The 72,089-nt window shown below is 40.8% G+C and overlaps 2 protein-coding genes across 3 annotated transcripts; one reads left to right on the top strand and one right to left on the bottom strand.

The window, feature by feature from the left end:
- Window positions 1–6,059: 6,059 nt before the first annotated feature.
- On the top strand, window positions 6,060–24,346 carry DNASE2B (deoxyribonuclease 2 beta). 2 transcript variants are annotated; one of them, XM_038413941.2, is made up of 6 exons: window positions 6,060–6,289; window positions 11,530–11,707; window positions 18,929–19,010; window positions 20,608–20,769; window positions 23,049–23,246; window positions 23,839–24,346. In XM_038413941.2, the coding sequence occupies exons 1-6, from the start codon at window positions 6,177–6,179 to the stop codon at window positions 24,180–24,182; spliced, it is 1,077 nt and encodes a 358-aa protein (XP_038269869.1). In that variant the 5' UTR covers window positions 6,060–6,176; the 3' UTR covers window positions 24,183–24,346. The 2 variants fall into 2 exon arrangements, with proteins under 2 accessions (XP_038269869.1, XP_043346932.1); XM_043490997.1 differs by lacking the exon at window positions 6,060–6,289 and adding an exon at window positions 9,893–9,997.
- Window positions 24,347–32,902: 8,556 nt separating this feature from the next.
- LOC119860449 (uricase-like) lies at window positions 32,903–67,316 on the bottom strand. Its single transcript, XM_038414186.2, has 8 exons — window positions 67,214–67,316; window positions 46,516–46,734; window positions 45,164–45,280; window positions 44,960–45,038; window positions 38,324–38,510; window positions 37,547–37,670; window positions 35,744–35,827; window positions 32,903–34,778 (listed from the first exon to the last, which is right to left on the bottom strand). The coding sequence occupies exons 1-8, from the start codon at window positions 67,310–67,312 to the stop codon at window positions 34,698–34,700; spliced, it is 990 nt and encodes a 329-aa protein (XP_038270114.2). The 5' UTR covers window positions 67,313–67,316; the 3' UTR covers window positions 32,903–34,697.
- Between the last annotated feature and the right edge of the window lie 4,773 nt (window positions 67,317–72,089).

Here is a 72,089-nt window from a genome sequence, read left to right as displayed (position 1 = left end):
CCTCTACATTATCCAAGTCATTAATGAAAATATTGAATAGTATTGGTCCCAAGACAGACCCAACTAGATATCTCTCCCAGTCTGACAGTGAACCATTGATAACTACTCTTTGAGTATGGTCTTTCAATCAGTTTTTCATCCTCCTTATAGTCATTTCATCTAGACCACATTTCCCTAGTTTGTTTATGAGAATGTCCTGTGGGACTGTGCCAAAAGTCTTACTAAAATCAAGATATATCATATCTACAGCTTCCCTCCTATCCATTAGGCCAGTAACCCTGTCAAAAAAGGAAATTAGGTTAGTTTGGCATTATTCATTCTTGACAAATCAATGTTGGCTATTACTTATAACTCTACTATCTTCTAGATGCTTACAAATCAATTGTTTGTAATTTGTTCCAGTATCTTTCCAGGTATTGAAGTTAGGCTGACTTGTCTGTAGTTCTCTAAGGTTCTCTTTATTCCCCTTATTAAAGACCGGTTCTATGTTTGCCCTTCTCCAGTCCACTGGGACTTCATCTGTCCTTCATGAGTTCTCAACAATAATTGCTTACAGTTCCAAGAGTGCTTCAATTAGTTCCTTAAGTACCCTATGATGAATGTCATCAGGACCTGATGACTATACTACATTTAACTTCTAAACAGTCTTTAACCTCTTTTTCTCCTATTTTGACTTGTATGTCTTCCTTCTTGCTGTTAATATTAATTGTGTTAAGTATATTGTTACAATTTACTTTTTTATTGGAGACTGGAGCAAAGGAGTGAAGAGTGAAGCCTTCTTGATGTTATCCATTATTAGTTCTTCTGTCCGCACTAAGTAGAGGACTTACACTTTCCTTCATCTTTCTCTTCTTCATAATTTATTTATAGGACCTCTTTTTATTGCCCTTTATATTCCTTGCTATGAGTAACTCACTTTGGCCCTAGCCTTTTTGCTTTCCTTGCTATTCAAATCTTTTGTAGTCATCCTTAGCAATTTGTCCATGTTTCCACTTTTTGTAGGATTCCTTTGTGGCAATAGTTAAATGTCTTTATGAATTTTAAACATCTCTTTCCATAGAAAATCAAGGCCAAAATTCACTAGAAATTTGTATCTGATTCTGCCTTTTCTACTGGTAGAAATACGAGAAAAGCAATCCGAATGAGCCTTTTAGATCTGTTTAGAAATGAAACTGATCCTGTCAAGATACAAGGGGATGTGCTATATAACCCATAGAGGTCCCTTCCAGTTCTAACAAGGCTGTAAACTAGGCAATAGACGGGTTGGATCATAGGATTAGTAATGCACTACAAAGTCTTTAATCTTTAGGTTATGAGTTTGAATCCACCCTCAACCAGTAGCAATTAAAAGTTGTTACTATCTGCTGGCTGTTCAGTAGCTAATGAGTTTTTTTGTTGTCGTGTGCATTGCAGCATTGCCTAGAACTTTGAGTCCCATTGTGCTTAACACTGTAGTGATCTCAGTCCAATTCCCAATAGTTACATGCTCATGTCACATAAAATACCAACACATTTGGATCTAACGGGCACTCTTGTTGCCAGTCATAGCAATGAATTGGAATTAGGGCTGCCAATTAATCACAGTTAACTCACGTGATTAACTTTAAAAAATTAATCGTGATTAATCGCACTATTAAAAAATAGAATACCAATTGAAATTTATTAAATATTTTGGATGTTTTTCTACATTTTCAAATACACTGATTTCTATTACAACACAGAATACAAAGTGTACAGTGAGCTGTAGCTCACGAAAGCTTATGCTCAAATAAATTTGTTAGTCTCTAAGGTGCCACAAGTACTCCTTTTCTTAAAGTGTACAGTGCTCACTTTATATTATTATTTTTATTACAAATATTTTCACTGTAAAAAATGATAAAAGGAATAGTATTTTTCAATTCACCTCATAAAAGTATTGTAGTACAATCTCTTTATTGTGAAAGTGTAACTTACAAATGTAGATTTTTTTTGTTACATAATTGCACTCAAAAACAAAACAATGTAAAACTGTAGAGACTACAAGTCCACTCGGTCCTATTTCTTTTTCAGCTAATCACTAAGACAAACAAGTCTGTTTACATTTACGGGATCTACGGCTGCCTGCTTCTTATTTATAATACGAGAAGGTGAGAACAGGCGTTCACATGGAAGTTTTGTAGCCAGCATTGCAAGGTATTTACATGCCAGATATGCTAAACATTCATATGCCCCTTCATGCTTTGGCCACCATTCCAGAGGACATGCTTTCATGAAGATGATGCTTGTTAAAAAAAAAATAATGAACTAATTAAATTTGTGACTGAACTCCTTGGGGCAGAATTGTATATCCCCTGCTCTGTTTTACCTGCATTCTGCCATATATTTCACGTGTTAGCAGGCTTGGATGATAACCCAGCACATGTTCATTTTAAGAACACTTTCACAGCAGATTTGACAAAACGCAAAAAAGGTACCAATGTGAGATTTCTAAAGATAGCTACAGCACTCGACCCCAGGTTTAAGAGTCTGAATTGCTGTCCAAAATCAGAGAGGGAAGAGGTGTGGAACATGCTTTCAGAAGTCTTAAAAGAGCAACACTCCAATGCGGAAACTACAGAACCCAAACCACCAAAAAAGAAAATCAACCTTCTGTTGGTGGCATCTGACTCAGATGATGAAAATGTATATGTGTCAGTCCGCTCTGCTTTGGATCATTATCAAGCAGAACCCATCATCAGCATGGACGCATGTCCTCTGGAATGGTGATTGACGGATGAAGGGACATATTAATCTTTAGTGCATCTAGCACATAAATATCTTGTGATGCTGGCAGCATTATTTCCTGCAAAGTATAACCAAATTTATTTTGTCTGAGCAATTGGCTGAAGTAGGACTGAGTGGACTTGTAGGCTCTAAAGTTTAAGATTTTTTTTATTTTTGAATGCAGTTATTTTTTGTACATAAAGCTACATTTGTAAGTTCCACTTTCATGATAAAGAGGTTGTACTACAGTACTTGTATTAGGTGAATTGAAAAATACTATTTTTGTTTTTTACAGGGCAAATATTTGAAATAAAAATAATAATATAAAGTGAGCACTGTACACTTTGTATTCTGTGTTGTAATTGAAATCAATATACTTAAAGTGTAGAAAACACCCAAAAATATTTAAATAAATGGTATTCTATTATTGTTTAACTGCACGATTAATCATGATTAATTTTTTTAATCGCTTGACAGCCCTTATTGAAATATGTATTTTTAAATTGGTATCTAGACAAATAACACCCTAATTTACATATGTAAATGTAGCCTGAAATTCTGCATGTCTTGAGCACCCACAAAACTCTCACTGAAGTCAATGTGAGTTTTGGTTATGCAAAGAATGCAGAATTTGCACACACACATTTGAGTGTTTACACATGAAAAATTGCTTGCATGAAGATATGGGTGAAATTTTTGAGGTTAGGTTGAGATTCTTGTGGCCTGATTTGTCATATTGAAATTTCATCTTGTTAGAAATAAAGCCAAGGTATATCCATGGGGTTCTGCAGTATTAGTGTAAACTAGGCAGTTGGACTTAAAATGTCTTTGGAAGAGTAATTACTGTTACAGTAATACTGATAGTCATTGGCTATGCTACAATGTATTAATCTGAGCAGGTCATTTTCAGAAGACAGTTAAATCTTGTATTTCTGTAGTAGTAGTGCTTTGTGTACAATTGTAATTGTTTTGTGTTTTGGAAAACTATACAAATACATAAGCTGGATCCTGCATTACTTGTTCACTCATGATTTAGTGGACAAGGATGCAGAATCAGACTTAGATTAAAAATGTTGAATGCCCCCCCTTCTTTGTTTTAGAGCTATGGTGACCCTAAGATTGTGTTCTAAATCAGGGGTCTCAAACTCAATTTACCTTAGGGCAAGTGCCAGTCCTCAAATCCTCCCAGTGGGCCAATAATGTCACTGAAGACGGTGTTCAGAAAATAAAATGTTTATATTGTATTTTGAATTTCTTAGAAATAATAAAACTGTCATACAACTTTATACAATTCTTTGCCTTCCAGAGAGTTTTTAGTGTTTACCAGACACCTGGCAATGCTTCAGTTCCATCAGTTTGTTGATGTCTGGCCTCAGTGACTGAGCAGTTGAAACCTTCAGGATTGCAGCAAGGTGGCCATCAGATAGTTGTGTTCGGTATTTTGACTTGTTTATATTCATTGTGGAAAAAAGTGACGCTGCCTCCATGGCTGACTCAGCCCAGAGACTAGTGATGGTATCTCTGTCCCTCTCCCCCAGCCAATGGGAGCTGCGGAGGGCGGCACCTGCAGCAGACAGAGCCAGCAGCACGGCTGCATGGGTCTCTCCTGCACGGGCCACAGTGACGAGGTTCTTGGGCCGCAGATGGCTTGCGAGCCGGGACTTTGAGACCCCTGTTCTAAATGCATTAACTCCTGTAACCATTTCTAACTGTCTTTGTCTTTAATCAGTAGAGACATTAAGGAAGTAGTAATGATGCTGCTGGAAAATGATTTATAATTTGCTCACCATACTAACTCTGTTTGACTTCACGAAAGCAAATTCCTTCAGGAACAAAGATAAATTAATGGATAAATTAAATTAACTCCATTCTATAAATTAAAAGCACATTTGTAAATAAAACTGCAGTGCATTGTAGTGTGACTTTTAAAAAATGAACTGAGAAAGAAACAAATTTATCCAGAATAAATATGCTGCATTATACTAGTCTTTTTCTAGATGCTACCACAATACTTCCTGACATTTACCACATGACAAAATGATGAAATAAAGTGTTTGCAGATATCCAGAGTAAATTGTTCTATAGTTTTGATCTAAGAAGACAAATAACATGATGATGTACATTGGCATACAGAATACAACATGCACATTTTGTCCCTTTTACCGTAAATGTTTTGTATGAAAATGGATTTTATGGATGATGTGAATGTCACTGAATTCTGGCTCTGTCATTCTAAACACCTAGTCAGCATGCACAGTAAATGACAATAACTAAAGAGTCACATTTATCAGGGACTCATCCTTGAGGCTTGATCTATACTTAAAAGTTAGGTTGACAATACCATACCCCTGATCACCGTAGGCACAACTAACCCCCAGTTAGCAGCTTTGTCTAAAGAAAAGTGCTTCTGTCGATATAGACTTTGTTCTGAGCAGTAGTGTTCCCACAGGGATGGGAAAACCCCTTCCATTGGTCTAGGCTGCATCTACAGTATGGGTTTATGCCAACATAGCAATGGTGGTGGAGTTTCTGTACCTAGACACAGTCTTAGGTATAGTAGCACTCACACCAAGAAAAGGACAGGGCAAGCAAAAATCACTGAATTGAGAAAAGCCACTACTATAACTTGACCGTTAGAAGACATAATGTCAAAACTCTCCTCGTGGCTGGTCTGATTGAACAATAAGATCTGAAGAAGGCTAAAGATGAGGTTTCATTAATGAGACTGAGAATTTGGTCCACAGGGTGGCATAATTAGGCTACATGAAATTGGTAGAGTAAAAGAAAAGCTGATAAAAGTAAAATGGCTGTAACAATATTTCTTTATAAAGCTCTTTGAGATCTACTGATTAAAAGAATGATATAAGAGCTAAGTATTATTATTTATTATATTCTGAAAGAGTGCACAGCTGTCCTACCTCAAAGGTACTTGCACACAGCTGTGAGAACAGTGTTGGCTTTGTCAGACAAAAGACCTCACCAGAAAATTTAAGAGGGACCCAAGTTCCAAAGTTCAGATCCAGAAGTGAATTCATACTTCTACCAAAGTTAGGGCTACAGAATCCAGGGGGTCCGGTCCAATCAAATGCAAAAAAGATTCACAGTAGGAGAGGTCAGCCAAACCTAACAATCTCTTCAAAATATAAAATATAGATTATCCACATTTTGTACCCCAAATACCAGATGAGAGAGCCAATGCTCTGTATGCAGAAATAGTACTGGAAAAGGGAACAACCCCGTAGCTTAGCATCTCATAAGAACACTAGTGCTTTGCAGCACTGCAGCTGGTCGGGAAATGTGTTTCTATTGCTGTGAAACATTGTGCTGAGAGCTGATGGGGTTGAAACTGAATCAAACAAGAGAAATGCACTTCACAAAACAACTTCTCCTTTTAAAATCTGCAGTTTGCTCATTCTGTAGAGCTGAGACTAGAAATGACTGCAGGATCTTTATGGAGTTGTGCTTTTTTGCTGTTGTTTAGTTCCATCAGGTCCCTGTGGGCAGCTGAAATTTCCTGCAGAAGTGAAGATGGTGACCCGGTTGATTGGTAGGTAAAGAACATGTACGGAGAAGTTTTGGAATGTAAAATCATTAAGTAGATGGATCAGAGAACTGTAATGCATATGAATTTGTGTCTCAGTCTCTTTTACTTCAGAGGTAGCCTTTGAACCATGTCTGGCGAGTGAAATGTAGATTACTGAAATCTGATTGAATTTCATTGTAACTAACTCATCATTGCATTATGACTAACTACAAAATGATCATTGGTTGACAAAAAAAAACCCTAATTTCCTATGATCAAAGTGAGCATGAAAGCTCTTGTTCTTATGGCAAGCCTCTGGGAGTCAGGTACATTTAAAGCATCATTGGTAGCATCCAGATTTTGTTAGTCTCTAAGGTGCCACAAGTACTCCTTTTCTTTTTATCCAAATTACAGTGAGTTGTTGCGAAAGTGGCTTTTCACTGCTAGGAAACTTGGTTGAAAGTAGGAAAGTTGGGACTCTTTGTTATTATCTCAATCTTAGGCCAGTCCTCATAGGTGTCTGTATCATAACAAAACATTGGCATGAATTGACCCCCTTCCATAGCCATAACAGCTCAGTGGCCAAGAATTGATTGAAAAATAAAACTGAACCCCCTCCAGATGGATCCAGATTGAGGCATATTGGCAAGCAGAGTATGGGAAAGTGCTGTTCTGTGATTAAAGAGAGGATGGGCTAATGTAGTGCCCATCTTTTAAAAATGGAAGGAGGAGGATCCTGGGAACAACAGGCCAGTCAGCATCACCTCAGTCCCTGGAAAAATCATGGAGCAGGTCCTCAAGGAATCAATTCTGAAGCACTTAGAGGAGAGGAAAGTGATCAGGAACAGTCAGCATGGATTCACCAAAGGCAAGTCATGCCTGACTAATTTAATTGCCTTCTATGATGAGATAACTGGCTCTGTGGATGAGGGGAAAGCAGTGGACGTGTTGTTCCTTGACTTTAGCAAAGCTTTTGACATGGTCTCCCACAGTATTCTTGCCAGCAAGTTAAAGAAGCATGAGCTGGATGAATGGACTATAAGGTGGACAGAAAGTTGACTAGATTGTCGGGCTCAACGGGTAGTGATCAATGGCTCCATGTCTAGTTGGCAACCGGTATCCAGTGGAGTGCCCCAAGGGTCGGTCCTCGGGCTGCTTTTGTTCAATATCTTCATAAATGATCTGGAGGATGGTGTGGATTGCACCCACAGCAAGTTTGCAGATGACACTAAATTAGGAGGAGAAGTAGATACGCTGGAGGGTAGGGCTAGGATACAGAGGGCCCTAGACTAATTAGAGGATTGGGCCAAAAGAAATCTGATGAGGTTCAACAAGGACAAGTGCAGAGTCCTGAAGTTAGGACGGAAGAATCCCAGGCACCACTACAGACTAGGGACCGAATGGTTAGGCAGCAGTTCTGCCGAAAAGGACCTAGGGGCTACGATGGATGAGAAGCGGGATATGAGTCAACAGTGTGCCGTTGTTGCCAAGAAGGCCAATGGCATTTTGGGCTGTATAAGTAGGGGCATTGCCAGCAGATCGAGGGACATGATCGTTCCCCTCTATTTGACATTGGTGAGGCCTCATCTGGAGTACTGTGTCCAGTTTTGGGCCCCACACTACAAGAAGGATGTGGAAAAATTGGAAAACGTCCAGCAGAGGGCAACAAAAATGATTAGGGGACTGGAATACATGATTTATGAGGAGAGGCTGAGGGAACTGGGATTGTTTATTCTGCAGAAGAGAAGAATGAGGGGGGATTTAATAGCTGCTTTCAACTACCTGAAAGGGGGTTCCAAAGAGGATGGATCTAGACTTTTCTCAGTGGTAGCAGATGACAGAACGAGGAGTAATGGTCTCAAGTTGCAGTGGGGGAGGTTTAGATTGGATATTAGGAAAAACTTTTTCACTAGGAGAGTGGTAAAACACTGGAATGCGTTACCTAGGGAGGTGATGGAATCTCCTTCCTTAGAAGTTTTTAAGGTCAGGCTTGACAAAGCCCTGGCTGGGATGATTTAGTTGGGGATTGGCCCTGCTTTGAACAGGGGGTTGGACTAGATGACCTCCAGAGGTCCCTTCCAACCCTGATATTCTATGATTCTATGTCATCTTCTGGGACTTTAGGTCACTTGGGGCCATCAGCCTCCAGAAATGCCAGTACTAGAACTGGCAGCAGTAACTGGCAGCATGTGCCAGTTACTGCTTAATTAGATAATGTACCTTGACCATGAAACGTGTTAACTATTATTATTATTCATAAATCTAATCACAGGTCTTAGCAATGGAACAAGTACTGTTAGAAACACTGATCACCAATGATAAACATCAACCAATTTTAAAAAGAAAGCAGTCATTTCTTACAGATTGATACAAGTAACATACTTGGAAAATTAGGCCCTGATCCTGCTAACACTTGAGCTTTATTTTAGGCACATGACTAGTGCCATTGAAGCCAATGCTTCAGAGTTCATGAAACTGTCTTTGTTCTATGTTTGCAGAGTGCTTATCACAATGGGCTCTTGTCCTTGGTGCTACAATAATAAAAATAATAATTAATGTTTGCAGGGTCAGATCCTTAGCACAGCCTGTCAACACGGTAAAGACAACATTACTTTTCATTCCCTTCAGCGTAAGATTTGTACGTGTCTAAACACATGAACTTACAGAGTCCAAATGCTCAAGGAAATTCCTCTCCTGTGCTTATTATTAAAGATTTATGAGACATCATATCCCTTAGGCCTGTACATTTTTGCTATTCAATTATATTGTTTATATTACACAATCATGGGCGTTAGCAATGAAATGATTCTATGACAATTTAAGACATTTTAAATGTTCAGAGACAAGTAGCTAAGGCCCCAACCCTGCAAAATGATCTGTGAAGGTGGACTCCTGCATCAGTGTGAACCCATGTAGATCAGTTTACAAGTTTGGGTCCCAAGATACAAAGAATCAAGTTTTTAAGGGGGAAAAAGTGGGAAATTTCTTTTGAAGTATGGCTCCTTGACCAAGAAGGCCACATGCTTCACTTTTTTGGTAATTCAGACCTGTTGCTAAAAAAATATTCAAGGGTTACTTGAGTCCGAATTTGTGTGGTATGAAGTAGCAATGAGGAACAGAAGTGAAACTGTTGCATAAAATTTCCTATCGCACAAAAGACAATTGCGTGCTATAAAACATATTGTACTGAATTCTAATTAAAGTATTCAGTTAGCAGCAGGCTGAATTGAGTATTCAATATCTTTGGTTTCATTCTACAATATTCCATAGTTGCTTATTATTGGCATTCTTGCACCTTCCTCTGTAGCTTTTCACACTAAACTAGATGGATCACTTGTCTGATTTACTATGGCAACAATTATGTTCCCAAGACTCATCTGGAATAAACTCTATATCAAGGGAACAAGTTGTCAAATGTCCCCAGGTATTTACATTACATTTAGGAGCTAATCTCGTAATCTTTACTTGTGAAAACTCGCTCTGTACTCAATAAAAGTTTCATCTGCACAAAGGATTGTAAAATCAGTAATCTGTAATGAGGGCAGAATGTGCCTCTTCTTCATTCATTTGAATACTGCCTGAAATCTTTTCATAGGAACAGGACCTAAGATGTCAAATTATGTAAGATGCTGTTTCAAGGTGCTAGTGTCCTGAAGGCCACTGAAGTCAACGGAATTTGGGCACCCTCAGCACCTCACAGAAGGCACTCAGCATCTCCAGGATGCAGCCAAGGTTAGGCAGAATCTTGATAATTGTCCAAACAAAGGACATGGTAATTTAAAATATTCAGTTTGTAAGTTGCACACTAAAATATGTTAATAGAATTAATGTTTCTGCTCTTAACTCAAAATTCAGTCATAGGCAATAACTTTGCCATTTAAAGTGGGAAAAGTCCCTTTTTTGCGCAAAAACTATGGGAGCGTCTACACTTGCCAATGACTTTTTGCAGTGAAACTCAGAAGTTTCACCACAAAAAGAAAACCACTTCCACGAGAGGCATAGAGCTCTTACCGGTGATGCTTTTGCAGTGATGTGCAAGTGAAGACACATTCTTCCTGTTTACACAGCTTTTAGCCTCCCAAGGATCTCCCCCAACCTAGGCGACCACTCTGGCCAGCAGCTCTGCTGCTCTGATGCCAGGTAAACAGACATCCACCCTTCCCCCTGTAAAGCCCCAGGAACTCTGAAACTCCCTTTCCTGTTTTTTTGGCAAGTCCTCACTTATCTGGCCAGGTGACAATGCCTGTTCCAGGGAGCAAACGATCTCCTGCTTGGAGCAATGTTGAGCTACTGGTGCTGATTAGTCTTTGGGAAGAGGAGGCTGTGCAGGGACCCAGGATGCCCTGTGATCACACACACCCTCCATCCCACAAGACCCATCATCAAACTAGAGAGAGCTGCACTGTGGGATAACTGCCCTAGAGTGCTGTTCTCATCAGCAATGGAAGTGTTAATGTAAACACTCTCTGATGCCTGAGGAATTAAGTGAGTACACAAACCAGTGCTTTACTTTCACCGGTTCCCTATCACTGATGCAACTTACAGCGCAAAAACTCTGCAAGTGTAGACATAGCCTTAGACTCCTAGCTACATCTGTGAAACCCCCATTGCCTTCTGCACCTTTTCACAGGTGTAACTAATTGAAACTTACTGAACAGTTCTGTTTATGAACCACAAAGAGGAATAGAATCTAGCTCATTCTGTTTTAGCTGTGTTAAGGCTCTTAAGGGCTAGCATGTAAAAAGCAATAAAAAAGATTTTCTGTCACCAGATGTGACACAAACAGAGAGCAGAATTGTTGAATAAGACAGTGTCAATTTTCAGTGTCGAATTGCACTGCAAACTATTCTAAATAGCAACGGATGTGCTTCAGAGTGTCTAGAGTACTAAGGGCCAAAGTCAGGCCCATTGTAAGTGGATTTAACTCCCTTAACTTCAATGGAATTACACCTACTTACATTAGGGCTGAGTGTTGCCTCAGACTTTTGTTTCTGCTGAAGCAAAGCTGTGCAAGTCTGCCATCCACAATGGCAATCACAGAACACTGACTCACACTGTGGATATGTTTCTGTTTTACATATTTTTATATTTTTGGAACATACTTTTAAAATGTTTTCAGTTGAAGTTTATTTTCATGGATACAGTTCTCTCTGCGGGAGGCCCTGTTGACTCAAAGCTCTCATGTGACACAAGGCAGAAGGAGCTATGGCTTATCCATCCCAATACACTGATTTATAATTACTAATAATCCTTCATTGTTTCAGGTTTCTTCTTTACAAGTTACCAAAGTATATCAGAAAAGAGAGTCCCGGAACTGGTTTGGAGTACATGTACATGGATTCTTTGACGCAAGCTTGGCAATTGAGTAAATTCCTGATCAATATGACACAGAGTGCCCTGGGGCAAACATTAAACCAACTTTATGAAGCTTATAAATCCAAGGTAAGGCATATTTTATTATCATTGTAACACATTTTCTTTATATTATAGTTTAAAAAACACTTCTAAAATGTAAACAAAATGAAACCAGTGACTGAGCCAAAATAAGTGTTTATAAGCATTGTGTGACCTGATTGATGAGGTTCAACTAAAATATTTTATATTAATAAAAAAGAAGAATACATTGACTGATCTGCACCAACACAGGTCTGCAAACGTTCATGGAGGAGGGCAGATTGCTTGCAGGTTTACTGGAAGGCCCTATGTATTTGAGTGAGTTCTGGGTTGTAAAACCTTTCACAGTTTAAATATTGCTAAGGATTCCTTAGATTGTAAGCTTTTGGGGGCAGTGTGACATTGTCTAATTAAAATATAATCATGCAAATCATTATTGCTACCACTGTTATATAATTGCAACAAATCTTATACAAAGTATTATACATGGCCAGAAAGGGTTAAACAGTTTGCAGGCTGAACGACCCAAAGCCAACCTTTAAAATCATGTTAGAAAGTATGCGAATGGTAATGAGGGCCATTAGTTTGGCTAGAACTTTGAAATGCAAACCAATATTGTTAGAAGTTAGAAGTGATACTAATTGTCTGTGTGTATTCATAAACATTAGCCATGTAAACAGACAGTTCCTGTCTGTCACTTATTAAATCAGAGATCAAAAAGGAATATTAATATTTAGATGAATCTTGTGTGAAATAATGTCAGAGTCTATATGTCTCTTTGAAGTTTGTGATAGACTAACTAATGAATAAATTGCCCTATGTTAATTTGTGTAACTAATTACTGGTGGTGCTTAGGAAACAGAAAGTTACATCAAAAGCCTATTGTTTATCCAGGACCGTATGGTCAAGTGGCTGCTAGAAAACTGTATAAAAGACCCTTGGGTCCTAATCCTTTTTATCTCAGATCTGCTTAAGTTACATCAGGGGAAGTTTGAGTCATAAGATTGAAATCCCAGTTAAGCTGGTACACCCTGAATATAATATTGGATATTAGACTGTAACCTATGGACTAAATTCTAAAAGAACTTTTTGCAACTACAAAGTTCACCATCTCTGCTATGAATATGAATCTCAAGAATTGAACTCATGTCTGTATGTATATTGATCTTTCAACCATACTCTCTCTTTTCTTTTTTAATAAATTTTAGTTTAGTTAATAAGAGTTGGCTATAAATGTGTATTTTGGTAAGATCGGGAATATTCATTAACCTGGGAGGTAATGTGTCCAATCCTTTGGGATTGGTAGAACCTTTTCTCTTATATGATTAAATATGACTTTTATTAATCCTCATTATATCTGACTTGGGTAACTAGGTGTAGGCCTGAGGCTGGGTTACTTTAAGGGAACTGTCAGGTTTCAGAGTAGCAGCCGTGTTAGTCTGTATTCGCAAAAAGAAAAGCAGTACTTATGGCACCTTAGAGACTAACAAATTTATTAGAGCATAAGCTTTCGTGAGCTACAGCTCACTTCATCGGATGCATTTGGTGGAAAAAACAGAGGAGAGATTTATATACACACACAAAGAACATGAAACAATGGGTTTATCATACACACTGTAAGGAGAGTGATCACTTAAGATAAGCCATCACCAGCAGCAGGGGCGGAGGAAAGGAGGAAAACCTTTCATGGTGACAAGCAAGGTAGGCTAATTCCAGGAGTTAACAAGAATATCAGAGGAACAGTGGGGGGTGGGGTGGGGGGGAGAAATAACATGGGGAAATAGTTTTACTTTGTGTAATGACTCATCCATTCCCAGTCTCTATTCAAGCCTAAGTTAATTGTATCCAGTTTGCAAATTAATTCCAATTCAGCAGTCTCTCGTTGGAGTCTGTTTTTGAAGCTTTTTTGTTGAAGGATAGCCACTCTTAGGTCTGTAATCGAGTGACCAGAGAGATTGAAGTGTTCTCCAACTGGTTTTTGAATGTTATAATTCTTGACTCTGATTTGTGTCCATTCATTCTTTTACGTAGAGACTGTCCAGTTTGGCCAATGTACATGGCAGAGGGACATTTCTGGCACATGATGGCATATATCACATTGGTAGATGCGCAGGTGAACGAGCCTCTGATAGTGTGGCTGATGTGATTAGGCCCTATGATGGTATCCCCTGAATAGATATGTGGACAGAGTTGGCAACAGGCTTTGTTGCAAGGATAGGTTCCTGGGTTAGTGGTTTTGTTGTGTGGTGTGTGGTTGCTGGTGAGTATTTGCTTCAGATTGGGGGGCTGTCTGTAAGCAAGGACTGGCCTGTCTCCCAAGATCTGGGAGAATGATGGGTCATCCTTCAGGATAGGTTGTAGATCCTTGATAATGCGTTGGAGAGGTTTTAGTTGGGGGCTGAAGGTGATGGCTAGTGGCGTTCTGTTATTTTCTTTGTTGGGCCTGTCCTGTAGTAGGTGACTTCTGGGTACTCTTCTGGCTCTGTCAATCTGTTTCTTCACTTCAGCAGGTGGGTATTGTAGTTGTAGGAATGCATGATAGAGATCTTGTAGGTGTTTGTCTCTGTCTGAGGGAGCAAATGCAGTTATATCGTAGAGCTTGGCTGTAGACAATGGATCGAGTGGTATGATCTGGATGAAAGCTAGAGGCATGTAGGTAGGAATAGCAGTCAGTAGATTTCCGATATAGGGTGGTGTTTATGTGACCATCGCTTATTAGCACCATAGTGTCCAGGAAGTGGATCTCTTGTGTGGACTGGTCCAGGCTGAGGTTGATGGTGGGATGGAAATTGTTGAAATCATGGTGGAATTCCTCAAGGGCTTCTTTTCCATGGGTCCAGATGATGAAGATGTCATCAATGTAGCGCAAGTAGAGTAGGAGCATTAGGGGATGAGAGCTGAGGAAGCGTTGTTCTAAGTCAGCCATAAAAATGTTGGCATACTGTGGGGCCATGCGGGTATCCATCGCAGTGCCACTGATTTGAAGGTATACATTGTCACCAAATGTGAAATAGTTATGGGTGAGGACAAAGTCACAAAGTTAAGCCACCAGGTTAGCCGTGACAGTATCGGGGATACTGTTCCTGACGGCTTGTAGTCCATCTTTGTGTGGAATGTTGGTGTAGAGGGCTTCTACATCCATAGTGGCTAGGATAGTGTTTTTAGGAAGATCACCAATGGACCGTAGTTTCCTCAGGAAGTCAGTGGTGTCTCGAAGATAGCTGGGAGTGCTGGTAACGAAGGGCCTGCAGAGGGAGTCTACATAGCCAGACAATCCTGCTGTCAGGGTGCCAATGCCTGAGATGATGGGGCGTCCAGGATTTCCAGGTTTATGGATCTTGGCTAACACATAGAATACCCCAGTTCGGTGTTCTAGGGGTGTATCTGTCCGGATTTGTTCTTGTGCTTTTTCAGGGAGTTTCTTGAGCAAATGCTGTAGTTTCTTTTGGTAACTCTCAGTGGGATCAGAGGGTAATGGCTTGTAGAAAGTGGTGTTGGAGAGCTGCCTAGTAGCCTCTTGTTCATACTTCGACCTATTCATGATGACGACAGCACCTCCTTTGTCAGCCTTTTTGATTATGATGTCAGAGTTGTTTCTGAGGCTGTGGATGGCACTGTGTTCTGCATGGCTGAGGTTATGGGGTAAGCGATGCTGCTTTTCCACAATTTCAGCTCGTGCACGTTGGCGGAAGCACTCTATGTAGAAATCCAGGCTGCTGTTTCGACCTTCAGGAGGAGTCCACCCAGAATCCTTCTTTTTGTAGTGTTGGCAGGAAGGTCTCTGTGGGTTAGTATGTTGGTCAGAGGTGTGTTGGAAATATTCCTTGAGTCTGAGACGTCGAAAATAGGATTCTAGGTCACCACAGAACTGTATCATGTTCGTGGGGGTGGAGGGGCAAAAGGAAAGGCCCCGAGATAGGACAGATTCTTCTGCTGGGCTAAGAGTATAGTTGGATAGATTAACAATATTGCTGGGTTGGTTACGGGAACCATTGTTGTGGCCCCTTGTGGCATATAGTAGTTTAGATAGCTTAGTGTCCTTTTTCTTTTGTAGAGAAGCAAAGTGTGTGTTGTAAATGGCTGGTCTAGTTTTTGTAAAGTCCAGAGACAAACACCTACAAGATCTCTATCATGCATTCCTACAACTACAATACCCACCTGCTGAAGTGAAGAAACAGATTGACAGAGCCAGAAGAGTACCCAGAAGTCACCTACTACAGGACAGGCCCAACAAAGAAAATAACAGAACGCCACTAGCCATCACCTTCAGCCCCCAACTAAAACCTCTCCAACGCATTATCAAGGATCTACAACCTATCCTGAAGGATGACCCATCACTCTCCCAGATCTTGGGAGACAGGCCAGTCCTTGCTTACAGACAGCCCCCCAATCTGAAGCAAATACTCACCAGCAACCACACACCACACAACAAAACCACTAACCCAGGAACCTATCCTTGCAACAAAGCCCGTTGCCAACTCTGTCCACATATCTATTCAGGGGATACCATCATAGGGCCTAATCACATCAGCCACACTATCAGAGGCTCGTTCACCTGCGCATCTACCAATGTGATATATGCCATCATGTGCCAGCAATGCCCCTCTGCCATGTACATTGGCCAAACTGGACAGTCTCTACGTAAAAGAATGAATGGACACAAATCAGAGTCAAGAATTATAACATTCAAAAACCAGTTGGAGAACACTTCAATCTCTCTGGTCACTCGATTACAGACCTAAGAGTGGCTATCCTTCAACAAAAAAGCTTCAAAAACAGACTCCAACGAGAGACTGCTGAATTGGAATTAATTTGCAAACTGGATACAATTAACTTAGGCTTGAATAGAGACTGGGAATGGATGAGTCATTACACAAAGTAAAACTATTTCCCCATGTTATTTCTCCCCCCCACCCCACCCCCCACTGTTCCTCTGATATTCTTGTTAACTGCTGGAATTAGCCTACCTTGCTTGTCACCATGAAAGGTTTTCCTCCTTTCCCCCACCCTGCTGCTGGTGATGGCTTATCTTAAGTGATCACTCTCCTTACAGTAAAAAGAAGAGGAGTACTTGTGGCACCTTAGAGACTAACAAATTTATTAGAGCATAAGCTTTCGTGAGCTACAGCTCACTTCATCGGATGCATTTGGTGGAAAAAAAAAAAAACAAAAAAAACTTTTTTTTTTCCACCAAATGCATCCGATGAAGTGAGCTGTAGCTCACGAAAGCTTATGCTCTAATAAATTTGTTAGTCTCTAAGGTGCCACAAGTACTCCTTTTCTTTTTGCGAATACAGACTAACACGGCTGCTACTCTGAAACCTCTCCTTACAGTGTGTATGATAAACCCATTGTTTCATGTTCTCTGTGTGTGTATATAAATCTCTCCTCTGTTTTTTCCACCAAATGCATCCGATGAAGTGAGCTGTAGCTCACGAAAGCTTATGCTCTAATAAATTTGTTAGTCTCTAAGGTGCCACAAGTACTGCTTTTCTTTGTAAGGGAACTGTGTTATGGACCTCTGAGTAACCAGTGAAGTATAGCAAAAGGTAATTTGGGCTGGCTTGGTAAATCTAAGTATTGGAATATCCACTAGTTTTGAGAATTGTCTGCCCCATTCTTTGCAGTTCACCCTAATTGAGTGACCTCAGCTGGCTCCCCTGGGAGCTCAGTTCCCGGCAAGAAAAGTCTTTTTGACTGTATTTGTACAGCACCTGGTGCAATGGTTTCCTTGTCCATGATGGGCTTCTAGGTGCTACCGCAATACAAATACGAAAGAATTATGATAAATAATATATTGCCAATAGAAAAGATATTCAAAATTCAGATTATTACACTGTCCCTATGCATCCTGTCTTATCATCCTTACTCATGCTGAGCAGTATTTGAATCTTCATGTACTCCCACTCAAATCAATATGACTACTTTCAATGCAACATACTGTTTGATGGGCCTGATATTCCACTGCTCCGCACCTTGCATAGTCATTTAGACTTGTGCAAAGTGGTTGAAAATGGTATTAGATTCAAACATTTTATATCCACTATATACAGATATAAATGACTATACAAGGTACAAGGAAGTAGAGACTCAAGCTCAACCTGAATACAGGTGGCAGAATTGAGCTTTGTGTGTGTAACTATTGTTTGCTGTCCATATAATCTAGTATGTACATTTTCCTCCTTACTTTTCTGAGTACAGTGGTTCTTAGTCCTGCAATTCTGAGTAACTTCACAACTGTCCATAATCTAGAGAATGTACCATCACTTTCCCCTATCTCTGGTCACAAAGGGGTGAATTAGACACTGAGTGTTAATCTTGGCTATGTCTTTGCATTTTTCTTGTGGATTCAGATTAGACCAGTAACATTATTTTAACATTTTTAGTTTATTTGAATTTGTGTATGGGAGAGATTTCAAGAAGTCAATCAAATATTTGCATTATCCTTGTGCTCTGTAAGTGGAAGATGCTGTTTACAATCCCAGACTGTAGCCAATAGTTACTAATCTTTCAGTTCTGCCAAGATATGAGGAGAAAAACACCTCTAAACTCTACTGAAAACTATTAGGGCAGTGGTTCTCAACCTATTCACCATTTTGGGCTGCATATGGAGCTCTCTATGTGTTATGCGGACCACATCCACATAGTATATACTACCTGTATGGCCCTAAGGATGTCACATGAGGCGCAGCTGTGTGCTGTTTGAGCCGCAAATGGCCTGTGGGCCGTCATTTGAGAACCACTGGATTAGGCAAAGAGAACTTTTAGGAAGGACAGGATGGAATATGCGTGCGACTGTCTTGTTAAAGTTAGGACTGTTCCTTCTAAAAGAGAATAATTGGCATGGTTGCATTTCCAAACAAGCATTTTATAAACACTTTTCCAACATCTGGTTGTAAATCAACAACAGACTGCAAAGAAAAAGAAAAAGCTGCACTGCAGATTGTTACCCAATAAAGTCCTTACAAATCGTGTTGTTGCACATATCTGACTTAGCCATCTCTCTGGGTAGGCCTCTTCTACTGTTCAGGAGAACATGCATTTTTTGGTTGCATTTCATATTACATGAAAGAATCAAAATCTCAAAGCTGTATTCTGTTCTCATTTATTCCAGTGCTAATCCCATTAAAATCAATGAGGTTGCAGCAGTGTGAGAGGAGAATTTGTCCCAAAGTCTTCCATCTCTGAAGTTCTTTATTCTGTTACAAATAGAAATAATCTTTCCTTTCATTGAATTTAATGTGTCACAAATCGGATATTTCTCTGCAGAACGACAGCAATGCCTATGTGATATACAATGATGATGTCCCTCATTCAAAGCATTACAGCTGGAAACAAGGACACACTAAAGGTATAGGGATAGTACTGTTCTCTGCTTTTTTCTTTATGGATGAGAATTTCTGTCTTTATCTAGCTCTATATATTGAAAATGAAACCCCTGTTTAAGCCAAAGCGAAAGAGCAGTTTGTGTGGTAGTGTTTGTGGTGTAGGTAATATTAACACATGCCAATGCTGTATCTACATTTTTTGAATTTCCCTTCATGGCATCTGTGCTATAGAGCAGCTCCACATCTATAGTGCCCTTACACCCTTTTCACAGGCACTGAAATTGATATTCCTCACTTTTTGCAAGTAGAAAACCATACTCTTCCCTATGCCCAGTTGCGCAATGTGCTGCCAGCAACACTGGCTGGGACAGCAACAGCTTTTCAACTATCCTATGTGAGAGAATGAGAAATACAAACCTCCAAATTCTGCTCTACCGATGGAAAATTCCATAGGAGGTTAAGGAACTGAGCCCACGATTCAGGAAATGACTTAAGCATGTGGTTAAGTCCCACTGAAGTCACTTGGACTTAAGCAATGCTTAAAGTTAAACACATGCTTATGTGGTTTCTGAATTGGGGACTCAGTGAATTTCTAATTGTTCCAAGGAGGAAGGGGGCCAGATTTGGTCAGACTCCCTGTAGAATGAGCAGAGTCTTTGACCCCCTAAATCTTCAGATTGCAGATGTGATGAGGTCCCTGGAAATCTTGTCTCTTCTCTGCCTCCACGGAAGTATGCCTGCTGTGAGACCAATTTCTCCCCCCACCTGCTGCCTCCTCTAAGCCCCACTTGGGGAGGAATTTGCTCAGTGGTGGTGGACACCATGTTGACAGTGTGAGTTTTCTCTTACATGATGAATCCCTTTCAGGCTGGCTGAGGATCAGGTGCTATGGTGTGGAGACAGAGTCAATGCCATTATTCTTATGCTGTTAGATTTCTAAATATAATTTGGATGGGAAGTAGAAAAGGAGGTGTTGGCCTTTGCGCTCGTTAAAGATACCATGGTACTTTTCCGAAGTAGGGGATGAGCTCCAGTCAGATTCCACTGGAGAATGTATTAATCACTTTCTTTCCTAGCATGTAATGTAGCATTGTCATGAATCAGTGATTCTGTTCCATAGAGATGGCTGCACTTTGGTGATAGGTAAACTGATTCCTGTATTTATAGTTTGTAAAGTGCTTTGGGATCCTTTGAAAAAAATATGCTATAGAAAGGCAATACAATGGGAACTAAAATAGCTGGGTTGTATTTCTAGCTCTGCCACAAACTTTCTGGGACACCATGGACAAGTCACTTACCCTCTCTATGCCTCAGAGTCCACATTTATAAAATGGGTCTAAAAGAGGTTCGAGAGTCAAAAAGGGTACAAGGATTAATGCAATAATATTTGTGAAAAATTTAGAGATCCTTGAATGGGAGGCACTGTAGGTGTGCAAAGTGTTGTTGTTGATGATTTATTATCTATTAAGGTAATATATAATAGTAGCATAAATAAAGTTAAAATAGGACATTACCATCCAACTTGAGTTGTATTGTCCTCTGGTATTAGAACAGTACAATGTTCTTATGTATTTCCTAGATGGGTTTCTTAATTTATCTGCAATAACTGTACTTTGACAGGATTTCTGCTCTTGGACAAATCACAAGGTTTCTGGGGGATTCACAGCATCCCTCTGTTCCCTCCATTTCCTGAGGAGGGTTATGGATATCCACCAACCGGAAAGCAAAATGCACAGATGGCCATCTGTATAACATTCAGATATAACCAGTTTGCAGAAATAGGTATGGCAACCTCCTTCTTAATCAGTTTGTGTGTAAAGGGCTTTGAAAATGTAAAGCTTTGTAAAAAGGCATAATTCTCATTATTAATAGTAATAATTTAAACTTCCTTCATGATTTAAAACATCACATGGGCATTGTTGGAGCTGGAGTAATAGCACTGACACATCAGAAGTATATTGCAATGTTGTAGTCATGTTGGTCTGAAGGTATCAGAGAGACAAGGTGGGTGAGGTAATTTATTTTATTGGACAACTTCCGTTAGTGAAAGAGACAAGTTTTCGACCTACATTGAGATCTTTTCCAGGTAAAATATGGCATGTAGTAATAGCAAGGGTGGGAAGACAGGAATTTATATGAAGATTTTTTGTCACATAAAATATCAATACTAACACAAATGGAAATAAATCTTTTGATTACTGGCAGGTACCTCAGAATGTAATTCTGCTCTGAAAAGTAACTGTAAAAAGCATTGTGGGATGCAATGTTCATTGTCCCTCAATGCTTTTCATATCATGTGTGCTTGGTTTACAAGTCAAGAGATGTCTCACTGAATTACCAGCCCTGCAAACTCAACCTGGATTCTGAAAGTCAAGTTCTGTTCTTTCCTGATCACACATCTTCAGTGATAAAGATGCTGCAGGCCACATTACACCCCTGTATCGCAGTCTAAGTTCTAATCAGTTACACCTGTGAAACTCTTTTCCCAGCAACAGGGCTGCAGAAGGGTCCACGAAGGTGGACATAAACTCAGTGTCTCAATGCCCTGAATTTTAGGTGCCCTGCCAGTTATTGGAATCCACAGCCCTGAGTTAGGTGCCCAGGCTCTCTGTACAATGCATGGGAGAGATAGGCACCTAAGAATGCGATTCACAAAAGCCAACATGCTGGAGTGGGGAAACTATATAAATGAGCAAATAGGAAATGCTGAGGAGATGGGTGGCTTATATCCTGTTTCTCAAAGAGAGCTAGGCAGCTAACAGGAGGCACATCCTGCTACATGGGATTCACTCTTATAGAGTTAGGTGTCTAAGCCAGGTTAGTCCTTTCTTGCAAATAGCACTGGTGGTGCCCTTAAGCCCAGCATCACTGGAGCAGGGACTGGAACCTCAGTCTCCCAGGTGAGTGCCCTAACCACTGGGCTATAGAGTCATTCTCCCTTTTTCCCTGGCCCAATGTATATGTAAGTATTTTGTACAAACTGCAACAGGAAGCTCTAAGAAACATCTAGCCCAGATACCCCATAGCAGTGGTGGGCAACCTGTGGGCTGCATGTGACCAGTCAGGGTAATCTGCTGGCAGGCTGTGAGACAGTTTGTTTACATTGGCCGTCTGCAGGCATGGCTGCCCGCAACTCCCAGTGGCCGCGGTTCGCCGTTCCCGGCCAATGGGAGCTGCAGGAAGCGGTGGCCCACCACTGCCCCATAGCCCACTGATTAAGGAACTCCCCTGGATAGTAAGAGACCTGAGTTCAAATCCCTGCTCCACATCCGGCAGGGGAGGGATTTGAAACTGGATCGACCACATCCTGCGTGAATGCTCTGGCTATTTGGTAGAAAGGCTGCACCTCCTCCAGCTGTGTTTTGGGCAGAGCCTGATCTGGTAGGTGGGGAAATGCCAACCTGAGGATCCTGCTGGGGCTTATGCATGAGCTAGATGCTGGGCCAGGGGTTTTTGCGCATGCTCATCAACAGAAATTAGGCACCTAGAAGACTTTACCAGTAGCAACATAGGCACCTACAGTATAAGGCAGCAGCAAAGCAAGGATTTTGAAGATTTAAATTTTGGATTTAGGCACCTACAGTGGGAATTAAACACCTACATCTTTTTGTGGCTCTACCCACAGTGACCTTTCTGCAGCCCTATTGCTAGGAAATGGGTTTCACAGGTGTAATGACTGGAACTTAGACCCTGATCCTGCAGACATGCCTTTGCTTAACTTTACACATGTGACTTGCTTGTGTGTGTGACGTGTCTGCAGGACTGAGGCCTTCTTCACTCACTGTTCTGTCAGTGATGCACAAGAGGAAATAGAACCCAGCTTATGCTCTCAGCTGTGTTGAACTGGCAGGGCTAATAGGAATAAAAAGCAGTAGAAATATTTTTTGTCACTAAAGTCAGTAAATCTGATCTCGAACATACTAAAGAGACAGGATGTGAGGAGTGAAAAGGCACCAAATTTATAGTTACATTTGTCAGGTTAGAACCATACTTTAGAACTTAATCGCTTATCTTTAATATGTCCTAATCTTGTACTTATTAATGTCTTTGGTTTTGTTCAGACAAACAGTTGTTATGCTACAATCCAAACATCTATAACTGCTCCATCCCTGACATCTTTCACCTTGACCTCCCAAATCTGCAGAAGCTTTGTGTAGGTTCTGCACTGCCTCTAGTCCCTTGGCGCCACCTCTCCAAACTCCAGTCAGCCCAGGGAGAAAACTTCCTCCACTTTGCTAAATCACGCTTTTTTGTTGATGGTAAGAAAAACTGTCCTTATCAAATACACATTCTTGGGAAACGAACAAAACATTTTCTTGGAGGGAAACAGAGAAGTTCAATCACAGACAGGAACATAATAGTGGGTAGGGAACATTGTTGCATCATAATACTGACACTTTTGGAAACCACTAACAAATACACAAAATAGGAGATATACTAGTAGCAAGATAGAGCAAAGAGGAAAGCTGCATAGCACTTTGTATTGTAAGTGTTCACTGTAGGGATCTTCTAAAAACTACTCTACTTTTACTACTCAAAGGAAAAAATGGGCTTATGTGTTTCTTTTTTGCTGCTTCAGCATGTACAAAGAAGGTATGAAAGATTTCTTTTCTAGTGTGTGTTTGGTTGGTTGCTTGCTTTTCCCTGCTTATTCTTTGCATTAGAGATTCAGGCTGTCTCTTCTCTGGAAGACTCTAAGGTGGCTGGAGTACTAATGACATCTCAAAAACTAAGAGATTGAGAGCTGAGAAAATGAGAGGGGAAGGAAATATTAATCAGACTGTTTCAAACTACTTTTGTTCAGTTGTCTTTGTTAAACATCATTTTCCCACATCTTCTGAAATTACACAGATATCTATGTAGCCTGGATGGCTCAACAATTGCAGACAGATTTGTTAGCAGAATCCTGGCAGCATGATGGACAGGAGCTTCCCTCAAACTGCTCTCTCCAACACCACGTCTACAATATAAACCTCATTAAGACACCAGGGAATTCCACTTTCCATTCCTATTATGATCATTCTAAATGGTGTGTTTCCTGGAGATATGAAGATCTGTGGACGTGCATTGGAGACTTAAACCGTGCTCCTCAACAGGCTTGGAGAAGTGGTGGTTTCATTTGTACCCAGAATCAGTACGTTTACAAAGCTTTCAGACACATGATCTTCCATTACCATAGCTGTAATAACTCCTGAAGATGGATATGAATGAACCACAGTTCTCAAACACTGTACCCACCTATTACATAGAGTATGGAGATTCCCCTTCAGGTGTAATTCTGCTCTGAAAAATGGCATTGTAAAGTTCTGTGTTTGTCTCTTGAATCATTTCTGCAATAAAAGTGCTCAACTTTTTACAAGTAAAAAATTTGGTGTTTTTTTTTTCTAGCTTCCACATCCAGTCATCTTCATTGGGTCTTCCACTGCTACCTTTGTATCTGTCACAGCCTTCCCACCTAAGTCCTGTTAGTCCGGGAAACACAAACCAAACCAAAACACCACCAGCCACAGCAAAACAAACCCCCAACGAGCACCACAACACTGCCAACGTTTTTACCACCAGTTGTCCCTCCTGAATGCTGGTCTTGAAGGACCCTCTGGCAGCTTATCAGTAAAGTCATGCAGTTTGTTGGAATTCATGTGGTTATATTTCAACTGTGAGCCCCGGGTAATTGGCAATATGAAATTGTAAGGTGGCTGAGGGATAAGCCTTCCTGCCAAAGAGATTGAGGCGCATCCAGTCCCTGTCATAGGGCGTTGCCCTGGAATGATGTTGTCAGCCACAAGAGTTTATAGCATCCACTATGATGGAATTAGGTGGCGGATGGGAGAAAAGGAACTCTGATTCCTTTGTGGGGACATAATATTTCTTGGCCGCATGCTTACACGTCAGGGCTACTGATGCCAGAGTTTGCCACACTGTTTTAACTGGATCTAAGATGGCTTCATTGATTGGAAGAGCAATTTTCAAGGAGGAAAAGAGTGGGGCTGAGCACCCCCGGGCAAAGGAAAAAGCTGGTGCCTTTGCTATCAGAGGTACTGGATACTGACGGTCGTCATGAAGTGTGGGTGCCAGATTGTAGTCTCAGTGCCGGCAGTGCTGAGAATACCAAGCGAGGTAACAATTGCATTTGGCTAGCCCTGGGCTCACTGAGGGGACTTTCCGCTCTCTTTTTCGACTTGTGAGAGGCATCCCCAGTCCATTTCTTCAACCCTCTATCCTTCAAAGTCAAATGTTGAGGGAAAGACTCATGCCTGCCGAAGATTGGGTTTGGAGAGCTGCCTCCATAAAGATGATTTTTTTGGCAAAGCTGTCTGTCCTTGCGAGATCTCGGCCAGAGCTGCTGGCAGAGGGGAACAGTTCTGTGGGATTTGGCCCTTGCTGAGGCAGTGGATGCACTGGAAATGCTTGTCCACAACCGTGATCGCCTCATTGCAAGAGCGGCACTTTTTGAAACCCAAAGAGCCAGGCATACCCTTGCCCAGCTTCCTCCCCTCTTCCCCCTACCCACGGGGATTGACAAAAGAACAAACTCCTTTCTTCTTCTTTTTTATTTGTGTGGGGGTTTTATAAGAAAATGGCCAAATAAACAGTAGAATGAGAAAAGAAACAAAAGAGGCTTCAAAGGAAACTAAAGGTTAGCAAATGTAAGAGCATTAACAATCCACAAACAGACAGCTAAAGCTCTGTCTCTAGCCAGTGGTGGTTGAGAAGGAACTGAGGATGGTTAGCCCACGTAAGTTGACTAGTCTCATGGCACATGAGGAGAGACAGCACCTGGGCAGGCCTCACAAACAGTGCTACTGAAGTTCTCCAATCAGCAGTGCAGGGATACAGACTCACCTACAGTGGAACACTCACAGAGACACTACTCGAAGAAGAAACTACTCTTCTGCAACAAATAAGTAAATTAATAAAATGCTTTTCCATATGGGCAAATTAAACTGCGTTGGGGGAAATGTTCTGTTCTCAGTCTTCCTCTTCCACCAATACATATCTGCAGCAGGTAGAGAAACAAAAATTGGGAAATACAAACATTACATTTTAAGACCTATCAGTAGCTTCCTGGTAGCTTGCTGAATTCAAACACAAGTGGTATCAAAAGGCAAGAGGGCAGCATGTATAATGGTGATTGCTGAGGTATCTTGGCCCACCAGAGAATCACAACATGAAGTACTGGCTGCAGTGCTTCCAACCCCCCTATCTCAATGAAGAAAAGATGGTTTATCCCACTGGTGCAGACCAACTTGAGCCTCACTGCCTAGACATCCCTTAGAGGCTCTTCTCTCCTTTCCCTGGAGGATCTTGCTTCCCCATCCAAAACTGGATTATTCCCATCCCTAATCACTCCCAGGACCCCACCCCCTATCCAACTCCCCTGCTCCCTGTCCCCTGACTGCCCTGACCCCTGTCAACACCCCCACCCCCTGACACGCCCCCAGGACTCCCACGCTTTATCCAACGCACCCGTCCCCCGAACCATCCAACCCACCCTGCTCTCTGTCCCCTGACTGTCCCCCGAGACCCTCTGACCCTTATCCAACCCCTCAGCCCCGGCCTGGCACCCTTAACACACTGCTCAGAGCAGCATATTGGAGCCAGACACGCTGATGCGCTGACCCGCCGGAGAGCACAGACCCGCCCTCCCAGAGCGCTGCTTTACCGGGTTATATCCGAATTCGTGTTATATCGGGTCACGTTATACTGGGGTAGATCTGTATTTTTGTCTCATGAGAAGACCAGACTGGCTGCTCCCTGGAGGGATGGGAGAGTGACAGGCAGTTCTCCGGGTGGGACAGGAAGATGGACTGGCAGGGAGATGGGGGAGTGGAGAGGATCATCTGCTGTGGTATGGAAGAGTGTTAGTGCTGCCCCTTCTTGAGATGGCAGAGCAGAGTGGCTGGTCCCATCAGGAACCACACAAACAGCCTGTTGAATGAATGGTCTGCTCCCAGCAGAACAGCAGAGTGAACATGCTGCTCCTGGCAGGAGGGGAAGGAGAAGGAAAGAAAAGAAATAAAAATGGAGAAAAGAGAATAAAATTGCAATTATCAGGTCTCAGAGCAGGAGAATGAAAAGGCAGGGTGGAGAATTGTGAATTTGTAACAAAATGTAGGGAGAAGATGAGAAGAATATTGAGAGAGAACACGAGAAGAGCCTGAACAGAAATCAACAAGGAGACAGTAATTTACTGAATAATTTATTCTAAGCAAAATAAAACAATTGGAGTACGATTTGTTTTTATGAGTAATTGGATACAGGCTGCAGAATTGCTTTGGTGGGACTTCCGGCAAGATCCTCATATCATCTTTCAACGTCTGTCCCTCAGCTTCAGATCAACAACATCGCCTTGTAATCAGGCAGAGCAGCAGCAACAGCCCACTCTATGGGGCTCAAGTAAGGGTGAGCACCCCACACAATCTATGGGGCTCAGGTAAGGGTTAGTGAGGAGTGCAGGCCTCTTGGCCTAAGAAGAGGGGATACTGCCACCCAAGAGGTGGGGTGACGGGGGACACGGGCCCGCCCAATTCCACCACATCCCAGCCCAGGACCCTAACTGTGGCGGAGTGGTTTTTCTCTTGCCTAGCTTATCCATTTGTTTGTATTAGTCTTTGCCTTTTTGTTGTTTGACACATGTCCATTTGCCTTAAGCTTCTCCATTTATTTGTAGTCATTTCTAAAAAATTGATACATACTTTAAAAAAAAAAAAAAAAGGATCAGCCTGACACAAATACCCAGCAGGGAAATTTCAGCCTGAACTGTTTAAATCTGACAAAGTTCTAAGCAACTGAAAACAAGATCTTATTGTCAGCAACTGGGATGTGGGCAGTCTGACTTACTGGTTAGAGTTGGAGTCTGGGCTAGTGGTCAGAGCCAGGGCCAGGAGTTGGATCCAAGGGTCACAGCCAGAGACAAAAGTCATTAATCAGAGACAAAGGCTGGAGTTGAACCAGGAATCAGTAATTGGAGCAAAGGGTCAGAGCCAGAATGAGAAGACAAAGAGCGGAGCCAAGGCTCAGAGCCGGAGTCAGAAGCTGAGCAAGGGAGCAAGTCTGGGAACAAGGTAGACACAGGAATAATCACAGCTGCAGGCGTAAGCACTGAGCAGCCAGCAACATGCTCATGCTGCTGGGTTTAAGAGCTCATCCACTGGTTCCCTTCAGCCACCTGTGTTCATTAGTCTAGCTAGTCCCAGGCTGTTGCAGACCTTCATTTCTGACACTGATTATGGGAACCTCAACTGTAGGAGGTTCTCCACCTAAAATCCACCCCCTCCCCAAAAAAAAGTAATATAAAGTAACTCTGTTAACTAATTTGTTTTAAATTAATTCATTTTTTTAAATTACGGTTTCCGATAAAGCACCCTTTCAATATGTCAGATTTATTTTAAAATTCCTTTTAAAATATTTTATAGGGGTTTTTCTGCTCTTCTGTTGATATTTCAGAGAGTCATAGAATTTAAGAACAGAAGAGAGCATTATAATTATTTAGTCTGACCTACTACACAACACAAACTGTTCAGAAACAATCTACAATCAAACAGTTATTTGTAGGAATTACCTGGTGAATAATTTGGGACAAAGATGAAATTTTCAGTTGTTTGTGAGCTATTCGCAAACAGATAAAGAGGCAAAATGTAATTTAAAATGATTTGCTATGAATTCTACATCCTGTCCTATTTATTACCTAAAAGCCACTCCAATACTACATAAAAATTATTTAATAGCAATTTACAGAAAACAAAGAAACTTCATGAAAAGAAAAAAGTTAGTAAAATATTTAGAATATTTGGATAGAAATTAATCATACTCCCAGTGTCGGATAAACTCTTTTTTCCTCAGTACTAGCAGGTATGTTTTATTACTATAGTACAAGCCATGTCTAATTACCACTAACAAAAAGGCACTAGCATCTGCCTCCCGCACAGCACAGCACAGTTGCTCTACAAGTAATGCAGGTATTTTTTCAAGAAACTAAGATGTATTAGCCCTTGCCTAGATCTGCTGTTTACCAGCTCATGATTACAAAGACAGGCTTTGGTCCAACAGGTAAAGAAATCCCAAAGATTCAGTGTGGTCTGGCTCCTCCCTTCTATGAGGATGTGCTCTGCTTCACGCTGCTTTGTCTCCGCTTTTCTGATTTAGCCCAGGTTCTATTCTTTAGGTGTGGTCCAGTCTAGGTTGGCTCATATCCTACAGGTCTGATGTGGTCCAGTTTCCCTCCTGAGGAGCAGGTCTGGTCTGTAGGTATCCCATGGTGAGACTGGGATTTTGTGGTTTTATTAGAAATTGGAAATCACAGAGCAGCTCAGTTCATCTTAGAATTTTATTTCTTGCATTTAGACAAAAATATGAGGGCAGGATATTGCTTTGATTTTACTTTTATTTGGCTTCATGTGGAAAATGACTGTATTCAGATCCTTGGATACAGTGATATTCAAATGTTCAAAGATAAAAAGAAGTTTGGAAGTGAACAGGTTTTTTTTCTTAAAGATCTAACTTGCTGCAATAAACTTGCCCAATGATATTAAAAAGGTAAAATGTTTTATTTTATTTTAGAAAGGACATTTTTTCCTCACTTTATACTTAGCTATGTAGAGTATAGAATTCTGCATTGTGGTATGGCCAATTTACAGAAAGCAATTGTACTTACTTGAAAATGGATTTCATCTCTTTAATCTTTGTTAGCCCAGTTAACAAAATCTGTCTGTGCACACACTTCTTTATATAAAGTTGGTTGTACTTGGAGCTTGAACAGTGGCTGATGAGGTTTGTAGTGAGACCTTCCTGGCCAGCTACTAGGACTGGCCAGATGCTGGGGGCTACACGAATGGAAACCAGAATGGTAGGAACCATTGTGTGCATGTGTGAGACCCCCAGTTAGGTTTTAATTATAGGTTCTGGGCTCCAATCTGCAAGACTCCATAGGTCACTAGTGAACTATTGGATAGCCCAAAGATGCAAGGTCCAACCCCCAGGCAAGGAAATTATTTTGGAGGGCATTTTGGCGGAAGACTTCACATTCCACACCTTTTTGTAATTGATAGAGAGGAGCACTGCTAGCAACCTATTTTTAATGGTAATGGTTTACATTTACCTTACATTTCACCTTTCATCTAAAAGGTTCTCAAAGAGCTTTATAAATGATGGGTCTGCTCTTGTGCACTTTCCCAGTTAAACCTGTGTAGGAGTCTATGTAGGTAGAAAGTAATGCTCCATATTGGAATTTGGTCAGGAGATCAGGTCTAACACCTCTTCTCTCATGAATTTGTGTTCGATATTTGGCACTTTTCTACTCATCAGTCTGTTGCCTGCCTAACGCAAAGGTCCAGATTTGTAAAAGTGTACAGATGTTGTTCTGCTCAGTGTCACAAAGCCTAAGTGATTTAGACAGCTAAATCCCAGTTTGCTTTTCAGTGAGACTTGGGATCCCATGTGCCTCAGTCACTTTTAAAAATGGAACTTTGTCTTCCAAGTCATTTAGGCCCAGATTTTTCTCTGCTTCTTAAGGCAGGACCTATGAATGGACTTTTAAAGGTATTTAGTAGGGCTGTCAAGCAATTAAAAAAATTAATTGTGATTCATCACACTGTTAATAATAGAATACCATTTATTTAAATATTTTTGGATGTTTTCTACACTTTCAAATATATTGATTTAAATTACAACACGGAATACAAAGTGTACATGCTCACTTTATATTTATTTTTCATTACCAATATTTGCACTATGAAAAACAAAAAAAATAGTATTTTTTTCAATTTACCTAATACAAGTACTGTTGTGCAATTTTTTTATCATGAATGTTGAACTTAAAAATAAAAGGAGTACTTGTGGCACCTTAGAGACTAACAAATTTATTTGAGCATAAGCTTTCGTGAGCTACAGCTCACTTCATCGGATGCATTTTTGATGAAGTGAGTTGTAGCTCACGAAAGCTTATGCTCAAATAAATTTGTTAGTCTCTAAGGTGCCACTAGTACTCCTTTTCTTTTTGCGAATACAGACTAACACAGCTGCTACTCTGAAACCTGAACTTAAAAATGTAGAATTGTGTACAAAAAACCCCTGCGTTCAAAAATAAAACAATGTAAAACTTTATAGCCTACAAGTCCAATCAGTTCTACTTGTTGTTCAGCCAGTCGCTTAAACAAGTTTGTTTACATTAGCAGAAGATAATGCTGCCTGCTTCTTGTTTACAATGTCACCTGAAAGTGAGAACAGGCATTCTCATAGCACTGTTGTAGCCGGCGTCACAAGATATTTACATGCCAGATACACTAAAGATTCATATATCACTTCATGCTTCAACCACCATTTCAGATGACATGTCCATGCTGATGACGGGTTCTGCTCGATAACAATCCAAAGCAGTGTGGACCAACGCATGTTCATTTTCATCATCTGAGTCAGATGCCACCAACAAAAGGCTGATTTTCTTTTTTGGTGGTTTAGGTTCCGTAGTTTCCACATTAGTGTTGCTCTTTTAAGACTTCTGAAAGCATACTCCACACCTCATCCCTCTCAGAATTTGGAAGGCAATTCAGATTCTTAAATCTTGGGTCAAGTGCTATAGCTATCTTTAGAAATTTCACATTGATATCTTCTTTGCATTTTGTCAAATTTGCACTGAAAGTGTTCTTAAAACAAACAACATGTGCTGGGTCATCATCTGAGACTGCTATGACATGAAATATATGACAGAATGTGGCTTAAAACAGAGCAGGAGACATATAATTCTCCCCCAAAGAGAGTGCAGTCACAAATTTAATTAACACATTATTTTTTTTAACGAGCATCATCAGCATGGAAGCATGTCCTCTGGAACGATGGCTAAAGCATGAAGAGGCATATGAATCTTTAGCACATCTGGCACTTAAATATCTTGTGACACCAGCTACAACAGTGCCATGCAATCCTGTTCTTACTTTCAAGTGACATTGTAATTAAGAAGTGGGCAGCACTGTCTCCCATAGATGTAAACAAACTTGTTTTTCACAGCGATTGGCTGAACAAGAAGTAGGACTGAGTGGACTTGTAGGCTCTAAAGTTTTATGTTTAGTTTTTTGAGTGCAGTTATGTAACCAAAAAAACCTACATTTGTAAGTTGCACTTTCATGATAGATTGCACTACAGTACTTGTATGAGGTGAACTGAAAAATAGTACTTATTTTGTTTATCATTTTTACATGCACATATTTGTAATCAAAAATAATAATATAAAGTGAGCACTGTATACTTTGTATTCTGTGTTGTAATTGAAATCAATATATTTGAAAATGTATAAAAACATCCAAAACTATTTAATAAATTTCAATTGGTATTCTTTTGTTTAACTGTGTGATTAATCATGATTAATTTTTTTAATCACAATTTTTTAAGTTAATTGTGTGAGTTAACTGCGATTAATCGACAGCCCTGGTATTTAGGTGCTTAAGTGCCATTGAAATCAGTGAGAGTTAGGCACCCAAATACCTTTAAAAATCTGGCTCTTAGGCCTTGCAGCTATGAGCAGCACACTGCTTAAATACCTTTACAAATCTGAGCTAAAGATGCACAGCTACAGAGTTCTAGAGACACTGCATGGCATGAGTAATGATGTGTGTTCAGAATCAATGGGAAGTCTGAATAGGGATTTTGTTGCTTTCTTCCTGCATTATTTCTTCCATTAAGTTAGTCTAACAGCAATGAGCAGGCTGTCCACAGACAATAAATTACCTGTTTAACCTAGGAAGAGGTGGTAATGAAATGTTCAGGAGGATCCCTCAGCTTTTTTTCTCAAATAGGAGAGGTGGATCATCTTTTTTGGTCTAAAATTAATATTAGTAATATTATCTAGTGTGTATTCATTTGAATGATATCCATATGGCCTTATCTCTCATTGAATAAATGGCCAATAATCAACTTTTTTTAAACTTTGCATTTTATTTTCCCATTAAAAGTTACATAGATACACTAAAAGCCCATGCAGTCATTAAATTATAAAGCAGAAGAATAGTAAAGATCTGAAACTCTCAAGTGTAATACAATAAACTTCACAGAAAGAACAAAGGAATGTCCCAACACAGAGTTAAAAGTACTACAGACAAAACTAGTCAGGTCAAGTGAGCAGTTCAGGCAAATAACAGCACATCTAGTGAGCAGTTCAGGCAAATAACAGCACATCTGGAACAAATTCATACCTTGGTGTAATTAGTCCTATCGTCTTTAAGGAGGTGACATATGGTGATGAGCAATGGCTGTCCTCCAATTTCATGTGGCATTTAAGGCAAGCAGATGAATTCTTTTGTGCAAGAAAGAGAGAGAGATGCTCCTATGTTGTAAGCAATCTCAGTTTACCAAGCACCCAATTCAGGATGTGTTCCCCAATTTTTATTGCTACTCAAAGCACATGATCAGATCGAGTAGGGAAAAATAAGTCTAAATGTATTACGTGAGAAGTATAATGCGCAATATCTTTTGGGGTGAGATTTTCAAGCATGCCTAAGTGATTTAGGCAGAAGTCCCACTGAATTTAATCTCCTATGTCATTAAATTGCTTCTAAATCCTGTCCTTGGAAACTAAAAGCAGCACTTACAAGATGACTGGAGTTGAGCAAGATTTATGTTGTGCATGTGTTAGCTGCAGGTTATGAACATGTAGGAATGAGATTAGCTGATTTAACTATTTAATATCTTTGCTCAAAACTATGTCCTGGAGTAACTAAATATTTTTAACAAGTTGTAAATAAAGTAGACTTTGTCTACCTATTTTTTCCACAAAAAAGCAATAGCTCACTTATTGGGTTGACTCCTGCTCCTGCATGTTCAAAAGTAACAACAAATTAAATTAAAGAAGATTTCAAGAACCCACAGAGATAGCCCAATACCTTTAAACATTTAAATGATTAACACAAAAGCAATTATACAGCTGCATAATCCCCACAGATGTTTATTTGATTAGCAATAATGTGGCAGCTGTGTAATCAGAATACTTGTATAGAAATTAGGTAATATATGTACTATTAATATTGTAAAGAAGCTATAATATATAGGTATGTAGAATTTTGTTTCATTTCTTCATTTGCTTCATGAAGAAAGCTGGGTTCAATTTAATTTGCATTGGAAATACAAGTAATAATTCTGCCTTATTAAATTTACAATATTAAATCAGACCCTCAACTGTGTAAATAAGTGTAATCCACTGAAGTCATGCCAGTTTACACCACCTAAAGATTTGCTCTCATGATTATAAATTAATTTTGTTAATGAAAAGAATGCATTAATGCACAAACATTAATAAATAATAATAATTTGTAGAACTTATTTAGGATTTTAAATGAGCAAAGCACCTTACAGACTTTAACTGATTAACTGAAACTTTCATCATATGCCTGAAAATAGTTCTCTTCTAATGAACTGATTTTAATATTTCTTGCTGGGATTTTCAAAGGAATCCAAGAGAATTATGTACACAAATCCTATGGCGATTCAATAGGATTTGGAAATCTGAATTCCTTAGGCTCCTTTCAAAATCCCAATCTCTGTAATTTGTGGAGGCAAAAATCAGGCAATATACAAAAAAGCTCAATGAATGGAATGGATACATTCTGAAAAGAAAGCCACATGATAAATTAATCTTATATGTGTGACTAGAGCTCAAATGTTTAGTTTGCCCCCTGTTGAAACATCCATCCAATTCACTGACATTGCTTCTCATCTCTTGTATTTTAGGCTTGCTCTTCTAAGCACTTCTTCCTACGGACTACGCACGTACAAGAACCATAGGGAGTCTCCACTGGGATCAGAACCTGAAATGACATGACATACACATAAATACACATACACATAAATAATTCTTCTCCAGCTGGAGTATCCATTAGCTTCAGAGGTATCATAGAACTAAAATCAATATTCATTAGAACCTGAGGGCACTCAACCAATCATAAGATCAAGCCCACATGGACTATTCCTGACGTTATTGAAGTCAATGGGAGATTTGTTATGGACTTAAATGGGAGCAGGAGCAGACCTATACTGGCTATTCAAAGGATGCCAGGATAAGAGTACTGGGGGAAGGGGACTCAGACCTGAAGAGAACAGAGAACAAGGGAAGACTAATCCATTCCTCTATCAAAAGTGGCAATCATAAAATCAAATAGCCTGATTATCTTCTCACTTATACCCGGTTTGCATCAGTGTAACTTCATTAGGTCAGCTCCTCAGCTGGACCTGGGCAGTCCAAGAGCCACTGAGGGAAAGGTGTATAAATGTTTTACACCACCTTCCTTCCTTGCCCCCCACAAAATTGGGAGTTGTAACCCAGTTTTAACTTGTTCCCAGTTGCAACAAAATATCAGAGGGGTGTTCTGGCAGCTGGGGAGTTCTGGAATAAATTCATAGATACCAAAACAAGAAGGCGCCATTGTGATAATCTAGTCTAATCTAACCAAAGAGAGTGCATGGGAAGCCAGTTAAACTAGTTTTATGACCCCTTTGCAAGACAAGAGCAGTACAAATGAGCCACACTGGGGTCAAGAATTGGCTTGCTGACCTCAATGGCTTTACTTTCAATTTACAGCAGTATAAGTGAGAAGAGATTGAACTTTATGGGTCAGAGACAGAGAAACTTCCCTTTCCCCCACCCTTAGCCTCATAATGTGATGATTGATTCCTTAATTCTATTGTACAGAAGTTATCTGGGAACTGTGCCTGTTGCAGTGGACTGGGTTTTTTAGATGATTCTGTACATTTAATGTTTTAAACATCTCCTCACCTCCTTTTCATTGGTCAATCCCAGTTTCTTCAAGTCTGTGAAGAAATAGTGAATGTTGTTCAAGATGACTTCAGTCTCCTCTATCTGAAACCATAAAATTGGTATCCACAATTTGTCACGCTACTTTCAAACAGACAATCTAATACATTTTCCGTTAGTTGTAAATGTAAGTGGGGGAATGGTCCTGCTATTGTGGGGAACTATTCTGACTTTTGCACTACCCTGGTGAAATGGGCTAGTGGAAGGATTTGAGTCCTCGCTTCCACTTCCTTTACCCAGTGGCCTCCCTGCCCTTGAGGACTCCCCTTCCACTCTCCTGTCTGGCAGAGTCCTTGTAACCCCAACAAGGCTGGGCCCAGGATTTCTGGGGGGGCTTGACCCCCAACCTTGCTGGGTCACCTAGGACAGGGGCTAGAGTGTCCCCACTCCGGGGTACTCTCTCTGCACTGGACACTTCCCTGACCCACTGATCACTGCATACAATTTAAAGCAAATACATGTAATCAGCAATTAGTTTAAAAAGGAATAAGGGAAAATGGGAAAGGTTAAAGGAAAACACATCACCCTGCTCTATGGCAGGGAACATCACAAACAGTGTCTCTGGAATGTCAGGGCAGTTCACAGTCTGTTCCTTGTAAGTCCCAGGCCTTCTTCTCAGGCCCTGGCTGTGCTGCAGGGATGCTGTGGGTTGGACACTTGCTCTGACGGTGGCCACACGCTCTCAGGCTCTAGGTGGCAGGACCCTTCTTCCAAGTGTCGCCCCCGCCCTGTCGGGGTTAGGATCCAAGCCTAGCCTGCAGGGCCTCTTGGCTGGGGGCATCTCCCCGCGCTAGGTCCGCTGCCCAGGGTCCCCCTCACTCTCCCCAGCTGCTCACCGCACCCAGCTCCAGACTGGTCCAGCCCCAGGTCCACCACTCTGTCTCAGCACTGCTACTGCTCTGCCTCCAGCTCCCTGGGCTGCTTTTCTGGCCCCTCTGGCTCTGGTTGCTACAGCTCTGCTCCCAGGGCAGGTCTGCTCTCTTTGGGCTGGGGCTGTGTCTCTAGCTCTGTGGCCGCGGCTCTGCTCCCAGCAGAGGATCTGCTCTTTCTAGGCTGTGTCTCTGGCTCTGTGGCTGCAGCTTTGCTCCCAGCACAGGGTCTGCTCTCTCTGGGCTGCTTTTTTGGCCCCTCTGGATCTTGCACAGCTTTGCTCCCCAGCTCAGCTTGAGCCCTTGCTTTCTCCTAAGCTCAGCCCCACACTGTCTGACCCAAGCAATTCCAGCTCACACGCAGAACTGGGCCCTCCCTGGCCTCCTGACTCCCTGATTAGCCTGCCTGCCCTGTCAATCAGGCTGACCTGGAGCATTGGAGCCTCTTTCTTTTTGGTACTGGGAGCTAGTCAACCAAAACACCCCCCCCTGAATATTAGTAAGGGGACAACAGTCCCCTTACATAAAGAAAAACAGTTGAACGATCACAAAAGGAAGGGGAGCGCGGAGGATAAAATAGACCAATTTTAGAAACACTTGAACATTATTCTGTAACATTTTTTCTTTTTCTTTCTGAGCCTACTCCTGTGAAGTGCTGAGTGCCCTTTACTGCCATTCTCTTTACAGGAAGTGCTCTACACCTCACCGGGTTGGTATTCTGTGTGCATGTTCAGTTTTCAAAAATGGCTAGCTGCGTCTTCTGGCAGTTTCATGTTTTACTTAGTTTATCTAGACCAGTTCACGTATAACTCACATGGGCTCAGTCTGAACTTCTCGGTGGACCCCACTATTATATTTATTTTATGAGCTAAATATTAAATGGTGAAAAAGATACCTGAGGAACTCTTGCCAGGATGAGCTTCTGAATATCATTGACAGTCTTCTGGTAAGAGGGTGAGTATTCCCCACACTCAGGTGGCCCAGAAAATGCCTCAAGGACACACTCATGAACAGTGCCCCTTAAAAATATTGTATGAAAGTAAAGATCTAAAATTACCAGTGAAGCATTTCATTAATTGCCGTTATGCTTGCCTTTTTTTCTCTAATATTTTGTTTGGTTATGATTGTAGTTTTCCGCATCTTCCTAACACCAGATATGACACAGGGTTTATACTAAGCCCACTCCCTTGCCACTTCTGCCAATTTTTCCCCAACCTCCCTACCCCCAGTCTTACAATTCTGCAAATAAGCATTTTATTTAAGGTATTTAACAAATTTGATGTGACTTCATATTTTGCAGAGGTGCTCTGTATTCAAATAAGAACTACCCAGATCATCAGCTGGTGTAAATTGACACGACTCTACAGTGGATCTAAGCCAATTTACACCTACTGACAATCTACCACTCAGAGCCTTATTTTCAGAAACACTTGGACACTCACAACTTCAGTTGAAGTCAATGGGAGCTGTGGGTGCTCAGCAGCTGTGAAAATCAGGCCTAGAGAATTTAAATACGGCAGTTTTAATTGTAACAAAAGCAAACTGCAGTTGCTTTTTGGGCACCGTCTGTGCAGTGCTTACTGCCTGTGGAAGGTTTATCTTTTTTCTTTTTTTTTTAGAGGAGTTTAGAATAATACATTTGCCAGCAGACATAATTCAATTCAGTACGTACCATACACAGTCAAAGTCAATATCTTGGCACTTGCCATAGCACCACTTGCAGAATAGTTCTGCACTTAAAACCCTATCTGTTGTCTCAGGCAGTGTGGTGTATTTGTCCCTGCAGAAGCCTTCAAAGCCAGATTGTGTTGTTTTCTTAAGTTTCAGATCTTTAATTCCAGAAGAAATAAGTGGACAACCTGTGATCCAAAAATATCAGAAGGAAAAGATGAGCTTCTATTCATGCAGGGAGATGGGAACTCTTTGGCAGGGGTGAGGTCAATTCCATAGCCATGCAGCTTTCACCCCAAGCTGCAATTGTATGTATTTGTGTGATACTTAGGTATTGTTAAAAATTATTTTCTGCACACACTTAGGTAGCTGAGATCCAACTTCTAAACATTAGAAGTTAGCATTTGATCCTGAAAGGTGCTAAGCCCTTCCTCTAAAGGGAGGCACACTCCTGATACAAGCCCCATTAAAGTCAATAAGAGGATCATAACTATCTCAGTACCAGCCAAATTGCTTGACTTTTTAATTTGAGAAGATTTTTTGAATGAGAGGAAACTTAAGGAGCTTGGCTTGTTTAGCCTAACGAAACAAAGGATGAAGGGAGATATGATTGCTCTCTACAAATACATCAGAAGGATAAACACCAGGGAGGGGAGATGAGTTATTTAAGTTAAGGACCAATGTTGGTGCAATGGATATAAATTGGACAAGAACTATTTAGGTTTGAAATTTGATGAAGGTTTTTAACCTTCAGTGCTTTCCAAGGAATGTAGTGAGGGCAAAAAAACCTAACTTGTTTTAAGACTGCACTTCTCAAGTAAAGGGAATGGAAGGTATGATGGCATTGCTTGCAACAACATATGGCCCATCTGCAACAGCTATTAGCAAATATCTCCAATGGCCAGATATGGGACACTAGAGGGGAGGGCTCTGAATTACTACAGAGATTTCTTTCCCGGGCCTCCACATGCTCAGGGTCTAACTGATGATTTCAGGACTTGAGTAACTCAGCCAGAGTTTATGGACCTGCTACAGCAGTGGGTGGGTGAAGTTCTATGGGCCTGCAATCTGCAGGAGGTCAGACTAGGTGATCATGATCATCCCTTCTGGCCTTAAAGTCTGAGTCTGTGACCACCTTGGGATGTTCAGATGTCTAATCCTTTTGATTGTTTTGTTTCACTATAGGACTAAGATATTTCTGAGCAAGAGAAGCTAGTTGTTTGTTTGATCTCAGGTAACAATTAAATCTCTTTCAGGTTTGAATGGTTGATCTGTCAAAAGGCTTTCCATTAAGATACTTAAGAATTATTACTATTGACAATTGAGAGGTATTTCATTTTTTTAAGCCCTGGAGAAGCCCAGGCCCCACATACATAGCAATATGATGTATGTAAAGCATGTGACATCAAACTTGCAACTACACCAAAATGTCTCCAAAACTGAGACGCTACAGGTCCAAAAGGAAGTCTGTTCTTCTAAACCAGATAAGGATAAATTTCTTTCTGCTGGTAGGGACTGGATGGCTCAATGGCAAAGGGGTATAGTCTTTGAAAGGTGCTTACACTCTGAAAAATGATTGTGTAAAAATGGCATCGTGAGTAGAGGATGGTTGGAAGTTTTCCATCAAAACTGTTTTTGACAGATAATTGAGTTTTCAACAAAACAAAATTTGTCATGAAAACTGCTCCACATAAAATACTGAGATTTTGTTGCACCATTTTTGCAGAAAAACAAAAATATGTTTTTGTGTCAGGGTTTTTTTTTGGGGGAGTTGTTTGTTTGTTCTACCAAAATTTGACATTTTTGTATAAAAATAATTTCTCACCAATTCTAATCATGAGATCTATTTTTATTCTGTCTCAGTGATTTTCACATTATCTATCATCTTAAGATCATTACAATAATTTCTGAGCTCTTATGCAATGTTTATCAATACCCTATTTTATGCTATTACTATTACTCTCTCCAGTGGGCTCGGTGCCACTAGAGGGGACAGAAAACCACACTCAGGTGGTGTATGGGTTACATACTTCCCCTAGCTGAGGAAGCGCATCCCAAGCTTCAGAGACTTCCCAGTTGAAATCCTGGGTGAGTCCCCCTTTGTAATACTAACAGACCCCGGTCATTGGCGGATGGGATCGAACCGGTGGCCTCTGGAGCTTAGTGCATGAGCCTCTACTACATGAGCTAAAAGCCATGTGGCTGTTTGCAAAGGCTGTAGAGCAAATTTGTTAATCTCTCTCTCTGTCTCTGCCTCTAGATGGGACAGAACACCACACCCAGGAGGTGTGTGGGTTCCACAATCACTGCCCAGGAGGCTGTGGCCACCAGAAAACCCCCTGGTAGCTGTATGGCCAATTTCTTTCCAGGTCTAACAAAACTGTGAAATAGGGAGGAGATTGGATGTTTCATAGGATTGGTAATGGGCTACAGAGCCTTTTATCTCTAGGTTACAAGTTTGAATCCTGCCTCAGTCATCAGCAATTAAAGGTTGCTACTATCTGGTGGTGGTTGTTCAGTAGCTAAGGAGTCTCTTGTTAGTATTTGTATCAGAGTACTGCCTAGAAACTGTAGTCCCGTTGTGCTTTACACTATAGTGATCTCAGTCCAGTTCCCAGCATTACATCCCCATGTCACCCAAAATACCAACACATTTGGCTCTAACTGGCACTCTTTTGGCAGTCACAGCAATTAACTGGAATTTATACATTCAGATTAGTAGTCAGACACATAATATCCTAATTTATATATACAAAGGAAGCCTTAAATCCTGCATTTCTTGAGCATTCCAAAACTCTGACTGAAGTCAATGGACGTTTTGGTTACGCAAGAAATGCAGTATTTGCATGCACACATTTGAATGTTTACACATGAAAAATTGCTTGCACAGAGGTATGGGTGCAATTTTAGAGGTTAGGCTGAGGTCCTTCTGACAGTTGGATCTGATTTGTAATTGCATCTTTTTAAAAATAAAGCCAGGGCATATCCGTGGGCTTTGTAGTGTTAATGCAAACTAGGTGGTTGGACTTAAATTCTCTGTCTTTGGATTGATATTGACTGTTAGAGTAATACTAATAGTCAGATTGTAGGCTATACTAGAATGTATTAGTTTAAGTAGCTTATTTTCAGAAGACAGTTAAATCCTGTGAGTTTATAAAGTATTAGTGCTTTGTAAACAATTGTTATTGTTATGTGTTTAGAAGAACTATATAAATATAACTCTGGATCCCACATTACTTGCTCACCCATGATTCTGTGAACAAAGACACAGGATCAGATCCATAATAAAAACTTTGTACGTGCTGCTTTCTATGTTTTAGCACTACGAGGAACCTTTGATTGTGTCCTAAGCCCTTTAATTCCTGCCACTATCCCTAAACCTGTCTGTTTGAATCAATATAAGAACATAAGAATGGCCATACTGGGTCAGACCAAAGGTCCATCCAGCCCAGTATCCTGTCTACTGTTAGTGGCCAATGCCAGGTGCCCCAGAGGCGGTTAACTGGTAATGATCAAGTGATCTCTCTCCTGCCATCCATCTCCACTTTCTGACAAACAGAGGCTAGGGACACCATTCCTTGCCCATCCTGGCTAATAGCCATTAATGGACTTAACCTCCATGAATTTATCCAGTTCCCTTTTAAACCCTGTTATAGTCCTAACCTTCACAACCTCCTCAGGCAAGGAGTTCCACAGGTTGACTGTGCGCTGAGTGTAGAAGAGCTTCCTTTTAGTTTTAAACCTGCTACCCATTAATTTCATTTGGTGGCTCCTAGTTCTTATATTATGGGAACAAGTAAATAACTTTTCCTTATTCACTTTCTCCACACCACTCATGATTTTATATACCTCTATCATATCCCCCCTTAGTCTCCTCTTTTCCAAGCTGAAAAGTCCTAGCCTCTTTAATCTCTCCTCATATGGGACCCGTTCCAAACCCTAATCATTTTAGTTGCCCTTTTCTGAACCTTTTCTATTGCCAGTATATCTTTTTTGAGATGAGGGGACCACATCTGTATGCAGTATTCAAGATGTGGGCATACCATGGATTTATATAAGGGCAATAAGATATTCTCTGTCTTATTCTCTATCCCTTTTTTAATGATTCCTAACATCCCATTTGCTTTTTTGACTGCTGCTGCACACTGCGTGGACGTCTTCAGAGAACTATACACGATGACTCCAAGATCTTTCACCTGATAAGTTGTAGTTAAATTAGCCACCATCATATTTTATATATAGTTGGGGTTATTTTTCCAATGTTCATTACTTTACATTTATCCACATTAAATTTCATTTGCCATTTTGTTGCCCAATCACTTAGTTTTGTGAGATCTTTTTGAAGTTCTTCATAGTCGATCTTAACTATCTTGAGCAGTTTAGTATCATTTGCAAACTTTGCCACCTCACTGTTTACCTATTTCTCCAGATGATTTATGAATAAGTTGAATAGGATTGGTCCTAGGACTGACCCTTGGGGAACACCACTAGTTACCCCTCTCCATTCTGAAAGATTTACCATTTATTCCTACCCTTTATTCCCTGTCTTTTAACCTGTTCTCAATCCATGAAAGCTTTCTGGAAATCTAAGTACACTATGTCCACTGGATCCCCCTTATCCATATGTTTGTTGACCCCCCTCAAAGAACTCTAAAAGATTAGTAAGACATGATCTCCCTTTACAGAAACCATGTTGACTTTTGTGCAACAATTTATGTTCTTCTATGTGTCTGATGATTTTATTCTTTACTATGGTTTCAACTAATTTGCCTGGTGCTGAAGTTAGACTTACCAGTCTGTAATTGCCAGGATCAGCTATAGAACCCTTCTTAAATATTGGCGTTACATTAGGTATCTTCCAGTCACTGGGTACAGTAGTTGATTTAAAGAACAGGTTAAAACCCATAGTTAATAGTTCCACAATTTCACATTTGAGTTCTCTCAGAACTCTTGGGTGAATGCCATCTAGTCCCGGTGACTTACTACTGTTAAATTTCTCAATTAATTCCAAAACCTCCTCTAGTGACACTTCAATCTGTGATAATTCCTCAGATTTGTTACCTACAAAAGACAGCTCAAGTTTGGGAATCTCCCTAACATCCTCAACCGTGAAGACTGAAGCAAAGAATTCATTTAGTTTTGCTGCGATGACTATCATCTTTAAGTGCTCCTTTTATATCTCGATCATCCAGGGCCCCACTGGTTGTTTAGCAAGTTTCCTGCTTCTGATGTACTTAAAAACCATATTGTTATTACCTTTTGAGTTTTTGGCTAGCTGTTCTTCAAACTCCTTTTTGGCTTTTCTTATTACATTTTTACATTTAATTTGGCAGTGTTTATGCTCCTTTCTATTTACCTCACTAGGATTTGACTTCCACTTTTTAAAAGATGCCTTTTTATCTCTCACTGCTTCTTTTACATGGTTGTTAAGCCACGGTGGCTCTTTCTTAGTTCTTTTACTGTGTTTTTTAATTTGGGGTATACATTTAAGTTGAGCCTCTCTTATGGTGTTTTTGAAAAGTGTCCATGCAGCTTACAAAGATTTCACTCTAGTCACCATATCTTTTTAATTTCTGTTTAAGTAACCTCTTCATTTTTGCATAGTTCCCCTTTCTGAATTAAATGTCACAGTGCTGGGCTGTTGAGGTGTTCTTCCCACCACAGGAATGTTAAATGTTGTTATATTATGGTCACTATTTCCAAGCGGTCCTGTTATAGTTACCTCTTGGACCAGATCCTGCACTCCACCCAGCACTTGATCGAGAGTTGCCTCTCCCCTTGTGGGTTCCTGTACCAGCTGCTCCAAGAAGCAGTCCTTTAAAGTATCGAGAAATTTTGTCTCTGCATTTTGTCCTGAGGTGACATGTACCCAGTCAATATGGGGATAATTGAAATCCCCCACTATTATTGAGTTCTTTATTTTGATAGCCTCTCTAATCTCCCTTAGCATTCCATCATCACTATCGCTGTCCTGGTCAGGTGGTCGATAATAGATCCCTACTGTTATAGTCTTATTAGAGCATGGAATTACTATCCATAGAGATTCTGTGGAGCACGTGGATTCATTTAAGATTTTTATTTCATTTGATTCTACATTTTCTTTCACATATAATGCCACTCCCTCCACCGCATGACCTGTTCTGTCCTTCCGATATATTTTGTACTCTGGAATAATCGTGTCCCATTGATTGTCCTCATTCCACCAGGTTTCTTTGATACCTATTATATCAATATCCTCCTTTAACAAGAGGCACTCTAGTTCACCCATCTTATTATTTAGACTTCTAGCATTTGTGTACAAGCACTTTAAAAACTTGTCACTGTTTATTTCTCTGCCCTTCTCTGATGTTTCAGATTCTTTATGTGAATGTTTCTCGTCTGATCTGGCCCATACTTTATCCTCTTCCATCCTCTCCTCCTGACTAAAACCTAGAGAATCTCTATCAATAGACTCTCCTCTAAGAGAAGTCTCTGTCCGATCCACATATACCTCTGCAGCAATTGGCTTTCCCCTATCTCTCAGTTTAAAAACTGCTCTGCAACCATTTTAATATTAGGTGTCAGCAGTCTGGATCCACTCTGGTGGACATTAAGGAAGAAGTAATGATGCTGCTGGAAAATTATAAATTTTACTCACCATTCTGACACTGTTCGACTTCACAAAAGCGAATTCCTTCAGGAACAAAGATAAAGGAATGGACATGGGGAACTCCATTCTACAGATTAAAAACACACATGAAAGTAAAACTGCAATGTACTATAGTATAACTTTTAAAAAATGAACAGAGAGAAACAATTATCCAGAATATATGTGCTGCATTACACTAGCATTTTTATATACCTGTTCTATACGCCGCCATGGTGCCTCTTGAATGTAGGCCTTGACGTACACCACATGACAATATGATGAAATGAAGTGATTGCAGATATCCAGAGCAAATTGTTCTATAGTTTCAATCTAAGAAAACAAATAACATCTTAGAGGGCACCAGTTACATAATGTATATTGGCATACAGGTCAGATCACTGTAAATGTTGTGGATGAAAATGGGTTTTGTGGCCGATATGGATGCCATTCAATTCTGGGTTTATAAAGACAATGTCTGACTAACGCCTGAGCACAATGCACTCTAAATTGCAATAGGAGCTAAAAAGTCATGTTTTGTCAGAGATCCCTTATGCCTTACATAAAGTAGGACTCACACCAAGGAAAGGACAGAGCAAGCTAGAATCACTAGATTGAAGAAGTCCAGTCACTACTAGAACCTGACCCTTAAAAGATAAAATGTCAAAACACTCTGGGTGGGTGCTCTGATTCAGTAATAAGAACTGAACAAGGATAAAAGCTAAAGATGGGGTTTAATTAATTAGACTGAGAATTTGGTACACAGTGTGACATAATTAGGCTTTATAGAATTAGGACATTAAAAGACTAGCTGATGAAACTAAACTGAGGATAGTGATACTTACCTTCTTTGTAAAGCACTTTGAGACTGACTGATGGAAAGCACTATATAAGAGCTAGGTATTATTTTTATTATTATTATTTATTATTTTATTAAAGAGTGCACCAGCTGTCCAAGGTACCCGAAGACGGGGTGAAAACCGTGCTGGCTTTATCAGATAAAAGTCTGTCCGAAAACTAAAGAGGGGTCCAAATTCCAATATTCATATTCAGAATTGGATTCATACTTTTTCAAAGTTCAGGGGTAACAGACACAGGGGATCTGGCCTGATCAAATGCAAAAAACATTCATGATAAGAGAGGTCAGCCAAGCCTAAAAATGTCTTCAATATATAAAATATAGATTATTCACATTTGTGCACCAAATACCAGATGAGAGAGTCTATTTTCTGAATAAAGAATTAGTACTGGAAAAAGAAAAGACCCAGTTCAAAATCTTGAAGGGAACCTTAGTGCCAAACTGGAAAGCAGACAGAGGAAAAAAAACAAATGAAAGAGAGTAGGCATTTTGATCTCACCCAAACTCTCTTCACCTTTTGCCTAGAGAAGAGCTTCTGGAACTGGATGAGCTTTGGAAGGGGCCAGGACAGGACAATGAAAGAGGAGGGAGGATGGTTTGATATATGATAACAGAAAAGTAAGTACAATGACTACTTCCAAATAAATTCCAAGACAACATCACAAACACCAATCAGTACGATACTAAGTAGAAGAGTTTAAAAGAATACCCCGTTGCATTTTGCCAAAGCAATGACAGTGTTCTTCATGGTGTCAGTAGGGATAACAGCAGAATTGTCTCCCTGTGAGTATTCATTGACAGAATCCAGTCTAAGATGTACACAAGCTTCCACTTCTTTAATGCAGTGTTTCTTGCCATCTCTTCTAATGTGGAGAAGCTTAATCATGTTCTTTCCATACTCAGCATTTAAGATTTCCAGATCTTCATTCTGCAATAAGAACACATGCATTTTCTACTCAGGGGAGATCTCAGTTACAATGGAACCAGAGTCTGGCTTAGCTGGATCAAAGACCTGTTTATCAATAAATGGTGATATTTTTATTTCTGTGGTTATCTATGGTAATTAAAATAAGTAATGGTGATGGTGTGAAATCTTGGCAGGAAGAAAGGAAACATTTTAAGAAGATACTATTATTAGTGTATTTAACATTTATATTGCAGTAGTGCCTAAAGACCTCAGCTATTGTGGGCTCTGTTGCGTTGGGCACGGTACAAACACCCCAGGTAATCTGCCTATAATGTGGAACAATTGTTCTGTTTGACAAAAGGAGATATAACATACCACTACGGATATTAGGCCTGATGTACCACTATGTTACTCCTCATATATATATTGGCTGTGACTCCACTGAAATCAGTGCTAGACTGAAATCAGTGCAGTTTCACCACCATAAAATGGGAATTACAACATTGCAGAATGAGGCCCATTATTAATTATTATTTTATTTTATTTTACTACTACTACTACTACTATTGTGGTAGGGCCCAAGAACCCCAGTCATAGAACGGGACCACACTGTACTGGGCACTGTTCAAATACATTTAAAAAAAGACAGCCCCTGCCCCAAAGAGCTTACAATCTAAGTATAAGAGAAGAGACAACCAATTAATACAACAAATGGGGGAGAACAAGGAAACAATCAGACTGTGATGGAATATACGAACCCCACCCTGTCCTGGAAGGGGTTAAAGGACTGTACTGGGCCAGGTAGCCCTACCCCTCCAGCCCTGCATGCTCCAACTGGAGACAGGGTTGAAAAGGGAGAAAACCCCGCTGTCAGGGTTCCTTCCCCACTCTGAACTCTAGGGTACAAATGTGAGGATCCGCATGAAAGACCCCCTAAGCTTATTCTTACCAACTTAGGTTAAAAACTTCCCCAACTTTGCCTTGTCCTTGAACAGTATGCTGCCACCACCAAGCATTTTAAACAAAGAACAGGGAAAGAGACCACTTGGAGACGTCTTTCCCCAAAATATCCCCTCAAGCCCTACACCCCCTTTCCTGGAGACGGCTTGATAATAATCTTCACCAATTTGTATAGGTGAACACAGACCCAAACCCTTGGATCTTAAGAACAATGAAAAATCAATCAGGTTCTTAAAAGAAGAATTTTAATTAAAGAAAAGGTAAAAGAATCACCTCTGTAAAATCAGGATGGAAAATACTTTAACAAAGGGAAAATTCACATAAAACAAAAGATAAACTAATCCACCTTGCCTGGCTTACCTATACTGATTGCAATATTGGAGACTTGGATTAGGATGGGTTGGAGAAGATGGATTTCTGTCTGGCCTCTCTCAGTCCCAAGAGAGAACAAACACGTAAACAAAGAGCACAAACAAAAGCCTTTCCCCCTACCCCCCAAGATTTGAAACTATCTTGTTCCCTTATTGGTCCTTTGGGTCAGGTACCAGCCAGGTTAGCTGAGCTTCTTAACCCTTTACAGGTAACAGGATGTTGCTTCTGGCCAAGAGGGATTTTATAGCATTGTATACGGAAAGGTGGTTACCCTTCCCTTTATATTTATGACACCAGCTCAGAAGGGAGAGGCTGTGGAGGAAGCCTCCTGACAAATGTGCCAGAGAAGTCCCCCTGAGGGAACAGGGCTATATGTTGAGCCCAGTTGGGGCTGACAGTTTGGTTTCTTTTTCTTTTTACCTTATCTGGGTCCAGAAGCCTAGAGAGGAAAGCAGTGGAAAGAAGTGACGCAACAAAAGTGACACACTAAAGTGCTGTGTTGTAACTGCTCTATGTAGATCCTGCTGGAACAAACTAAAAGGCACCTATTTCGCGTTAATATATTCCTGTCTGACACATGACTACACAGAATTTCCTGGAGTGGCTCTGAATTTGTTTCCCTGTAGATGAGATCGCAGTCTGTCCCTCACACTGCAGAGCCAAGTCACCCCATTGGCTCAGATCTGCACTAATATTTTCTGGCTTGCCCCTGAAAATTCATGAATTCAACCAGCCGAAAGGTGTCAAAATCCTTTTAAACCTGTCCCCGTATTTGTAAAACAACAAAATATAAGCAGAAGCAGTAGGCTCTTGCATTATTTCAAAGCTGCTAACTCCCTGGAACCCACTTATTTCTTCTGCATTGGTTTCCTTCTACACATTAATTTGATTCATTTTGTTTCTGGTTGGCATTTTTCCCCCATTACCTTTAAAAATATGTTTCTGACTTTCAGTAACTGCTGAGGTTTCTAGTAACAGCCCAACTAAGTATTTAAAAGAATGTATTATAATTATAATTAGTTATTATTTCAAAGTATTCACAGTTGGGTGAATACTTCACAAAAAGGTGTAAATGACTGGTCCCCACTCCAAAGACCCTACATTCTAAGTGGTAGATCTGTCACACAAGTGAGGCTATAACATACACCAGGAAAGGAGATGGTCAGCAAAGACCGATGTTACTAATATATGAGGATATAGTTACTCAAGTTAATCATACAAACATCTACTAGTCCAAAAAATGTGGGGAAGGGTGGGAGGGATTTTGTGACACTGCAGAAGTGGGTCTAAGTATGGTTTGAATGGAGCAAGGATGGAGGCTTGATAAATGGATTTCAAAGTGTTAGTAGTAAAGAAAGATTAGTGTGAAGGTGCAAGGTAACTTTCATTATAACAACCCACCCAGGACTTACCCAAAAATTATCTTTTGAGGCTAACATTTTCCACACTTGGTCCAATCAGGCCAAGGGTGATTTTTTAAAAAACTATTCCACCTTTCAAAGTTACCCAAACAGTTGGGGGGTGTTATCTTTAAAAAGGAAATGTAACATTTTTTTATGCATGTGTGGCTGAAAAAATTATCAAAATGCAAAATTGCATACTATATCTGTGTTTAGGCCTCAGTGAAATGAGTTTGAAAAGAAGACTTTTAAATAAAAAATAAGTAGTTTAAGTGAATTAGAGTGGCACAGAAAACCTGAAGACTTTCTGTTCCTGACTTGTGTGTATAAGGGCCCAATCCTGCAAAAAGACCAGTAGCATTTACTACCGTAAGTAGTGTCAATCACTTTGATGGGAGTGGAAGGTTTTTAACACTTCACAACAGACACTCAGAGGTTTGTGGGATTAGGATTAAAGGCTGTTGAAGCTGCTCAGCACTGCAGCTGTTCAGCAATGTATGTTTATTGCCATGAAACAATTCAACAAAAATGAAAACGTGTGGTTATGTCGGAAATTTTCATGGAGGCTTCTTAGTTTTTTGTCAGAAAACTGAAGGTCCCAGTGGTCAAAAAATAATAAAGCAAACACAAAAACCCCAAAATGTATACATAAATAAAAAGATCTGGTTTTCAGGGGTTAGGTTTTTTTATGAAAACCAGAAAAAAATTGGTGAAAACTGAAATTTTCTCACAAAAATTACCATTTTGTCAAAAGAACACTTTTTGTTGGGGAAAAAAAAAGGTTTCAGTAAAATAGTTCAAGCCACTGTTCTCACTACCCTGTCACATGGAAGCCATTAGAGAGACAAGGTGGGTAAAGTAATATCTTTTATTGGACCAACTTCTGTTGCTGAGAGAGACCAGCTTTTGAACCATACAGAGCTCTTTTTTAGGTCTGGGAAATGAACTCTCAGCAGCAAAATGCAAGGTGGAACAGATTGTTTAGCATAAGTAGCTAGCACATATTGTAAGGGACCATTCAACCAACACCAACATAAGTAGGTCCAATAAAAGATATTATGTTAGTCACCTTGTCTTTCTGCTATCCTAGTACCGACACAGCTACAACTACACTGCACGGAAGCAATTGGCAGTGAAGGGCAATTAGCACCTTACAGCACTGAGCTTTCACTGTAAATGAAACATTCCTCATTGCCTTCATTTTTCAACATCTATTCAAACTGTTTCAAAGAGGTAGCCATGTTAATCTGTATCAGCAAAAACAACGAGGAATCCTTGTGGCACCTTAGAGACTAACAAATTTATTTGGGCATAAGCTTTCGTGGGCTAAAACCCACTTCATTAGACCTACGGAGTAGAAAATACAGGAGCAGGTATAAATACATGAAAAGATGAGAGTTGCCTTACCAATATGAGGTCAGTCTAACAAGACAATTCAATTAACAGTAGGATACCAAGGCAGGAAAAATAACTTTTGTAGTGGTAATGAGAGTTGCTTCAGACATCAAGAATTGTAACATTCAAAAACCAGTAGGAGAGCACAACACAGGTCTAAAAAAGTTCATGGAGTAGAGCAGATTGTCTGCAGGTTTGGCTCGAACAAGAAGTCCCCATGAATTTGGGTTTTGAGGGCATTTGTTGGGGGTTAGGAAGTGGTGATACCTGCTGATTGTGCCAGCTTCAACACAGAGCTAAAGACTAAAGCAACCATTCAGCTCTGATGATTTAATTCCTTTCCCCTGCCCCTGCCCCTCTCTTCTGTTTGTCTGCCACACACACTTGTTCTATCTTTTTTTTACTTAGATGGTCAACTCATTGGAGCAGGGATTGTTTCCTCTGTATTCTTGTACTACATCTGCACAATCAGGCCTCTTTCTATGTGGGTGCTTTGGAGTCTACTGTAATATAGATAAATAATAACAATAATTAATGAGTAGCTGACTGCAATGAAGCACTCAAAGAAAGTAGTCTAGAGTATGTATTTAGGGAAACCTGTATTTGATGGACCTGTTTATTTCATGAGGGATATCCATGGCAATTGAACTACTGCTGACTATACAGAATACTCTACAGTTTGAAGAAGATTAAACTGTGTTAACAGTCTGTAAATACACAGCATGCTATAGGTTGTTAAAGTACAAATCTGTTCTGAAAAGTAACACTGTAATAAGGGCAACCTTGAATTCCATGTTTATTGTCTCTTAATGATTTCATGATCAAATATGCTCAATTTGTTGCTAAAAACATGTATCTCCTGGCTCCTACACTTGGAAATTAAATCTGGGATCTGAGACTCAAGCTGGGACTTTTTCATGAATCTCCAGGCATAACAAAGGCTCTACAGGACAAATTAGACTCCAAGTGACAGCTGTGAAACCCCCATTGCTTTCTGCACATTTTTATAGGTGTAACTGATTGAAATTTATGAAACAATTCTGTTGATGAAGTAGAAGGAGGAACAGAATCTAGCTCATTCTCTCTTAGCTTTGTTAGGTCTGAAGAGGTAACAGATGTAAAAAACAATAAAAATTACTTTCTGTGACTAGATGTGACACAGAGAGCAGAACTGTTTAATAAGACAGTGTCATTTTTCAGCATAGAATTGCACTGCAAACTATTCTAAATAGCAATGGACGTGCTTCAGGGTGTCTAGAATACTAAAGGCCAAAGTCAGACCTAATGTAAGTGGATTTAATTTTGTTAACTTCAATAGAATTGCAAGCACTTACACTAGGGCTAAGATTTATGTTTCCTCTGGAGCAAATCTGCGTAGGGCTGCTATCCATAATGGCAATAACAGAACACTGACTCTCGCTGTGGATATGTTTCTGTTTTATATATTTTTGTTATTTATAGTACATACTTTAAAATGTTTTCAGTTGAAGTTTATTTTCGTGGATACAGTTCTCTCTGCGGGAGGCCCTGCTGACTCAAAGCTCTCATGTGGAACATAGCAGAAGAGGATGTTGTCTTATCCATCCCAATAGGATGATTTATAATTTCTAGTTATCCTTCATTGTTGCAGGTTTCTTCTTTATAAGTTACCAAAGTATATAAGAAAAGAAAGCCCTGGGACTGGGCTGGAGTACATGTACATGGATTCTTTGATGCAAGCTTGGTAATTGAATAAATTCCTGATCAATATGACATAGAGTGCCCTGGGGCAAACATTAAACCAACTTTATGAAGCTTATAAATCCAAGGCAAGGCTTATTTCATTATCAGTTGTTAACACATTTACTTAAACCTTCTAAAATGTAAATTAAATGAAACCAGTGCCAGAGCCATAATACATTTTTATAAGCATAGTGTGACCTGATTGAGATTTATTTTAATAAAAGGAGGAATGCATTGATTGATCTGCACCAACACAGGTCTACAAAAGTTCATGGAGCAGAGCAGATTGTCTGCAGGCTTGGCTAGAACAAGAAGCCCCCATGAATTTGGGTGCCTTCTGTGTTCAAGTCAAACCTTTCACACAGTTAAAATATTGCTAAGAATTAGATTAAAAAACTCTTTGGGGCAGGGACTGTCTTTTTCAGTGTTTGTACAGCGGTCCTTGCCCAGGACTGGGACCGCTAGGCACTACCATAATATAAATAATAAATAATATGGTGCCAATAGAAAAGATATTTAAAATTAAAAGTATTACACTGTCTCTAGGGGTCCTATTCTGCCATCCTTACTCATGCTGAGCAGTATTTTAATCTGTGAGTACTCTCATTGGAATCTCTTTGACTAGTTCTACAATAACACACTACTTGATGGCCTGATATTACGTTGCCTCACATCTGGCATAAACATTTACACTTGCGTAAAGTGGTTGTAAAATCAGATCAGATCAAAGCGGAAGCAATTTATACACATTGTACACCCATATAAATGACTATTCAAGAAGAAAGGGAGGTGAATAATCAAGGCTGAGGTGTGTAATGCCTATTTTGCTTCACTCTTTGCTAAAAAAGTTAATGGTGTTAACCAGCTGCTCAACATGGTTAATATTAACAAAAAGGGGGAGGGAACACAAGCCAAAATAGGGAAAGAAAAGTTAAAGAATATTTAACTAAGTTAGATGTATTCAAGTCAGCAGGGCCTGATGATATTCATCCTAAGGTACTTAAGGAACTAGCTGAAGCAATCTCTGAGCCATTAGTGATTATCTTCGAGAATTCAGGAACAAAGAGGACCCTGAGAATTATAGATCAGTCAGCCTAACATTGATACCTAGAAACATACTGGAACAAATTATTAAACCATCAATTTATGAGCAGCTAGAGGATAATAGGGTGATAAGGAACAGCCAGCATGGCTAAGAACAAGTCATGCTAAACCAATCTCCTCTCCTTCTTTGATAGGGTTACTGGTATAGTGGATAGAAAGTTTTAGACGTGATATAACTTGATTTTAGTAAGACTTTTGACACAATCTCACAGGATATTCTCATAGGCAAACTAGGCAAATGCAGGCTAGATGAAATTACTATAAAGTGGGAGCACACCTGGTTGCAACACCATACTCAAAAGAAAAAGAACAAGGAGTACTTGTGACATCTTAGAGACTAATAAATTTATTTGAGCATAAGCTTTTGTAGGCTAAAACCCACTTCATTGGATGCATGCAGTGGAAAATACAGTAGGAAGATAGATAGATATACACACACAGAGAGAACATGCAAAAATGGGTGTTGCCATATCCACTATAACGAGTTAGGGTGAGCTATTATCAGCAGGAGTAAAAAAAAAAACAACCTTTTGTAGTGATAATCAGGATGGCCCATTTCCAACAGTTGACAAGAAGGTGTGAGTAACAGGAGGGAGGGGAAATAAGCATAGGGAAATAGTTTTACTTTGTGTAATGACCCATCCACTCCCAGTCTTCATTCAAGCCTAATTTAATGGTATCCAGTTTGCAAATTAATTCCAATTCAGCTGTTGCTCGTTGGAGTCTGTTCCTGAAGTTTTTTTGTTGAAGAATAGCCACTCTTAGGTCTGTAATCAGGTGCCCAGAGAGATTGAAGTGTTCTCCGACTGGTTTTTGAATGTTATAATTCTTGACATCTGATTTGTGTCCATTTATTCTTTTGGCCAATGTACATGGCAGAGAGGCATTGCTGGCACATGATGGCATATATCACATTGGTAGATGTGCAGGTGAACGAGCCTCTGATAGTGTGATAATTTCTCCTGCTGATAATAGCTCACCTTAATTGATCACTCTCGTCATAGTGGGTATGGCAACACCCCTTTTTTCAGGTTCTCTGTGTATATATCTATCTTCCTACTGTATTTTCCACTGCATGCATCCGTTGAAGTGGGTTTTAGCCCACGAAAGCTTATGCTCACATAAATTTGTTAGTCTCTAAGGTGCCACAAGTATTCCTCATTCTTTTTGCTGATACAGACTAACACCGCTATCACTCTGTTGATAACCATTGATAACTCTTTTTGAGTATCAGTTATCAATGGTTCACTCTCAGACTGGGCAGGTATATCCCGTGGTGTTCTGCAGGGGTCAGTCCTGGGTCTGGTATTATTCAATATTTTCAAGCTTGGAGGGTTGCAAGCACTTTGGAGGACAGGATTAGAATTCAAAATGACCTTGACAAATTGGAGAATTGGTCTGTAATCAATAAAATGAAATTAAATAAATATAAGGGTGAAGTACTTATGTTAGGAAGGAAAAATCAAATATATAACTACAAAATGGGGAATAACTGGCCAGGTGGTAGTACTGCTGGAAAGGATCTGGGAGTTATAGTGGATCAGGTATTGAATATGATGCAATCTGACACTTGATCTTCCGTTACCAAAACGGCAATAACTCTTAAAGATGGATATGAATGAATCACAGTTCTCAAACATTGTACCTACCCGTTACATAAAGAGAGTATGGAGATTCCCCTTCAGGTGCAGTTCTATTCTGAAAAATGGCATTGTGAGGTTCTGTGTTTATTGTCTCTTAATCATTTCTGCAATAAAAGTGCTCAACTTTTTACAAGTAAAAAAAAATTGTTTTTAAACTTCCAGCACAGAAAACTCAATCGGGGCTCTGAGAGTCAAGCATTGTTCTTTCCTTCACTGGCCTTTCACCAGCAATAAAGGTTCTGCTTCCTAGAGTGAGCCCTCAGTGATGCATGTGCAACCCCATTGCCTTCAGTATGTTTGCACAGATGTAACTGGTTGGCACCTAGTAAACAATGCTGTTGATGAGATATAACAAGGAACAGAATCCAGCTCCCTCTCTTTATTTTGGTTCTGCAGGCTTAACAGGATTAAAAAAAAAAGCACTAAGAAATAGGAAAATAATAAGAAAATCCTGCTCTATATTTTTGTCATCTGTGGCTTTTGATGAGGTCCCTATGCGCACAAGTCCAATTAGAGAGAGAGGGCCAATTAACCCTGTTACAGACTGCACCTGGAGGAGAGTGAGAGCTGATAAGGCTTGCTGGCTGATGAAGCTCAGCTGTAGGAAGAGCTGGGCCAGACATAGAGTAGAAGTTGGTGGTAAGAGAGGGCTGCAGGGAGGAATTCTGCAGTTATTCCCTAGAGAGGAGAGTTAATAACAGACAAGGGGGATTTCTAGAGGGGAGCAAGCCCTGAGATCCTGCCATGAGATACAGACTCTAGCAAGAACCCCAGAGTGGTGAGATAGCCATAGAGAGAGCAGAGAAATCTTCACGGGTAACCCAGAGGTAAGTCAGAAGATAGGAAGGGAAGTAGTAAGGAGCACAGGGAAACAACAGCAAGGTCTGGGAATGAGCAAACTGAGATTGCTGTGTAGAGGGGTCCCTTGCTGGAACCCAGAATAGTGCGTGGTCTGTGTTACCCTACCAGCCACTGGGGAAGTGGCATAGTCTGAGAAGTGTAGTGGAAGACTACCTGAGACGGTCATCCACGGAGACTTTGATACTGTCACTGAAGGGGAAAATTATACTTACCTGGCCAGAGGGCTAAGCCACAAAAATCACCCTGAGTGATGAAGAGGGAGTAACCTGACTCCAGAGAGAGAGAGACAGACAAACAGACACTCACCATGGAGTGAGTAATTGAAAGGGGGAGCATCAGACTGGTCATGAGCTAATCCCCAGGTAGGCCACAATGTGTTGCCACAGTGCTGAATAAAAACAACGAGGAATCTTTGTGGCACCTTAGAGACTAACGAATTTATTTGGGCATAAGCTTTTGTGGGATATAACCCACTTCATCAGATGCATGGAGTGGAAAATACAGTAAGCAGGTATAAATATACAGCAAATGAAAAGACGGGAGTTGCCTTACCAAGTGGGGGGTCAGTGCTAATGAGGCCAAATCAGCTAGGGTGGATGTGGCCCATTCTCAACAGTTGACAAGAAGGGGTGAATATCAACAGTGGGAAAATTACTTTTTGTAGTGCTAATGAGGCCACTTCAATCAAAGTGGATATGGTGAATAGAGTGGTGAACCTATCCCTTGATAGGTCTGCTCAGGTGAAGTTAATGAGAAGTCACTGAAGTCAGTGGGAGTCTTTCCATTGACTTTAGTGGGAACTGGGTCAGATCCTAGAGCTAACAAATGTGACTGGACACAGACTGGGAGGCAAACAGATCTGTGGAGAAAGAAGGTGCCTTTTTTACACAGTTACACTTTTTAGAAATAATCCTACTTTAAACCATAATTATTCAATTGCTCAGAAGTGATTCTAGTGCATTTCACTCTTCTGCAACAAATAAGTAAATGAATAAAATACATCTTCAAAACACAAATAAAATGTTCTGTTTATGATCTTCCTCTTCCATCAATATGTATCTGCAGTAGGCAGAAATATTCTGTATATGCTAGAGAAAAAAATGGGGAAATGCAAATATACTGTGTGTCATTTCATTTGCAATTTCAGTAGAGATGGGCCCAGTCCATTTATTTTGGATCTGGATTTTCAACACTCCAAATCTAGGTGTGTTTGGGTTGGAAATTTTGGTTTGGCTTATTTTAAAGACAAGGGCCATCTGCAAAATTTTAACCTAGATTTGTATTCATATTTCAGAAGTACAGCTGTTTTTAGATCTTGGGTTTGGTGTAAGACCATCCCTGTTGTAGGGTTATAAATTTTTTCTGACTTGTTACTATCAATTACTGGCGTATGGTCAGTTACCACTACTAATATTTCTGTGCCTTGCTCTATGTGTACTCAGTCTACATGACTGATTTCTCCCCCTACCCCATGAAAATGTCTGCAGAGGAAGCTGATATTGCAAAGCAAATGCTCACCCACCACAAGCAGTAGGCAAAGATTTCCTTCCCCTTTCCTCCTCAGAAACCAGAACTGAACTACAAAGTATACAGAATACCAAGAGAGGCAACTTAGAGAATTTGTGGGGTTTTCTTGAAGTACTGATTTCTGGAGCCTATTTAATAGGGAAAAGTGAATGAATGAGTTGACCTGCAGTTCACTGAACTTTCAGATGAATCTGGAGATTGTTACAGAAGCACAATGGAACAGGGGGGAGTCACTGGGATAAGTGAGGGGCCAGGAATAAATGGGAACAGTGGATGATCCCAACTGTCCTCTGTTGCTTTTTGTTTGCACTTAGTGTGTTATCATGATATGCATAAAGAGATATGATATGAAACAGCCCATAATGCGTACCATGGTAGCTTGCTGAATTCGAACCGCAAGAGGCAGCAAATGGCAAGAGGACAGCACATATAAAACTGAGGTATCTGGACCCATCAGAGAATCACAACATGAAGTGCTGGCTGCAATGCTTACAACCCCCTGGATGGCCTAGGATGTTCATATGAAATGCAAGACAAGTGCTCAGTGGGTTCAAAGGAAAACTGTCCATTAGAGCTGAGTATCTGGAGAATATTACCAGCAGCAAACCAGCTGGTATGCATTGACTTCTTGTCTTTAGAAGTGGGCAGAGAGAATATTGGGAACATTTTATTAGTGACTAACCATTTTATGCAGTATGTGCAGGCATATCCAACACATGACCAGAAGGCCACTACCATTGCTTGAGTGTTGTGGGAGAAATATTTTTCAGTGTATGAACTTTCAGCTTAGGTTCATTCCAACTAGTGATGGGATTTTGAGAGTTACCTTCTGAAGGCGGTGCTCAGGATGGCAAGAATTAAAAAGTCCAGGACAACCCCATATCACCACAAGGTGACCCTCAGCCAGAGCAGTTTAATCAAACTCTGTTAAATATGCTGGGGACTTTGTCCAGAGCAGAAGACAACTTGGAGCCAGCATGTTGTAGTTTTGGTGCATGTCTACACTGCCACAAAGAATGATTCTATGGGAGTTGCACCATATTTCCTGATGTTTGGGCAAGAACCAAATTACCCATGGACCTGTGCTTTGGTGTATCAGAGGATGGAGATAGCTCTGAGATGCATCAGCAATATGTCTCCCAATTAAGATAAGTTGTGGGATGCTTATCATTTAGCTATGTCTACAGCCTGCAAGCACCAGTATGATGCTAGGGTGAGTTTGCAGGAGCTCCAGATAGGAGACAGAGTTCCATTGCAAAATTTGGGAGTTGCTGGCAAACACAAGTTACTTGACAGACAGAAGGCACTAGTTTACCTAGGGCTGAAAAAACGGGGAGATCTGCCAGTCTACAAAATCAAACCTGAGATGGGACCAGTGCAAATAAAGACAGTACATGGAACCTCTTACTACTAGTGGAAGAATTAGTAGGTACCCTCCTTCAAAATGGGCCATGACATGGGACCTGGGTGGCAAAAAGGTGCTGGACCGAAGCCATCTTCCAGCACAGGTAGTGGGCCCCATAGAGCTAACCCACCACTACCCAAAGCATTTGAGAGTGAGTCTGAAGAGAACGCTGCCATGGTATATCCTAGAATGGAGACCAGATTCTTGTCTCAATCTGCTGAACTCAGTGAGAGCTCCACCTCTTCATTCCTAAACCGCATGGCAGAAGCTTTAGGCCTGTTGCTGGCAAATCCATGCCACCAATGAGACCAACCTGAAGTAAGAAGTCTGCCGAATCAGTGGTTCCAGACCTCCTTGAAGAAAGACAGGAATCAGATAACCCAGCTAGGTTGTTGGACAGTGGGGACAAACAGGTGGAAGGCACCCCGCTGCTCTGTACTCTCCAGTATTAGAAGAGGAGGTCCATGAGCCTATGCCCAAGAAGTCGTCCCCCCTGCCCCAGCAATGCCCATTCTCAATAGGCATGACAGGATTATCAGGCCAGTAAACAGGCTAACTTATGATGCTTCTGAAGTGGCTAGTGAAGAACTGATACACTTGGCTTGCAGGCTTGTGGCAACCATAGTAGGCATCCTAAGACCCTATGGGGAGAACTAGTGGACCTGGTCTACTATGGAGTGCAATTGGCCAGGATGACAAATTCTCAGCTGTGAGGAGAATGTAAGCAGGGTCTGAATGCGCTCTCCCCTGACATCTAGTGACAACCTGTGAGGAAACGACTTCAGGAGTGGATTGTATTTGCATAAACACACCTACTCTGCCTAGGGGTCTGCAGATGGAGTTGCTTTACCAAATTAATCACTTCAGTGCACAGCTTGTGCATACCTATGTCTGATGCTGTGTCATGGTGTTCAATAGCCAGGACTATCCCAGGACTCAAACTACCACTTTAACTGTTGTCTGATAATCCTGGCCTCCAGGCCACAAGTTAGTCTTCACAACCAGACACTCAAAGGTTAAATTTTAATTCTTATTCTTAATTATATTATACAACACTCAAAAGCGTAAGAGATACTTCACAGAAGACAAATAAGACACAGCCCCTACGCCAAGGAGCTTAGAGTCTATATTTTAGATGTGACACAATCAGTAACGGTGACAAACAGTAGGGAGGAGATGGGGTGAGGAAGGATAAGTGTTACAGCAATATAATCATATGGATGCCTGGTTTATATATCGCACATTTTTGGGGTATAGAAACAGGTGCAACTGCAATTCTGGTTCTCTTTGATTTGAAGCAGCTTTGATTAGTTTTTGCTTTCATTGTATTTTCATGACAAATAAAAGGTATCTACTGTTAACACACTACAGGCAAACATAAAGAAAGAATAGATATCTCAGTCTCTTCATTTCCCTAAAGAGTGCTATGATCAATAAGAAACTCTATGGATCTTTTAAAAGGATGGGATCTCAGGCAACCTGAGTGAAACTTATATTGCACTTCATTGATTCAGAAATCTAGTACGTGTTATATTTAGTCATCTAGATTTGAAATGCCTACACTTTTTAAAATACATATGTGTACATTTTTCTTTTTAAATCTGCCACTCTGTTGTCAAGAAGTTAAACACTGAATGCAATGATATCTGCTGTTCTGGTGATTAAAAAGAATATCCCAATTTTATTCTCCCTCTGCTGCCCACCTCCTTCTCTGCCCTGGAGTGAAGGTTCTGTTGCTGGAGAAGAAACTCAGTCGGGTCTTTTCTGTGCTACCCCTCAGGAGTTTCAGTTGAGATGAGGCTGCTGCTCTAAGAAGGCTGATGCCTCAGACCCGTGGCCCGGAGATGTGGAAAAACTAGTTGCCTAATCCTGTTTCTGGAAACTCTGGAGCCCACTTCTCAGTGTTCAGGTGTGTCTGCAGGAGACATCCCCATGGCTGTTCTGGCAGGGGGGGACTGTCCCACTCAAACAAAATGGTAACATTAAAACAAACTAAAGCTACTTGCTAACGGAGCAGAAGATGTAAAAATCAGACCCAAGAGGGAAGATCCTTAGTTGGGGTAAACTGTGCTATGACAATTTACACTTGCTGAGGATCAGCCCCAACATGCCTGACACAAACTCACAACTGCAAGGAAATGTGAAATTAACTTATATTATATACCTTCTACTCATACTCCACTACCAACTAATGATTCCTTTCAGCTTGACTGTGGTTACAGGAAGAGAGGGTTATTTTTGAAGAAACAAATGAGTAAATTCTTTGGCCCTTCTATTCTCTTCATGAATACACACCTCTAGCTCCCAAGGTTTAGCCAAGGAGAGGAAGAACAACTTTGAGGGAGCCCCTTCTTTAAATATTGGCAACACATCATGGGAGTCATTACTACGCTCCATAATTATCCCCAGAAACACCTACACCCATATATTAATTTATTTGAACTACTATATGGATATGCAAAAAGAAAAGGAGTACTTGTGGCACCTTAGAGACTAACACATTTATTTGAGCATAAGCTTTCGTGAGCTACAGTAGCTCATGAAAGCTTATGCTCAAATAAATGTGTTAGTCTCTAAGGTGCCACAAGTACTCCTTTTCTTTTTGCGAATACAGACTAACACAGCTGCTACTCTGAAACCTGTTATTATATATAGATATGATTATACTTTTATTTTCGGGTATTCAGAAAAGTACTTCCCTGGGTTACTCAGCCCCCTGACTGCATTAAAAGGCATGAAACCATCTATGCCCATGGTGAAATATGCAGGAGCTGGAGGTACAGCACTGTCAGCTGTCTGCCATAGTCTGCGAGATGTCTCAGCACTAGAAATCAGTATGAGCCCAAGGCTAACTGTGTTCACAGCATGATGCAAGACCTGCTTTTTCACAACATCCTTTCTACAACAACAGGGCTAAAGAAAGACCAGACTCCATAAATACAGATAGAAAATGACAAAGAGAGAAGGGGGGGGGGAATTAAAAACACAAGGAAAAGTGCAGCAAAATCTGGATTAGAGAGCAGAGATCATTCAGTGTACTGTGATCCTAGACTAGAACATCATGCCTTGGATACCACAGTGATTAGGTACTTTATAAATACCCAGATTATACATTAGATTCATTAGGTTTTATACTGAGATATTGGACAAAATAACCTGTATCTTCAAGGTCAGAATGGATTAAGAGACCAGTCCTTCTGGATTCTCAGCAATTGGTTCTCAGAACCTTTTAGAACATACTACTTATCAGCTCAGGGATCAACCAAAGACATCAAAAAAGTGGGATCTATTGATGAGCTAAATTTTATATCCTTTCCATTTTAAATAGATTGCATTGTTCCATGTATATTTTTCCATAGGCTTTTTAATCCATTTACTTAAGAGTAAAGATCTTTCCATACTTATATTTAAATATCTGAGGTATATTGTATAAGGTATATTTGATGTGTTAATTATTTTTTTAAAAGTGAAATAGTAAAATATTAAAAATGAGCATAAGGAATAAATTATCCAGCTTTCTCTTGACAAAAGGTTTATGTACAGTGTAAGTGATGTCAGTGACTCCTGTTGATTTTAGTATTACGTCATTGTTTTTACAATTTTGTTGATCTGAGATTTGCACATGAGATGTTTGGGGACAATTATGTGACTCTTGAAAGATGAGTAGAAGTAAGGAACATGGTCCCATCCAAATGACCACTTTGCAGAGCTGGAACAATGTTCAAACAGTTCAGCTTTATAAGAGTGGAATATTATCTTCACCGCAATCCAGGACCATTCAAATTTGTGTGTGACAGGTCCAGGGGTGAAAGTAACTTAAGGACTTACTGGTACTCTGGAGTCCTGAGCAGGGGGGGCATGGCCTCGACCGGAAGAGGCGTGGCCTCAACTGGAAGAGGCGGGGCTTTTAAATACCCGGGCCCTTTAAATCACCCCCGGAGCTACCAGCTGAAGAGGCAGCTTGGAGCCCCAGGGCAATTTAAAGGGCCCCAGGCTCTGTCTGCTGCTACCGCAGGGCCCTTTAAAGGGCCCTTTAAATCACCGCTGGAGCCCTGCCGCAGCTACCCCGCGGCAGAGAGGCTCGGGTGGTGCTTTAAAGGGCCCAAGTGCTCCGGCCACTGCGGGGAGCCCTGGGGTCTTGGGGGGGGTGCTTTAAAAGGCCCAGGGCTCCCCATGGCGGCCGAAGCCCCTGGCCCTTCAAATCAGCACCGGAGCCCTGCCGCTGCTATCCTGGGGCTCCAGCAGTGGGGCTCAGGGGGTTGTAGCTGCTGCGGGGAGCCCCAGGGGCGCTTTAAAGGACCCAGGGCTCCTTGCAGCAGCCAGAGCCCCGGGCCCTTTAAAGCGCAGTCGGAGCCCTGCTGATGCTGCACCGGGGCTCTGGCAGCGAGGCTTGGGGGGCGCTTAAACGGCCCGGGGGCTGCAGCCACTGCCCCGGGGCTCCGGCAGCAGGGCTGGGTGGGGGGGGGCTTTAAAGGGCCCAGGGCTCCCCGTAGCGGTCGGGGAAGCCAGTCTGGTCTGGTACGGCATACTGGCTCTTGTCGGTACACCGGACCGGACCGGCCTACTTTCACCTCTGGTCCAACAATAATTCATATTCCTACCTGCTGTGAATTGGAGAAGTGAACAGAGATGTGAGAGAGAAGGGGGTGTTGTATTAAGTTGCATAGGAGACCTTTTACGGTACTGAAATTTCACTGGAGTGTGATGCAACTCACTAGAAGGGACGTTCCTCTCTTAAAACCCAGATTGGCCTCCATCCCAAGCTGATCCGGTGATAACTTGCTTTCTGTAATTTGGTGACATCAGAAAAGTTGACTCATGACACTGGGGTGATAGACAACATTATTTATGTTTTTAAAAAGTCCTTTAATGTTTAGAGATTCTTGTGTTCCTTTGATTTTTTTTTTTTCACATCCCTCATTTCGGGTCATTGTCTTACAATTTCAGAGTAGCAGCCGTGTTAGTCTGTATTCGCAAAAAGAAAAGGAGTACTGGTGGCACCTTAGAGACTAACAAATTTATTAGAGCATAAGCTTTCGTGAGCTACAGCTCACTTCATCGGATTTGAACTTTGGAGACTGAGAGGTGTTGAATACTCCGTGAACTGCCTGTGATATGCTCTAAAACTCAGAGGGCAGAAGCTTATAGAACCCATGGAATATAATAGAAATGAAACCAGCACAGTTCTATGGAAATGTAATAAGGTTCTATAAAACCAGACCAAATTTAATGGAGAATGTAATCCTTTCAGTTGGTGCTGCAATATTATCTGCTCCCCAAACTCTGAAAGTCTGGCTAGGCAGGTCATTCTCATCCTTGATTCTGACTTAGCTGCTTTGAATCAGGAAGGATTTTCTTCTCGCTGCTTTCCTCTCTGGCTTTTAAAGAGAGCAGCTAGGCAGAATCAAGATCAGGAAACCCACTAACTCCCCAGTTCAGGGGAAGGAAGGCAAAATAGCAGGTGGATAAATGTGCCAACTGCAAGATGGCAGGAAAATCACATGACATCTTGGCCTATATGAAGGACTGCATTATACTCAGTTGTTGCCTAATTAAAAAACTGAATTTGGAGTTTTGGATTTTTAAAATAATTTTGGAGCCAGATTTTCAAAAAATTTAGGCATCCAAACTGTATGCACAAATGCATGTCTAATTTGTCCAAGCAGGTACCACAGTTGGGCATGTAAATCTGTTTGCTTTTGATGCCAACAGCTTACATTTGCCCAGAGTTATACACTTGATGCATCATAGTAATTGTGTGTACAAATTATTCACACAACTGTGCATCTTAATGCAGTACCCTGAAAGTCTAACCCTTCATACTTCTGTGTGACCTAGCCCCATCATTTCCCACACCTTGGGGTGTTGTTTAGTAACAATGAACACATTTTCACTTATGTTTTATATTATAAAAATTGCAAGACTCACTAAAAGCTGTGTGATTAAGCCATAAATTTTGGACTTGTATTTCAAACACCCCAGACTATTGAGATGTTGAAATCCAGAGTTTGCTTCATGCTCTTCTCTTGTGCTAAGCCTCTCTCTATTGGAAGTCAATATTTATATCTCTTCCATGCGGCTTTGCAAATATAGGTGCTTATGCATTGGTCTGATTGTTCTCAGGATCTATGCTTTGGTACCCTGATGCTGGTGCATTAGAAATGCCTAGATGGGATTAGAGTGCATTTAAAGTTTCCTGTGGCTCAGGAATCTGCTCCATCTCTCTCATACAAGTCTAATAACTCATGCATTGTGCAGGTGAGACCTGCATCTTTCCCCTGTCACCTGCATATCTTCCAATCCATACAGATATGATCACCCTCACCCAGAAAGCAAATGGGATCTCAAGGAAAGAGAAATGGAGCTGGCCGTTTTCCTTTAGCACTTGCATAGTGAGGTGGAGGGCAGAGAATGAGCAGGGAACAGAACAAAGAAGCAGTTCTGCCTCTAAGTCTGCAGGGGTCACTGTGTGCAGGGGAGAACAGTTACTACAATCGTTCCTAGCTGCCAGAGGGCCCTGCCTCCCATTCCTCTCTGCAATCACCTGTGCAAAAAGGCAAGGGACTGGGAAATAGGAGTGAAGAGGAGAGAACTCAGGAGATGAGAACTGGAGGAGGAGAGAGCAAGTCAGGGAAACAAAGGACCCAAGGCAGGAGGGGGGAAGACAACTGATGGAGAGAGAGAAACAAGAGGAAGAGAGTGAGGTGGCAGGAGCGGTGAAGGGCCAATAGCAGTGGAGGTGGGGAATGAGGGTGAGAGAGACACAGGATAGAAGGACAATGTGGGAACAGAAAACCCAAGATAGGGGGAAGAGAACAAGATAGAAAGGGGAGGCCTCCCTAAAGGGTGGGGGGAAAGGAACGGAGAATCCAAGGAAGGAAGGAGTAAAGGGACCTGGACCTCGGGAGAGAAAGTGCTCTAGGAGCTGAGGAAAGCAGACTTGGGCGGGGGGAGGAACAGGGGATCTGGGGAAAAGGAAAATGAAGGAAATGTACAGAGAAACCCTGAGGTGGAGGGGAATGGGAGAGGTTAAAGGCCATGGGGCAGGAGAGCAAAGAACCAAGAGAAATAATTAGCACTTTGCACTTTCCTTCCCTATAATTCACTGCACTTTACAAAGCATCATTCACCCCATTTTAATGATGGGAAAGTTGAGGAGAGAGAGATTACAATGAAAGACCTAAACTGAAGTCACTTGTCCTGGTTAGTAGAAGATTCAAGGACAGAACTCAGACATCTCCACTTGAATGTCTCGGGGAAAGAGAGAAGAGATTTCACACACACAAATAAATACTGAATTAAATACCTGAAAAGAATGTAAGATCAGAGAAAACTAATTTGAGGGGAGCGGGGGAACTTCACTTAAGCAATGAAGAAAAAATGAAATGAGGTAGAGACAAACCTGTCTAGCCCTCCAAACCCTTTCTATATCTACAAGCACCAGTGAAAAGCTAAATTAAAAGATTATTGAATATGCTAAAAATAAGAGGGGAAAGTCCATGACTTAACCAGTGACCCCAAACAATTCATTAGAGTGAACTTAGATTTGACCCAAAGTTCAGTCTTGTAAAAATAAGTTTAAAACCAACAGGTCAGTTTTTTTGTAATTCCAATGACAACAGGTTTTTTTTAATTCCAATGGTTTTAAACTAATAAAAATTCCCCTGCAACGTTTGCAATCCAAATATTAGAGCAGAGAAGCTGAAAATTAAAGTAATTCATTCATTTTCGCTGCCCAGGCTGAGAGAAATGCACAAATTAAATAAAGAGCACAAATAATAAGCAAGTTGGGTTCTTCACATTCTTTCATTTGGATGTTATTAGTAAATGCCTTTTACACCCTTTTTGGTTTACAGATAAAAATCAAAATTAGGTTATAAACTCCTCTGCTTAGAAGTTTTACCTTATTTCATCTTACCTCCCAACTATCACATTCTTTTCTAGTCAGTTTTAGATGCTAAATAGGTCACGTTTAGTTGTCAGAGAACTCTGTGCTAAACTGATTTGACAGCTTTAAAATAAATAGGTGAGCACAAAAATATACCTTTACATTTAACATCACTGCTTCTCACTGCATTGAGAGAAAATTAGTATCTCTTGTTAAAACTTACTGGCACGTGACACACCGCTGGCTGCTGCATTGTTACTTCCGAGTCCTGGATCGCTGAGAAGAGTAATTGCTGCTGCTGCTGCTCTATAAATGGTGTCATCTTGATGTCAGAGGAGGAGCAATGATTGGGGGGATGGCCTCACAAATGCAAATATGTCACAATGTATTCAGCAGCACGTCATTTTTTTTCTGCCCTGGGCAGAAACTTTAATGAAGGAAAATATCTATGGCAAAAAAGAACGCTACAGCTAATATAGAGACAAGGGGACTGATCCTAATCTTGATTCCACTGAAGTCAATGGGAATTTACCCTCCACTTATGTGGGAGCAGCACTTCAAAGACAAAGCAATCACTAAAAAAATTCCAAGGGTGAAATTGTAACTCTGACATGGCCTATGGCATAAACTAAAACATAAACAATATTTGGCCCCACTAACAGCTAGTGTAATCCTGCAGTGGGGGAGTCTACTCATCAACCCTGTGGTGTCTATGGGTACGTCTAAATTGCAGTAAAAGGGTCGATTACGTCAGTGGGAATAGACATACCCAAATTAGTTTAAATCTAATCTAGATAGCTCGGATCCCAGAGTAGTGAAGCTGCAGCAAAACGGGCTACCCCGGCAATTACCCAGGGTTTCAGGTATGTTTGTGCAGCCCACACTAAACTGGCTTCACTGCTCAAGACTCAAGCTATCTCTACACAAGCTGCAATCATACCCTGTGACTGCAATCTAGACATACCTTGTGAGGCTGCCAGACCTCAGCCCTTGGGAGCAGTCCATGACTCTGCCATGGTGGCTGCTAGGAATGACATCAGTGAAGCCCTATGCATGTGCACTTTCCTTGGCTCTGGAGAGGGGCAGGTTACCCTGATGCTTAGCCATGATTAAACTCAGAGGGGTGTATGTTCCAGATATCAGTACTGGATGACTATCTATCTTAGGTTCTTATCTGTCCCCATTCCATAGTATCTGAGCATCCCACAAACATTATTTGTATTTACCCTCACAACACCCCAGGGAGGAATGGAGGAATATTTAACCCCATTTTGAAGATGGGGAATGGAGGCACAGAGCAACTAAATGACTTGCCAAGGTCACACAGGAAGTCTGTGGCGGAGCAGGGACTTGACCCCTTGTTTCCCAAGTTCTAGGTTATCCCCCTAAGCACTAAATCATCTTTCCTCTCTCACTATTCAGAACAGCTGGGAGAGAAGCAGCATGGATTGAGGCACAGTGTCTCCAGTACTTGGGGATGAGGACACATCCCCCAACACCTCCATTCAATGCTCCCCACTGGCTCTTCCCCCCTTTTCGGGAACCATCCTCATCCACTTTTCTTCTCATCCAGTCCTTCCGCAGGACCTTGTTCCCTGGGACAAAGGGGAATGAAGATCTGTGAGGGGCTCCTTGGGAAAAATTCAAAGGCAGGGAACTAATTTGAAAGATCTCCCCACCTTCCTGAGCATCTCTGTGGGTCCTATCATACAGCAGGCATGGACAGCAAGGAGAAATGTGGAGGAGCACAGCTCCCCCTCCTCTGCTAAAAGCAAAGTTAGAGTCCACCCTCCACCCCATCCTGGGCTCTCCCTTGTCCCATTCTCTTCCCTAAGTCATGCAAGATGATACAATGTCATCACCACATGATGGAAATACCCACAACTACTTACAGCTGGTAGAACTGTTGAGCTCCCACTCCTATTTGGCTTAACTTTAACCGCTGGGTACAGAGTCCCTGCTTGACCTCTTCTGTCAGTGCAGTACAGGAGGGGACTCTTTGGAGGGGCACCCAGAAGGCCCTTGTTAAAATTCTGCCACCAAACTGAGTGAGGATTGCAATGATTTCTCTTTAAGGAGTCTTTCTTCTCAGGATACTACTAAAGCTTTTCCAGAGAGATTTGTCTTTCTTGCTCATAAAATACTTCTGAAAAGCTAGTCCTATTTCCTTAGAATGACCTCGACTCCACTCAATGGCTGGTATTTTTTTAAAATGCCCTGCCAAAGAATACACCTCATTTGCCCCCTTTCCAATGGTACAGATTTCATATGGTGCTGTACTCCACTCCATGGAGTTTTCAGGAACAAAGTACAAACATTTCCAGAAGAAGTACTTAACTGAGCCAAGATAGCCAGCAACAGCACTTGGAATGTTGGGAATGTTCAAGGTCCCATTTGTATTGAGTATGCCTAACTTCATACTAGCAGCTGAAGAGAGGAAGAAGGAAATGTGGGCTGCTGGATCGGGAACAGCTGTGGATTTTGAAAGCATTGAAAGCTGTGTGAAGCAATTTGGGTTTGCATGATTAGCTGGATGTTTTGCCTAAAATGACTGTCAGTGAAATAAATTACAATGTTAATGCAATAAAGGTGTGACATACAGGAGTGCTGGCAAGGGACTGATCTTTATTTCCTGGACACAGTCTCAAAATGGGTCATAATTTCATCAGGTTGGTACCACTGTCACATGGCAGGGTTCAGTATTCGCTTCCTCCGGTGGTTCCTGTTGCATATGCTCTGTTTTTGAAATATCAAATGCAAATAATATTATAATGTCTACTAAAAATAACAGACACAAACTAATATAGATAATTCATAAAATACCGAGGTAGAGATGTATAGTACCTCCATCTGAGCTTTGGACATGGGTCAGTAACTACCATTGTTGAACCTCAGTGGCTTTTTGATCACACAGCCACTTCTTGTTCTCCAAACAGTTCCTTCTGCAATGGCCTCATCAGTTGCTTAGATAGATTCACCACCTGGAGTCTGTCTGATGTACCTGATGGTGCTCATTGTCAGTGAATGTGAACAGATGTCTCTGACCACTGCCAATAGAATCCTGGATTCCCTCAAGAAACAGAAAGCCAGTGTTCTCCTTGGTTTTGTCTCAGGTGTCTTCTATTCCTCCTGTAGGATTGACCCTGTGGATGATTATGATGCCTGACTTTGGTGTGGGTGGTTAGCAGTTACCTTAGCAAGCTCCAAGTCACTTTTTGTTTGAAATCTAATATTCCATCTGACTTGGAATGGAGATAACTGTGTACTTCTGTTCTAGTTTATTGGCATGCAGCTCTTTTACAAGTACTTCAGAGGCTATATCTACACTACAGCCAAGATCAACACTCTGAGATCAATCCACTGGTGGTCGATTTAGCAGGTATAGTGAAGACCCGCCAAATCGACATGAGATCACTCTCCATTGAACTCCTGTACTCTACCCCACCAAGAAGAGTAAGGTAAATCAATGGGACAGTTTCTTCCGTCACGGTACCCTCCCCAGTTACCCTCCACGGTAACTTGATCTAAGGTACGTCGACTCCAGTTACGTTATTTATGGAGCTGGAGCTGCATAGCGTAGGTCGAATTACCGCGGTAGTGTAGACATAGCCAGAAAGACTTGTCTTTGGCTCAAATGCTGGTTAGATGCTGGCATTGAGGTTTTTGTCCTTCTGAACATCAGTCTTTGAACTGGTGATTCCAGTTAAGCACTGCGAGTTGTGTTGCAGTATTCAAAGTACGTTAAAAGTATGGCTGGATCCCTGGAAACCAGTGTTCCTGCTCCTGCTTTTCCTTCTTTCTTTTAAATAATCAAGCTCTTTTCTGTGTGTACTGAATTTTCTGCTAATTAATTTCAGTGTGCATAGCATGGATATGACATGGTGTGCATAAACTGATCTGTGAAAGAGAACTGCCCAAATGATCCACTTTTAAATTGTGGGCCGTTGTCTGTTATTAACTTTTCTTGAATCCCATGGTGAGGAAACTGTAATTTATGTTTACTGGCATTGTGACATAATGTATTGTGCAATCATTCAATTTCAAAAAATCTGAGTAGTAATTCACTAATAAGAGACCAGCTCTTTAATTTAAATAGATGTGAGCCAAACTGAAACAAGAGCAATCAATAATTCCATTTAGTTTTACTGTTCTTTTGTATTTTGCTTCCTGTGTCTATTTCAGATTTCACATTTGGATACCTCCCCTCACACCTGGCCACAACAGGACATCCTGGGCTCTTGTTTTGTATTTTTCAGTGTCCAGATAAGCACTGTGAATCATGCTTAGCATTTTTTCTTTGTTTTTTGGGATATTGTGACCCAATGTCCTTTATACAGAATCTCAACATATGCAGCAATTTCTGCTCTGTGGTTCAAATGAGGTTTTATGCTTGGAGGTAGATGGGCTTTTATGATTGACTATCCATCAAGAATTATTATTTTCTCAAGTTACCTGTAAATTTTGGTCATTTGGGGTTTCTCCTTTGTGTGTGACAATTTCTGGTTTTGGAAATATCCATTTTATCCCAGCAATGCATTTTAAAGTATGCATGTTGAACATTGTGCTAAGCTACCAATATACTTTGTATATTTTTTCCAGAAATGTCTAAATATTTCCAACAAATTTGAATTTAATATAAGTTTATTTGCCCCTGGTGGTGCCCCCCTTCTTGCTCATGTTTATGGCAGAATGTGTTTTATGCAAGACGAAAAGCAAATTAATATATTCTACAGTCTTGCCTCTTCCCTGAAAGCACATGGAGCCTTGGGTCTGAGGCTTTTTATAGAACATTGAGGGGGAAATTTGTGGGAGACTCTTCTTAAAATATCAGGAGCACATAATTGATCTTCTAGTCTCATGGTCACTAGCCATTCCAATGGGACTGCTCACATGCTTGAAATTAAGCACATGCTTACATGCTTTCCTGGATCACGATCAGAGTGCTCAACACTTTACAGAAACAAATTACACCCTCAGATACCAGGATATTGGGCACATAAATTAGACTAGATTAGTCAAACCAGTGTGGAGTTCCCATGTAACAAGGGCCCAGGATTTGGCACTAAAAAAAGAAATTTAAAGATGTTTGGTTCAATCAG

This window comes from Dermochelys coriacea, chromosome 8, assembly GCF_009764565.3.
Source record: "Dermochelys coriacea isolate rDerCor1 chromosome 8, rDerCor1.pri.v4, whole genome shotgun sequence".
Lineage (NCBI taxonomy): Eukaryota > Metazoa > Chordata > Testudines > Dermochelyidae > Dermochelys > Dermochelys coriacea.
Note: the sequence above shows the minus strand (reverse complement) of the source record. Positions and strands in the feature narration are given on the sequence as shown.

What these genes read in the sequence shown, in the direction of transcription:
- DNASE2B (XM_038413941.2), top strand. Translation starts at nt 6,177, where the DNA reads ATGACTGCAGGATCTTTATGGAGTTGTGCTTTTTTGCTGTTGTTTAGT. An exon ending in TAACCAGTTTGCAGAAATAG is followed by an intron (nt 20,770 to 23,048) that starts GTATGGCAACCT and finishes GGTTTTGTTCAG; the next exon opens with ACAAACAGTTGTTATGCTAC. An exon ending in ATCACGCTTTTTTGTTGATG is followed by an intron (nt 23,247 to 23,838) that starts GTAAGAAAAACT and finishes GAAATTACACAG; the next exon opens with ATATCTATGTAGCCTGGATG.
- LOC119860449 (XM_038414186.2), bottom strand. Translation starts at nt 67,312, where the DNA reads ATGACACCATTTATAGAGCAGCAGCAGCAGCAATTACTCTTCTCAGCG. An exon ending in CTTTGGCAAAATGCAACGGG is followed by an intron (nt 45,281 to 46,515) that starts GTATTCTTTTAA and finishes TTGTTTTCTTAG; the next exon opens with ATTGAAACTATAGAACAATT. An exon ending in GATTGACCAATGAAAAGGAG is followed by an intron (nt 34,779 to 35,743) that starts GTGAGGAGATGT and finishes ATGTCATTTCAG; the next exon opens with GTTCTGATCCCAGTGGAGAC.